This window comes from Strongylocentrotus purpuratus, unplaced genomic scaffold (assembly GCF_000002235.5).
Source record: "Strongylocentrotus purpuratus isolate Spur 01 unplaced genomic scaffold, Spur_5.0 spur5_scaffold_6, whole genome shotgun sequence".
In the NCBI taxonomy this organism is placed as follows: Eukaryota; Metazoa; Echinodermata; class Echinoidea; order Camarodonta; family Strongylocentrotidae; genus Strongylocentrotus; species Strongylocentrotus purpuratus.
Window position 1 is genome coordinate 31948698 of NW_022145612.1, and position 72089 is coordinate 32020786.

The 72089-nt window shown below is 36.2% G+C and overlaps 3 protein-coding genes across 3 annotated transcripts; all 3 read right to left on the minus strand.

The window, feature by feature from the left end:
- Positions 1 to 12043: 12043 nt before the first annotated feature.
- On the minus strand, positions 12044 to 17378 carry LOC588496 (glutathione S-transferase omega-1). The gene is made up of 5 exons (XM_788177.5): positions 17082 to 17378; positions 16494 to 16599; positions 15658 to 15880; positions 14349 to 14475; positions 12044 to 13816 (listed from the first exon to the last, which is right to left on the minus strand). Exons 1-5 carry the CDS (start codon positions 17116 to 17118, stop codon positions 13572 to 13574), a joined length of 738 nt encoding a protein of 245 aa, XP_793270.2. The 5' UTR covers positions 17119 to 17378; the 3' UTR covers positions 12044 to 13571.
- A 1995-nt stretch (positions 17379 to 19373) lies between these two features.
- Positions 19374 to 24222, minus strand: LOC100891138 (complex III assembly factor LYRM7). Its single transcript, XM_003727010.3, has 5 exons — positions 24128 to 24222; positions 21972 to 22044; positions 21514 to 21584; positions 21018 to 21099; positions 19374 to 20444 (listed from the first exon to the last, which is right to left on the minus strand). The coding sequence occupies exons 1-5, from the start codon at positions 24137 to 24139 to the stop codon at positions 20368 to 20370; spliced, it is 315 nt and encodes a 104-aa protein (XP_003727058.1). The 5' UTR covers positions 24140 to 24222; the 3' UTR covers positions 19374 to 20367.
- A 4562-nt stretch (positions 24223 to 28784) lies between these two features.
- On the minus strand, positions 28785 to 45972 carry LOC588680 (bifunctional purine biosynthesis protein PURH). Its single transcript, XM_030972651.1, has 17 exons — positions 45822 to 45972; positions 41663 to 41789; positions 40761 to 40837; positions 40452 to 40518; positions 38931 to 39019; positions 37913 to 37991; positions 37509 to 37581; positions 37003 to 37285; positions 36129 to 36236; positions 35544 to 35629; positions 35045 to 35134; positions 34334 to 34462; positions 33518 to 33684; positions 33008 to 33116; positions 32278 to 32337; positions 31534 to 31629; positions 28785 to 30529 (listed from the first exon to the last, which is right to left on the minus strand). Exons 1-17 carry the CDS (start codon positions 45838 to 45840, stop codon positions 30410 to 30412), a joined length of 1779 nt encoding a protein of 592 aa, XP_030828511.1. The 5' UTR covers positions 45841 to 45972; the 3' UTR covers positions 28785 to 30409.
- Positions 45973 to 72089: the final 26117 nt, after the last annotated feature.

The window sequence follows — 72089 nt, forward strand, 5'->3', positions numbered from 1 at the left end:
CAGACGAAACAATCAACAAAAGTTTGAGCAAAATAGGATAACTAATAAGAAAGTTATGAGTTTTTGAAAAAGTATGTAAAACTATGGAACAATGAGAATCACAACACTAATTGCCAAGATGGTTATTAGTTTGTGACGTCATGTCCTCACTATTTATCAATTGCTCTATATAGTTTAATCCCATTAATTTCCCTTTTTATTCCCCAAAATCTGATTTCCCCATGCCTTTGCCCAGGTTATATGATTTGTATCATATTGCGTGCATGACATTTCACAAAATCTTTTATGAACTTTGAGGAATTTATACTATTATGTGAATATTGTATATTCATAATCATTGAATTATATATAAATAGTTTATCAAAATTCACATTTTTCACGATTTAACTGGAAAAAAATGACTCTATATTAGTGCATTCACACAAAAAACATATTATTATTAATCTAACTTGGATGCTGGTGTGATGAAATAAGATTCTTATTGGAGAAAATAGGAAATTTATATCATCAAAATAAAGAAAACAATGATTGGATAGTGAGGACATGACGTCACAGACTCATGAGTGAGTTGCCAATTTGTCTAGTGATTTTCAAAGTTTTTAATGTCATTAAAAATTCATAACTTTCTCATTAGTTATCCGATTTTGTTCAAACTTTTTTTGATTGGTTAGTCTGATTTTTCTGCTTCTATTGAAAGTAAGTTATTTTTGGAGTGGACTTGGGCATTAAAATGCTAGTTTCTAAAATGCAGAGGTATTAGTAGTTTTATTTATTAACCCTGTAGTTCTGGGGTCAAGGAGGTAGATACCCGGGGGTACTTGTCCAAGGACAGTCGTCCGGATACGACTGCAGCCTTATATACGTCTCAATAACAGACCTACATGAATTTAGATTATGGAGTCCAGGAGAACAATAACTCAGTTTTCTAACTTGATAAACGAATTCTCCACTTCTCGTAACTTTCAGACCTCCTTCTTTTATTATTTGGCCTTTCCTTTAATTTTAATTTAAGTATCTGAAAGCCTGAAATCTCGAAAATCTTTTCCGAAAGGAACACTAGAAGACACATTGTGGCTATTTACGGCCCGCGCCGCGACTTGACTGTTTATTAAAAGCCTGCTTATCCAGATCAAATTTATTTTTCGTTCTCTTGCAAATGCACGTTTTTATATATTTATGAAATGATTTTCATAGTACAATTTCGGAGAATTAAGATTTATTTATTCTCTGGGGGAGGGAATTAAAAGGTATCAGTGACTTTTTGCCTGAGCATAATACAATAATACTTTTAAATTTCAGTCCATCGGATGAACAGAAAGTGACAGATTCGAATATCCTGAAACTAGCAAGGCTTCTACCACCTAATCTGTGGAGCCCTCTTCACGTTGCTCTGTGCATCGATTACAGCACCGCTGAAGGTATCAGAGAGAAGTTTAGAGATATAACTGAGCAGTACATACACCTCCTTCAAAAATGGAAAACTGCATCAACTCGGACTAGAAAGGATTTAAATGCAATCCTCAACCAGGCAGAAGCAGGAGCATATGTAGACAAGTACTTGGATTAGGTTTAAAGCCGGAAAGAGAGTAAGAGAGAGAGAGAGAGAGAGAGGCAGGGAGAGAAATGGGGAGGGCCAGGTAACGTGAATAAGAATATAATACATCCCTGTCACACACCTTCTCCTTTAATAGTTGGTGACCCTGTTGTTATGCAAGTTAGATGCCGTCTTATAACACCACCTGTCACCACGTAATGTTGACCGGTACTAATGTGATATCATATCAAGTTTCATACAAAAGGAAAAAGCAGGAGACCACATGTAGTAAGCGTAAATGCTTGAACATGACCGTGGCCTCTGCCGAGTTAACAAAATAAAAGAACAACCCATGCAACTGCATTGTATTCAATGTTAAATAAGATATACTTAAAGTGATTAAAAGTGAGCATGGCTGAATTAATTTTGAGCGAAAATAACCAAACACATTTAGTGAAATATTCCGTGTTGAGAAGTGCATTTGTGCATGGTGCAAGAATTTAGCTTGGTGGAATAAAAAGAGACTAATACCGTGACATTAATTCGTCCTTGTTTTCACGAAGTGACGGTAGTGAGGAAAATCGTAACGCAAAGTGAATGCAATTTTTTTTCACTACCGTCACTTCGTGAAAACAGCGACGAATTGTGTGTTGGTTTCAGTTACGGGTGATAATATTAAATGTATGCAGGGTCCATTCCTGTTGACAAACAAAGACAGAACAATTCAAGACATAACAAATTAGATAATTTTTAAATTTCTATGTAAGATCTAGTAAACTATACTGAGTTAACAAATATGCTTTCAAATAAGCTTTAAAAGAATACAGGGAGGTCCTAGTTTTAATATGGTTTGGTAAGTTATTCCAAATATCTGGTCCATGGTGTCTAATTGATCGTAGGGCTAAACTAAGTTTGGGATTATTAAGATGGTAATTATGAGCATGTCGAGTAAAATATGAGTGTATGTTTACATTTAATAAATAAGAGTTTAAAAAAGATGCTGGAAGAGTTTTGGAAGTGTACTTATACATAAAAATGGCAGTTTGGAGCGTATGTATATCATAAACCTTTAATGTTTTTAATTGACTGAATAACGGGTTCGAATTTGCAAGATAGTTAGAGTGTGTACACATACGAATTGCTCTCTTCTGCAAAAGAAATATTGAGTTTATTTTAGTTTTACTACAGTTTGCCCATATAATATTACAATATGTTATATACGGTCAAATTAAATTATTATAAAGAATAAACAAAGATCTATCATTTATCAAACATTTCATTTTAAACAAAATACCAATATTCCGGGATATCAGGGAATTCAAGGTCAAAAGGTCAATTCAGACGCTGATAAGTTAATGGTCGAGCCTTTTTGTTTCCTTTATTCCGACAAAATTATACAATCAATCAAAACAAGTTTAATACCAGGAGAAAGCTAACGATTAGTATTTTCATTAACCGCTTGCCCCAAAGTCGCTTGACCACAGTGAAACGAGTGAGAGCTTGCGAGAGCGGCCTAAGTGTGATTGAAACTCGCTATTTGCTCTTCTCCAACGCAAAAAGACACGACATTGTGCTGGATAAATGTATTTTTTCCGACAAAAGTACAGAAAATTTGCATATGGTCTTTTTATATTATAATTTATGAAATGTTACCCGAGTGAATTCCGGGCGCCCCAATGCTGGAAAGAAACGCACATTTAAGAAAACTTCACTTTTTCATGGAAAAATGCTTATTTGTTCTATGCACACAAGTCAGATTGAGCGGATGATACAACGTTTCCATATGACTGGTTAGGAATCAAAATATCGTGCTCATTCAAAAAAGAAATCAATCTTTTATATACCAATTTCTCAAAAACCTTTGAAATACTTGATAATAATGATATGGGACGATAATTCTGAAAAATTCCTCTGTGTGGCCATGCCTTGAACCATAATGCATGGCCCTACAGAGGAATTTTTCCTGTTTGGGGCCGGGGGAAAATGCAATGAATTTTTGACAATTTATTGCATTTTCTTCGTTTTGGGGGATTTGTGGAAGGGGCCGCGTACCCTAGCAAACACTGCGTACAGTCATGATTCAGGTGCTAAGCAATGGCCTTGTACTGTGAGGCCCCAGGATAAAAATCGTGTCGATCAGCTATATATTAGTGCCCTTTTGTGAGGCATTAATCCTCATTACTGTCAATTATGACTTAAGGACGTATGTCCCTTATCTCATTAGCATAGTAGCACACATTATGATTAAGCAGTCACGCAAAACAAACACTCACAAATCAATATTCAATAAAATCTGAGAATGTATGCCATTATCTAGATCTATTAGAAATAAAAAATTTTTTTTAATCCTTCCCTAAACTGGGGGGAAAATAAATATTCCACCATTATGACCAACAGTGTACATCAACCCAAGATTCTGATGCTAAGTCCGCCCGAAAGCTCTGAATATTAGCATCCGTTTCTTTCCGAACGTATATATACTTCATGGACTCATGGACATATGATATTATATATCTCTCTGTTTTGAGTTTAAATATGTAAGTGCATAAGTCTACACATTATAATGGTGAACACCCAATGCAAATATATTGTGTATGATATCATAGTGAAATTGGATTCTTGTGCAGATAGAGCTGCATATGTTGCAGTGGAATTGTATACAATTTTTTTTTATATGATATCATACTGAGATTGGATTTTGGTAAATAATTCTACACATTATAATGGCGAATGTCCATTGCATATCTACTTCATATGATAATATTATTATGGTAAATGGCAATTATATATCAATTTTGGATGAAATGGTATAACGATGTTGAATTATGATTTTTGTTTGTGCATAAGTCTGCATTATTATTATGGTGAATGGCAATTGTATATCAATTTTCGGATGAAATCATACCACGATGTTGAATTATGATTTGTGTGTGTGTGTGTGCATAAACCTGCACATGATAATGGTTAAGGTCAAGGGCATATATATTACATGTACGATTGGATGAGATTGGATTTTTGTATATAAGTCTGCACATAATAGTGGTGAATGTTCATTGCATATATATTTCATATGATATTCTGAGCTTTGATTTTTGTGCATAAGTCTGCACATTGTAATAGTGAATGTCTATTGCATATATTATATAGTTTTGTTATATTATAGTGAGATTTGACTTTTGTGCATTCGTTAAAATGGTAAAAAACCAATGCATATATATTTTTTGTAATATCATACTGAGATTGGATTTTTGAGCATTATTTTGCACATTGTAATAGTGAATGTCCGTTGCATATATTTCTTGTAATATCATACAGAGTTTGGATTTTTGTGCATGAATCTGCACGTCAAAAGGATGAACAACCAATGCATATATCTTTCTTGTGATATCATACTGAGATTGGATTTTTGTGCATGAGTCTGAACATCATAATGATGAATGTCCATTGAATATTTATTTAATGTAATTTCACATTGAGTTTCGATCCGTGTGCATAAGTCTGCACATCTTAATGGTGAATGTCCATTGCATTTACATTTCATGCAATTTCATACTGGGATTGGTTTTATGAATAAGTCTGCACTGCATAATGGTGAATGCCCATTGTATATATATTATATGTGATATCATACTGAGATTGGATTTTTGTGTTTAAATCTGCACGTCAACATTATGAATAACCAATGTATATATTTTTGTTGTAATATATTATACTGAGATTGAATAGTCGTGCATAAGCTTTGCCCTTTTCAATGGTGAAAATACGTTGATTATTCAATTCCATGTAATTTCATACTGAAATTCGATCCGTGTGCGTAAGTCTGCACATCATAATGATGAATGTCCATTGCCTTTACATTTCTGCAATTTCATACTGAGATTGAGTTTTATGAATAAGTCTGCACTGCAAAATGTTGAATGCCCATTGTATATATATATATTTGATATCATACTGAGATCGGATTTTTGTTCATATATGTCTGCAAATTATAAATGGTGAATGTTTATTGCATATATTTTTCTTTTAAAAATACACTGACAATGGATTTTTGTGCAACAGTCTGCACGTCAAAATGATGAATAACCAATGCATATATTTGTATTTTAATATCATACTGAGATTGAAATTACGTACATAAGTCTGTCTATTATTATGGTGAATGTCAGTTGAAATCTCTTCATCTAATTTCATAATAAGATTGGATTTTCGTGCATGAGTCTGAACATCTTTATGGTGAATATCTATTGCATAATTATATTTCACAGAATGTCATACTGAAATAGGATGATTGTGCATAAGTCTGCACACCATAATGGTGAATATCAATTTCATTTGTGACATTTCATTAAAATTCATACTGAGATTCAATTTGTATGGATGAGTCTGCACATCATAATGGTTAAGACCATTGCATATATATTTCATTCCATATTCTATTGAGAAACCGGATTTTCGTGCATAAGTCTGCACGCAAAATGGTGAATAACCAATGCATATATATATTACACATGATGTCATACTGAGATTGGATTTTCGTCCATTAGTCTGCACATTTTTTTCGTGAATGTCCATTGCATAGATGTTTTACATGATGTTCTGAGATTGGCTTTTCGTGCATAAGTCTGCACGTCAAAATGGAGAATAACCAATGTATATATTTTTCTTGTAATATTATACTGATATTTAATTTTGATGCATAAGTCTGTCCGTTATAATGGTGAATGTCCGTTAAATATTCATTTCATGTAATTTCATACTGGGATTCGATTTGTGTGCATAAGTCTGCACATCACAATGGTGAATATTCATTAGATATATTTCATGTCATATTATATTGAAATGTGATTTTTGCCATAAGTCATTGTATATATATTTCACATGATGTCATACTGAGATTGGATTTTCGTGCATAACTCTGCACATTATAATGATTAATATCCAATGCATATATATTTTATGTTATTTCATACTGAGATCGGATTTTCGTGCATAACTCTGCACATTATAATGATTAATATCCAATGCATATATATTTTATGTTATTTCATACTGAGATAAGCTGTTTGTGCATAAGTCTGTATTATTATTATGTTGAATGTCCATTGTATATAATATATCTCAAGTAAGTTAATACTGAGATCGAATTTTGGGGGCAGATTGTGTGAAATAATAATGGTGAATGTCCCTTGCATAGGCCTACATATTTTTTTTAAAAATATGATATCATATTGAGATTGAATTATCTTGCATAAGTTTGCACATTAATTTGATTGTATTGTTTCCATTATACCATATCTAACTATAATGCATTTTGGTCCAGAACGCAGCACAATGCCATCAATTATTTCTCATGTACTTTATATTTGATTGATTCTACATGTAGAATTGCACAGTGTACACAAGTCTGCCCAAAACAATGATTTGAATTTCCATCGTGAAGTTTCGTCAAGTATTTTTCGCTCCATATCATATCACTCGCTTGAAATCGCATATCCTTTCAGGGTTCTGCACCATATCTTGAAGCATTTCTGTGGTTAAGTTTCGATCTCTCGATCCGGATTGCATTCTTGTGCCAGAGTGTGCAAATTTTAAGATGATTTTCTGTTGTAATGTATTTTTCTACATCATGTAAGCTTTTTTTGAATTCGATACGTGTCGTTCAGATATGACGGTTTTATGATGACGTAACATTTCTATGCTTGATAACACAGATCTCAGTGACTACGTGCAAATCCTTCGTTGCGCACGGTTGCCATTCATTTACAAGGTTTTAAAAAAACGCGCCATATCTGACCGAGCCTTTAATGTTGTAAAAGTAATATGCTCCATATCATATCCAACTGTTTGTATAACATTTCAGTTCATATGTCGGCAATGATTCCTTGATGAATTTTGCAGATTTTTATGATGAATGTCTCATACAATGCTTCATTTGATATCATATATCACTGTTAAAATCAGATATGAGCCAGTGTATTAGCAATTAATTAAAAACGTGTTGACATTGCCATCTGACTTTTTGTACCAACTTTGCTTTATTAGTTGCGTTATTGTATTTTCATTGTCAATTATTTTGTGTGTACATTTTTTTGAGGAGCTTCTACCTATAAGTTTCTGCAACTTTTTTGATGATCAAACCACTTCGTAATTTCCTTTAGTGTATTTTCCATTTTTATTGGCTTATCTATGTTTGCAAGAAACATGTTATTGTATTCTTTGCCTCTGTATGTTTTTATAAAAGTGGTGAATAAAATTCAATTCAATTCCATAATTGTTTTCTGTCTCGTAATTTTTCACGTTTATGATGTTGATGTAATGTTTACTGATACGATTCCATGTTAAAAATGATTGCATGTGTATCAAAGATGATGTGTTACTGTAATATTTCTATCAATTTTTATAGGCATGTTTAAATAACTGAACATTTTAATTGCATGGAAAGTATTGTTAGGGATCGACAGAGAGGGATATAATACTTGTACAACGTAAGGGCCGAAATTCAATAAGGCAAATGAAAGCGAGATCACAGACATGGCATATGTCATTTTGTGACGGAGACAAAGAAGAAAAGGGAATGCAATACGATACTGAAGGGGGAGGAGAGATTTTGGGAAGACGGAATATATTAGTTGATGAGATGAGATGAAAGGATTTACTCAGAATATGAGGAAAAGAACGGATCAGTTAAGACGATTCAAATTCACGCTAGTCGTGAATGCCACGGCGAATTGCCTCTCGAATTTATTGTAATTCTTTCAAATTCGTTATTCGTGTGACAAAACAAAAATAGCTAAATTGATTGCAAAAACTTATTAAAAAATGACAATAATGATAACGATTCTTCTACTAATAATAGATTGATGATGGGGGTGCTGATGACAGTAGGGAAGACGATGATGGTGGTCGAGTGATGATGATGGTGATTATGTAGTGTTCATGATGATGGTGATGATGGTGGTAGTGATGATGATGGTGATGATGGTGGTAGTGATGATGATGGTGATGGTGGTGGTAGTGATGATGATGGTGATGATGGTGGTAGTGATGATGATGGTGATGATGGTGGTAGTGATAATGATGATGATGATGATGATGATGATGGTTGTGGTGATGATGATGATGATGATTATGATGGTGATGATGGTATAGTAGTGATGATGATGATGATAGTGGTGATGATAGTCATGATGTAGTGTTCATGATGATGGGGGTGATGATTGTAGTACGCTGTCATCAGGTTGCGGTATATATCACAACATTTTCAATAACACAGTCAAGGGTTGGATAATGTCGATCCATGGAAGAATTTTCCTGTAGATAAACTTCATTCCTGGTCATAAGATTCAAAGGGTAGCTCCATGGATATGATGGGCCGAGTTTGCAGATTCTACGATGGAAATTAGGAACTGGGCTACCTCATACTTCGAAGTCAACATGCATATAAAAGTCTTCAATAAGAACTCGTCCTGGTAAAGTAGACATGTCGTAGGTACGTTCTTCAAATTCTTTAAGAAATTATATTATTACGAAAACGTTTAAAGCGAAGATGGTACTTGGGTAACGTGGCGGTCAATTATCTACCAGGAAATCAATGGGACCAGCCAGTGGCGGATCCAGGGGGGGGGGGGAGCCCAAGGGGCCCGGCCCACCCCCCCCCCCCCCCCTGGGAAAAAAACGTGTAAAAACACGTTAATTTGATCTTTTTGGGGGAGTTGGGCCCCCCTGGTGGTAGTGTTAATGATGAAGATGATGATGATGGTTGTGATGATGATGATGATGATGATGATGTTTATGATGATGATGATGGTTGTGGTGATGATGATGATGATGTTTATGATGGTGATGATGGTATAATAGTGATGATGATGATGATAGTGGTGATGATAGTCATGATGTAGTGTTCATGATGATGGGGGTGATGATTGTAGTACGCTGTCATCAGGTTGCGGTATATATCACAACATTTTCAATAACACAGTCAAGGGTTGGATAATGTCGATCCATGGAAGAATTTTCCTGTAGATAAACTTCATTCCTTGTCATAAGATTCAAAGGGTAGCTCCATGGATATGTGGGGTCGAGTTTGCAGATTCTACGATGGAAAGGAACTGGGCTACCTCATACTTCGAAGGCAAGTCAACATGCATATAAAAGTCTTCAATAAGAACTCGTCCTGGTAAAGTAAACATGTCGTAGGTACGTTCTTCAAATTCTTTAAGAAATTATATTATTACGAACACGTTTAAAGCGAAGATGGTACTTGGGTAACGTGGCGGTCAATTATCTACCAGGAAATCAATGGGACCAGCCAGTGGCGGATCAAGGGGGGGGGGGGGAGCCCAAGGGGCCCGGCCCACCCCCTCCCCTGGGAAAAAAAAACGTGTAAAAAAACACGTTAATTTGACCTTTTGGGGGGAGTTGGGGCCTCCCTGGCGCTCAAGGGGGGGGGGGTGCAAATTTTAAAATTTTTGAGGGCCAAATAAAAAAAGAATGTGCTCACTACCCCCCCCCCCCCCCCCCCCCCCACTGAGCAAATTTTCGGCCGGCGCGATTTTCACATTTTCAGGAGAAAAACAAAACCAAAAAAAAATAGTGCTAAATACACCCCTCCCCCCCCCCCCCCCAACTGAGCACATTTTTGGCCGGCGCGATTTTCAAATTTTTGGGAGAAAAATGAAAAAAAAATTGGGCCCCCACCCCTTAGAAATCCTGGATCCGCGCCTGGGACCAGCATCAATAACAACGTGCGCAAGTACAAAGGTAGAGAGAGTCAAAGATGTACTATCTTTCAGATATAGTTGAAGTGGTGACTTGAATATAATTGCAATGCCCCCATCAAGTTCTGATGGTCTGTACATTTATAAAGGTATACCCATGTGGAGAGCACTCGCCAACGATGAATTGATCTTCTGCCATGTCTCTATTATGATCATCATATCAATATTGTATTCACAAATATAATCGTGAAGTAGGAAGGACTTATTGCGTAGAGTGTACATTCCGCAAAAAAAAAATTCTGCTTTGATGTTACCCTTTTTAGGTGCCCCATTTTTCCAGAAAGTGCACTTTTTGAGTTGGTACCCCCTCAATTTGAAAGATGCTCCGCTGCCCCTGTTTATACCAATATGAAGAAGCTTTAAAAAAAAAATTATATATACATTTTATTTTTTTTTAAAAGTGAGGGGGTACTAACTAAAAAAGGGCACTTTCTGGAAAAACGGGGCACCTAAAAAGGGTAACCATTAAGCAAAATGTTTTTTTAAAGGCTTTGTTATAAAACTTTACATTACAATTACTACTTTATTGGGGATGACCTTCAAGATTTTCTCTGGTCAAGATTCTGCTTGCTCATCATAATTTGCAGCCGGTGTGATGGTCTGAAGATTCATTCATGACCGAACGAGCAGAAGTTTCAAGATTATGAGGTCGCACTTTGCGACCGATTAGATCTTATCAAGAGGAAACAACTCATCTTATTCAGGTTTAACGCATAATCTTATAATGAATTATATAATGCAGGCGAGCCAGCTTTTCAAGAAATTAGAGAAAAAATTGCTCTCAGTTGCTTTAAATTAGGGGAACATGTTATAAAGACTATGAGGAAAATGTTGTTACCGATGAGCGGAGGGGTGAAAACAAAATCTTGTCAAAATGGGCACTAAATCATCACTTTTGAAAAGTGGCATTTTATCGTAGGGGAAAAAGGGGTGTTTATGAGAAGTTTTTAAGAAGGTTTTGATAATAGCAGAAAAAAATGAGAGAAATAAACAGAAATCGATTAAAAATAAGTTATTAATTTTTTAAGGTGAAATCGATCAAACACATTTAGCAACTCTGTGAAGTATCTTGCGAGGTCCCCTTCCATTTTGTCTGTACTAAAAAAAACTTTCAAAATGTTCAATCGTACATTCACCCTGAATATATTTATTGCAAATATGTTTTTAAAACAAGTCTATTCAGTCATCACTCATCAGTAACTAAAAAAACGAAAGTTTATGACATTTCTGTACAGAGCACACTGGAGAGAAGCTCGCAAGATAATTATTCAGATTTGCTATTTTGCGTTTCATTGATGACAACTTTAAAAATTCATAACTTTCCTATTTGTAGTCGGACATTGCTCAAACTTTCACTGCCCCGTTTCTCTCATGTTTCTGCCCTTATTTAATATCAGGGTGAATTACCCGTTAAGCTTGCATCAGCAATGGAATAGCACAACAGATAAGATCCAATGAATTTTACCCTAAATGGTGATGTGATGCCACTGTTTCTACTTTTTAGTATATTGTGCTACTACATTTGCAACAGATATACTGGCCAATAGAATCAGACCAATGGCGTCAAGCCTGGCTACCTCCATTGTTATGTCAAGGAACATTCATGAATCAAAAGAAAGAATGGCATGGATGGGTGACATTGAATGAGCCAGCTGCAATGAGTAAAGCACATTTTAATTTGATGACATTTTTAGAAAAATCAGAAAGCAGAATAACAAAAGACAAATAGCGGTCCTCTTTAACAGTTCTCATTTTAATTCATGATATATGTGATTTTGATAGAAAACAATATTGAATTAAAAATCAGCATTCAGAGTATGTTAAATTTACATTAAAAATATTGATATATTTTCAGTATAAGTGAAAGTTAATCATATTGCATTGAATCAATATCTCATATGATTATGGAATTAATCATTCAAGGTTATTCACAAGACATACAAAGATTTCATAAAATATAGAATATTTAGAGATTTATATAGCAGAGGTGTTGGAGGGACTGGCATTTATATATTATTGCAAAATATCTCAATTCGTATCTCTATTGAATGGACTAGCAATATCAATCTCACAGTATCTGTTTTGGTAATCTGACAGCAGACAGAAAAAGAGGGACATTATTACCTGTTATATACCTCTCTTTAGAAATCTAGCCATCTGATTGGTCGAAATTGGAGTCATGATTTTAGCCATTCCCGTAAAGAAAAAAACAATGTCAGTAATGGTCAATAGTTCATGAGTGAGATTCCTGCAAGATTCTGGGTACCGGGAAAATAGTTAAAATTTTGCTGTGATCCCCATTGGTTGAAATGTTAAAACTGTCTTTGTGCGAGCGCGGATACCATTCAGTGCTTTTTTCTGCGATTCCAAAATTATTGTAACATTCGGTCATCTTTCCATCGACGATTAAAAGACAGTGTCTCAGACTTTCTGTGATGTTTTAACCAATCTTTACTCAAGAAAAGGATAAGATAAATTTGTGTGTCAATATAAACACATATAATACAACTACTTTAATATCCGAGGCCTGGCTGTTGGCTCTCTGGGACGTGCACATCCTGCCATGGCCACTCGGCGCGCCTCAGAGTCATGGCAGGATGTGCGTGTCCCCTTGATCCTATAAAACAGCCAGGCCTCTCATGGTAGTCGATATCTCTATATTAGAGACTTTTTTTTTTTAATTAATAGACCCCTTAAAATCCCCTTTAAAGACTATTTTCAAAATTATAGAATAGTATACAGTACAAAATAGTACAGAAGCAACAAGAATTAGATAGAAATGCTTTAAATTTCTACACCGAGATATTTATATTGTTTGACACAATTAAATATAACACATTTGTAGTTTGGAGATAACATGGTTAAGTTTGGGGCATTCAAAAATTAAGTTGAATTGCAACGATTCAACTATACCCTCAATAATGTTAATTAAAGCCAAGTACCTATATGATGGGGGTATACTGTCTGATAAGTGTAATGGCAAAAATACAAATTAAATGCTGAAAGTGTACTGCACTTCACATTTCAATATCTTATATATCTTCAATATAACAAAAATTTAAGCGAGTACACTTATACACAGCCATGTTTTCTCACCCCCTTTAAGCATCGTTTATGCAAGAAAGAAAAAAAAAAGATACAGTTAACTGCATCATATGCGAAACAGTTGTCCAAATAATCTTACATTTAGTAACTAGGCAAGACCACACCCTCAACTTTCCGTGAAGACCAATCTAGTTGTTCATTCTGAGAGATGAACATTACTTGATAGCTTTGGTTTGAATCTCATCAAATCTACTCCCTGGCGTACGGTAATGAGTGCTGAATTCAAGCAGAGCTTCGTCTTCTACAATCCTAGGAGCGATGATCTTATCTTGACGCATTCGATCCATCCACTGCTTCAACAAAACAAAGGAGTCTAAACCGCCATCACCAAGACTTCTCGAGTACGGGATGCGGTAGATGAACGGCCAGATTGAAAAGTCAACCATACCGGGTGATGACCCTAAACCAGACAAGAAGACATATAAAATAGTACAAGTTGAAGTTTTCATGTTCCAACGGCTTGTCATATCATTATTCAACACTCCCCTGAATTCAATTCATTATATCACAACATCATATGCGTAGCCAGGGGGTGAGAGCACAAGGGGGCCAAAAGAAAAAAACAACAACAAGAACAACAACAACAACATGCAGTACCTCATGCTTCATGTAGGAATTGCATACACCCCCCAGCTACTACGCGCGTTCGGTTCACTTTACCAAGCTGGAACATGCATGCACTGGCCGACTGATGGAGGGGGGGGGGGGGAGCAGTTGCCCCCTCCCCCAATAAAATTCAAACATGGTTTATTTCTAATTCGATACCAGTGATTTACAAATGTTGCTGAAATGACATTTTCTGGGGTTTTCCTCACTTTTTTATAAATTATAGTTTTAAATGCATACGTTGGAAATGACAAATTCCCAAATTTACAGTCAGGCAAGAAATAAGCTTATTTAGAGGCCTAAATGCTTCTGAATTCTGAGCTTACCAGAAAAGAAGGGTGTTCCTCTTTTCTTGAGCTCTTGTTCCACGCTTTCAACATTCTTGATTGCAGCAGACCTTAGCTCCTCGTTTTCTCCCTTCTCTTTACCCGAGAGATAGAAACCTGAAATGAACTGTAGAGGAATGTGGTTACAGTAACTATCTGTCAGTTCTCTCTGTTTTGCTGGTGTAAATCATACATCTTTTTGAAAACAAGTTATGGTCGATAACAACACAATACCAAATTGATGATGAATCAAATTACTGCTTGATTTCTGTAAATAGTGAAGTAACATTTATCGCCAAACGTATAATAAGCCTCTAGGGTAAATATCCAAAATTATGTTTCTGACACTTAAACTGATTTTAATTTTTACATTGTGGGGGAAAAACTTTGAATAATATTAGATATTAAATAGGATCAAAAATGTATAAGACGGTGACTTAAAGTATAGACCAGTTTTGGAAACGCCCCCTTTCAAAAAAAGAAATGGAAGCTCTTATTACCAATCCTGTGAAAGAATATGTTTTGACTAATGCGTAATGATACAAATTTTGCCGGTAAACCACCTACTAATTGATATATTTGGAAAATTATCATATCAATCCGGCCTGGATAGATATCGCGAAAGCACTTCAACTTTGAACATTTGGGCATATATTTCTGTTTTTTGCAAATTTAGGTTGAAGTTTAATGTACAATGAATATCAAGACCAACACAGAAAGTATTTCGGGCTTTAAAATACAGCACCTTTTAAATCTCCATTGTACTACTTATAGCTACTTGCGCCCTCTATGTAGCAAACAATGCCTAATCGGTGACCATTGGTCCCCCATGATCCTCTTTATCTTATATTAACCGAGAGCTGATTTGATGAGATAACCACCTGTCCAGTGACCTTGTAGGGTGGTCTAATCCCTCCCGTAAACTAGTACAGATGGGCTTTAAAATGAGTTGAAGAATGCTCAGAACCTGATTTGAATGAACAGCATTTTGACATAGAAAAATGAAAATGGCAAGTTTAATAAATACCTAATTGCGTACTGAAAAGACCAAACTGGCAACGGGACATATTTTGATCCTTGCAAATGCATAAAATGGTATGTTTGGCATTTAAGATTGCTCCCCAAACAAACAAAAAATTATTTTAAAAAAAATTTTAAAAATACGAGTGGCCCGAAAATGACGAGCGGGCGGTCGAGGACAACCAAACAATTTTTTTTGGGGGCCTTATCAATGAAACCAGGGATCTGCTGATAAATCTTATCTGGTCTCAGTTCAGATAATGAAATCGAAATTTTGAATTAAACTTACCTTTCCAAATCTCTGAATAAAAAGTTTATCCCTGCTTCTGAGGTACGGATCCGATGGGAACATTGGAGCAATATCGGGGTAAAGTTCGTCTAGATACTCACAGGTGACAATGGATTCCTGGATCAGTTTGTCATCCTGTTCCAGAGTTGGGACCACGCCATCTGGGTTTTTGTCGAAGTACCACTCTGGCTTCTGGAATGTGTTCACATTCACTAACTCATAGCTATGAGGAGAGATAAAGCGAGAGAGAGAGAGAGAGAGAGGGAGAGAGAGGGAGAGGGAGAGAGAGAGAGAGAGAGAGAGGGAGAGAGTGAGAAAGAGAGAGAGGGAGAAAGAGAAAGAGCAATCCATGGATCAGTGTACCCAAATAAAATGCAATGTTGAGGTTTGAACCCTGTGACCCTTAAATCTCCCATGCAGTCAGTGATGAAAGGACACATTTACAAAAAATGCAAATTATATCCTTGAATCACCTAAAAATCACTGGAAAACCCTTCAACATACATCATACCAAATGCACACACAGTACACACACAAAAGAAGAAAGTTGTGATCTTCATAATTAAGCAAAATTAACATCTATATGTAAAATTACATAATAACATTTGACATTTCCCCCAAATGATGCATATTTAGGGGAGTAGTGTTCCAGGGGGTAATTTTCCAGTAAGGGGGGTGGGCCGGGGAGGGATGATTATCATCCAGGCCTCCATTGGCACGTAATTGTTCTGATATGAATGCTTTACATCACAATTTGTCAATTTAACCTAGGTGATCTTGCATCTTAATCTAACCATGATTGTTCTTTCAGGGTAAGTTTTAGGGGAAATACTTACTCAATACCCTTTGCTGCCAAGACAAATCTTGTCCTCTCAGCGAAAGGACAGAATGCCATACTGTAGAGACGAAGAACCCCTGGTTTAAGGGGTGGCAAAGCCTCTCCTGAAAAAACATGAACAAATTAAATTATTAGTGACAATCGTTTCAACATTCCCAATCACAATAATTGATGTCTTTAAGCTTGTGAGATAGTAATCTCTGCATATAACTTCTTTTGCACAAATCATTGTTGATAATTATGGGGGGTATTTGTGGCTCCACCTGTATAGATCATGCATCGAATATATCATTCAAATAAAACACTATAAATCAAATCATAGGCCTAATGTAAACCTTTAGAGAACTTAAGGAAAATCCAACTTTAGTAGCATTACATCATACATGCTTTGAAAGAAAGCAGAAAATTGAAGAAGCAGATTGATGGTGAAACTGTGTGTAGTCTACGTTTGAAATGAAACAATGAATGAGAAAATGATGAATTTTTGAAAGTTGTAAAACGGAATTAAAATGAAGAAAAGAAGAGTAATGATTTAAGGAAGACCTAGTTATAAAGTCATCACGTCCTATTCAAATATATATCTTACCTGTTTTGAAATGATGATGTTCCGATTGTTCCGGCATTTTTGCTGTAAAAATATTCACGACGCGAAGCGATATGGTTCCAGAACTGGTATGGCTGGAATGATGCGGACAAACGTGCACCAAAAATTAAGCAGCGTCGAACTTGTTATTGGGCTTTTATACTCAAATAAGCTTTCGAGATATGTGTTTACGCTTGTACTTGAAAAATATGCCTAATCATGGTTACTTTATTTGCTATATTAATAAACTCAAATCCAGCACGCATAGCTAGCAGCTCACCGTGGCGCGATACCGTGTAATTACAATGCATGTGATGGCAACAATCCGTGGCAAAGGTGAAAAGTGGGCGGGGCTCAGTATACGCTAGTCTAGTGCACCAGGATTTGTTTCATCCCGATTTGCTATTGACCCAAAAATGTCAGTGAATTTCGAGGAATAGGCACCGTATTCATGACTTGAATACATTAGGAAAAACTTGTCAATTGGGGGCAAAGCTACTCAAATTTTAGAGTGTCTTGATATAGGCAACACAATGCATGTTTACCAGTATATCTAAAATGTGTATAATTCATAGCAGTGGTATTATGGAAACGACTGTCCTAATTATGCTCCTTCGGACTTCCCCGGTTTATAAACGTGACACGAAACGTGACGTAAACAAGCATACAATTTTTGATGGATAATATAAAATGAAAAGAGTGTCCTGAAAAAAATAATTTTCCTTTGGACTTCCCCGGCTCATAAACATGACAAAGAAGCATACAGTTTAATTAAGGGTTAATAAAATGAAAAGAGTGTTCTAGCTGGAATAATACTTTTCCTTTGGAATTCCCCGATTCGTAAACGTGACAATTTAAAGAAGCATACAGTTTTTACGAATGATATGAAATCAAAGGAGTGTTCTTGAATCTGACCTTGTAATATACCAATTCTAGAATATTAAAAATGCTAAATCATGGACATCGTAAGAGATTACAAACATGTGACCTGTTCTTTGCCCTTCTATTGTACTACCACGCCATCGGTGGCGAAGCATAGGAGGTTCAGCCAATGTTGGGGTTTTGCTGCCAAGGAGGGAGGGTGGAGGGTGTCGAGGTGGAGGGTGGGGGTCTTACTAGATAAATGACAAGGCCATTGAGCTGAGCATCGAGAAAGGGGTCGTATCACCTCTCCCCCCGCCCCTTTTCTCTGTTTTTGTCTCTCCCATCTCTTTCATTTTATTTTTTTTCAATTTTTCAATTAATGAATTGGGCATGTGTCCCTGAGCTATAGCCTCCACCATTAGTGGCAACAATAACAATTATGATTATAGGCATATATGTAATCGGATTACTTCCCCCACCCTTTTCCCAGAGACCAAAAAAGTGTGTGTGTGTGTGTGTGTGTGTGTGTGTGTGTGTGTGTGTCTGAGGAAGGGGGGGTGGTATATACATAATGCCACATCCGCCTTAAATTATGCAGGGGAATCCCCAATCCCCTTTTGAAAACATGTGATGTTTATTTATTCATGCACGATTCAAGCACATTCTTTTCTTTTAAATTCTTTGTTTTATACATTTACTGATTTTGATCACACTTTCTTCGTGATGAAAACCATAAACATTAATGAATTGAATTTTATTTTCACAATGTTAAAATGACCGTGAACCATATCAGAAGTTAATAGCAAAATGTTTGAATTAACAACACACCTCTCTAAATTGATCTTTAAAGATAGAACTTAAATGAAAATAAACAAATATACTCCACAGCCTTTCAGTATAAAGGATATGTCTTATCTTTATTGCATTTATAAGCCCTCACCAAGTTGATAAACAATGGTCAACCTGATGTTGACTTGACCCATGCCTTTGTAAATAGACAGTTCTATCTCAGCATATTCACTGAAATTAGTATTTCATATCATGCTGCAATCCTAATTGTAAACCTTTTAGGTCAGTCAGGAATCCCATGACTTTTACAAGCCGAGCGCACGTTTGATTATCAAGATATTTATGAGTGGAATTCAAAATGTCAAAAAACTGTTTTCCCAATGGTTTTTATAACACTACAGTCAATTGGGGAAAATGAGTATGGTAAAACCGGTCACTCAAAGATTTTTACTTTTTTGAAGCACTTCATGATCATTTTGAAATACAATTTTTTTTAGGGCTTCAATATTACACCATATGACAGACACTGATAACACGTAAAGCCATGCATCTCAGATTTGTAAAACTGGAAACATTATTAAACAATGCCTTTAAAGGCTGTCACAAAGACAAGATAACAAATCTAAAATGACTCAAAGCAAGTGTTTGGCAGCCTAACTCCTTGTCTTTTCCTGATAAATCCATTTCTACGACTAGCAGCACATTCATTCATGAATATTCAAGATGTAATACATATACTTAAAATCAGTTCATGCTTAGGTTTATGATTGGCATGTCTCATACAACCTCATTCACACACAATCCGGTAAACTGCCTTTTTTTTTTTATAAAAAAAAAAATTAAAAAAAAAAAAAACATGGCAAAAATACTAGAACCATTTCCATGCAAATGAAAGGCAAGTGGGATGCAAATATTGTGCATGACAAAGGCCAAGCACACTCGTTTATCTATTGAAAGAGGAAACAGCAATATGAATCAAACTATGCTTTAAACTGCTGCGGCATTAAAAATAAAGTGGTTTTAGTAAAGAAATAATGAAATCTAAACTTCTTACCAGTACTTGAATTTCATTCCTGCATTTACTTTGTCACTAAACATATTGAAAAAAAATTAAAAAATCTTCTACGTAAAACAAATTATTATTATTTTTTTTTTAATTAATACAGAAAAAAAGAAAGCAGTACCTGGCTCTGAATGAGATATAACTCTTTTATCTGACACACAGTGCACCAGGTTTCCAAATACGGTAAAATGAAATATTCCATTCTCAAGATGAATATGAATTTATGGCCAACATATGAATGAGATTGTTACGGTCTACTAGTAACACATGGTCTCTATCAACAGCTGATATTATGCTCAACTTTGACATATGACATATGACATGCCCCATCCACAATCTAGATTAATTTTCTTCAGTTGTGTACATCGATGCATACACGTTATATATAAATGTCTCAGAACTTTCCCAGCTCATTTTGACTCTGAAGTTTGTCCCTTCACTACGTAACTCCAGGTTTCATTGTCATTCTCCTATGGTCCAATTAGGTGGATCAATGCGATACATGAATGTTTGTTCAGCTCCTCTATCAACCTCCCACAGGCAATGTGTCCAAAGATCACCATGGTAACATCATCATCTGTTACTCTTATCCTTGTCACATGGAAACGGTGCATTGTCCTCTCGCAGGAGATGTTCATGAATCCTCAGTGCTGGTGATTGAGAGAAAAGAAGAGAAGGAATATCTGAGATGGTGTATGAAATAGGATGTACATGTAATCAGTGAATGTCTTGATGCTTGACACACAATATACTGTAGCACCTCACCATTTTTGTCAGGGAGGGTCTAAATCAGGGCCAGTGATCAAGGGATATTCGTGTGAGGACATGATTCTGAGATGCTTAAGACAAATGATTAATAATCAAGCTTAATTGGTAATTAGAATCTGATTCATGTTTTCTGAGTATGATTAAAGTGTTCATGATTAAAAAAGATTTTGCATGAGCGGGTATATACGGGTTGCTGGATCAAGTGTTGGAGTGCTTCAATACCTAATTAGCTCTTGAACCTAAAATTTCATGCTAAGTATATGTATAATATTCTCACACTGAGGATACACATGAGTATACAGAAAAAATTTATTCAGAAACTCATGAATGAAAACACCTTCATCTCAATGACATGACTGTCCAAGTAAACAATGTTTTAAAACCAACTAATTAATTCACATTCCTTTCATTTGTAACTTCTTTGCAATTGTAACATTTGTAAGGAGTTTACTTACAATATCTGCCATCTTCTTTGTGAATGCCTTGAGCTACAGATGTCTTGAGCAATAATTGAACATCCTGCCCAGTCTTTAATAACTACATACCGGTAACAAAAGGAAAAAAAAGATTATACATTTCAAAAGAGACCTTTCTTCTGCAATGGAGCAATTTTAGAGTATAGGCACTTTGCTGAGTGAACGTTGTTATTGTAATAAAATCTTGATCAAATTTATGCATCATTCTCATCAGTTACCATATGGAAATATTTGTTTTACGGTAATGGTCGGGAATCTCTCTATTTAATCACCCAAAACATGTTTATTTCACACATGCTACATATTCTTTTCAATACAGGGTAGTCAATATCATTATTCTTCTTATTGAGGTAGATTTTCCAATTCTTTTCTTTTCTTCTGATGGACACTATAATATTATTTTTCCCTATGTATAATGTAATCTGCAATTCAAAAGACTGCCCCTTACCCAGAAATGTATGTTATGAACACTTACCTTCTTTAAAGCTTTTGGGTCTGAAACATCCTTATTTGAGTTAAATTCATCGCGAATCCTGAGTTGTGCAGCTGGAAAACAATTGCATATATATATAAGCAAAATTACATTATGATAATCGACATTCATTCTCACCACACTATACACATATCATTTCGAGACCCCAAATCCAGTTATCAAATATTCATTTTTAAGGGAATTACTGAATATAAACTATTAATCATAATTATTAATCATAATCATGAAGATCTATGATAACACTCCCAGGCATCATACTATTCATCTTTTCACATAATAAATGATCATTTACAATTTTCAGTCTTTACTATAAATATTGCAGCAGCGTAGCCGGTAGATCAAAGATTAAGACCCCCCCCCCCCCCCTCTACAAAAAAAAAAGAAAGGATGAACTATAACCATCTCTACAATGTCCGTGCCTAGCAATGCTAGATATTTACCTTCCAGAGCTTTAGCATCTCCAAGAAAAGTCTTTTGACTTGTTCTATGCAGTAACTTATACAGAGACAGCACCTATAAAATGAAAAGATAATAAAATCAAATCAGCCTTGATAAAATACATAATCCTGGGGGGGGGGGGGGGGTCATTGGGGTCACATATTATGCAATAAGCTGGTTTCACATTACATTTGTAATGACATTTCAAGACATATTTTAAGACTTCTCTGTTAAGTACCAGTACATCTTTTTTTAAATTCATGTTTTTTCAGAATGAATGCATAAACTGCCGAAATTGCTTTATACTAGTCAATACTTTCATTTTTCTTAAAGTGACTCGGTAACATTGTTGAACGTTAATGAAAAAACTTTGACATTTTTGTTGGTATGAAATGTTACTTATTATATTCCTTCTACTGTACTAACCTTCCAGCATGCAAAAAATCCTTAACAAATTCTCCAATCACAAAGATTTTATGGTTTTCTTTGAAGGCATCACTGTGCGACACCTCTAATAGTAAATTCTTCCAACCATTTTTGAATTTTCCCAACCGTTTTTCCATGAAAATAAGACAAGACAGGATTTTAAAAATCTTTGAACACTTAAATGTCTGGAATGTTATATAGAGCCAATTCAAAGCTTTATTACGATTTACATTCACCTAAAATGTAATTAAATTGTAATAATATGGTTGGGAGAATTAAGGAATCGATCAGATAAGGTTTTTCCCATTTTTTATCGTTAGTAAAGGTCTGTTTTCACTCAAACTTTCAGATTATATTAAATTTTTACAGTATACAACAGTTAACGGTTAGGGGCGCCATTTTAATTTACGAGTAAACAAACCAAATGACCTCTAGAGGTCAGTGTTTTATGCGTAAATTAAGATTGTGCCCATGCAAATTATGATGAGATCACTGCCTGCGCGCTGCGTTGTGCGCAATCTTAATTTACGCATAAATACCACTGAACTCTAGGTCATTGGATTTGGTTACTCGTCAATTGAAATGGCGCCCATTTCTGCGCATGTGCACTGATGTAACCGTAAACTGGTGTATTGAAGTCACTACCTTAGCACCATTTTCTCTCATTCTGAATGTTACAAAGTCCCTTTAAAACCCAATTCCACATAAAAACTGAACTAGACCTCTATAATGTAGTCACATGGTAATGAAGGATTCCTCTTTCAAGTAGAGGCATACACAGATGTTGATTGCCAGGACAAGTTTTTATCCCAATAGTTGATTTAATTAAAACAGCAATTTGAAGAAGTTTAATAACAAGCAATACATGTAAATCTAGGCCTATTGCATAATCCCTCCAACTTCCAAGTCCAAGACTTTGAGGCTGTTCACACCGGCAGAGATAGCGCGCGCTAGACCGCACTATCCCTGCGGTTTGGAAGGTACAACGTCGTTTCGGTCCGCCCAACAGCGAGCCACGGCGAGCCAAAACGGCGTGCCACTGGAGCACCTCTTGGGGGTGGTCCACGAGAGATAGCGCGGTCTTGCGCGCGCTAGAAAAAAGGGGGTGCTACGATAGACCGCGCTATCTCATTGCGGTGTGAACAGCCTCCTAGACACTATATAGATGTTTGACAATATCATAAAGCCATTAGGCCTAAAGGAAATATATTCATGATGTTTAGTGCTTTTTGATGAATATGTACTGTTAAATCAAAAGGAAAAAGAGAAGTTGTTATGTTTTTTGACATCCCCCCTCCCTCCATCAATCACCTGTTTAACTGTTTAAAAAAAAAAAAAAAAAAAAAAATCATGTGCAAAATTGACCCGTCATCCCTAATGCCGAATGTGGCATGCATGGACACACCACACAGATCTTTATAGTGTATGCATCCATGTTTATACGCAAAGAGTTTTCACTTTAATTCTTTGGCAGCCGATAATTTTAGATCTTGACCGAGTCTGGGATCGACAGCTCCCCCGAACTTCAGGCGCGGCGCGGGGCGATCAAGAAGAATGCACTGTGCGATACCGGTACCAAAATAAACGAGCCAGGCCATCAGCCATCACAAGCACATCACATTTGGCTAGATTTAACACGTTATCAACATATTAGTTAACATTATAAATAGTTTAGCAACATATTATAGCTTTTCAAAGTCCTTATAAACAAATAATCTGGAAAATATTTCACCTGTGACCGCATTTTTATAGAGTTTTGAAACTTGTTATCCGTCGAATTCCAGTAGCAGACAGGAAGGGTAAACGAACGTTGTTGTTGTTGTGTTTTGAGTTATTGGCGATTAGTCAGTGATTTGACTATTGTCGCCAAATTACTTTACGGCACGTGTTATATCTCTCAATTTTGGATTTTTTTAAAAATACATTTATTTCGTTTTATATTTATCTATCTTTTAAGATAGTATCGTAAAATAATATCGTAAGCAAAACATTCATGGGCTTTGTTAGTGTTTCTTAACAGTACGTGCAGATTATTTGTTATATCACATACACACCATACATAAATATGTATATAAGATAGCACCTACACAAGCTTCTATATTCAGTAATCTTATCATACCTTTTATCATTGTTGTTACTTTTTCTTATTTTATTTTCTTAATACATTATGTTATTATATTTTTAATGTACTGAGTGTAATTTAACATATTTATAATATCGTATTATGTTTTACTGTTCTTTTTTTTATTTTCTTATTACATTATGATTGTTATTATATTTTTAATGTACTGAGTGTAATTTAGCATATTATAATATTGTATAATGTTTTACTATTCTTATTTTATTTTCTTATTACATTATGTTATTATATTTTTAATGTACTGAGTGTAATTTAACATATTTATAATATTGTATTATGTTTTACTGTTCTTTTTTTATTTTCTTATTACATTATGTTATTATATTTTTAATGTACTGAGTGTAATTTAGCATATTTATAATATTGTATTATATTTTACTGTTCATCAAGGGAGGTATTACTTCCTGATAGGGAACCGTTTCGTTCTGAGAAAGAACCGTACAATAGCTTTTTGTATACTGGACTCACTCTTTTTTAAGTATTCCATAATTTTTTCAGGTTGGGATTCGTTAATTTCTGTTAGAAACATAGCCCTTTCTATAATATAGTTAGGGCAATGTACTAAAAAATGTTTTACAGTCTCTATTTCACTGGGGCATCTATTACAGAAACCAGTAGCATGAATTCCCAATCTGAGGAGATCCTGGTTAAGTCCAAGGACTCCAAAGCGGAGTCGATGTATTATTGTTGAATGTTGTCTCTCTAATGAGCATATATATGGTTTATTAACATCTTTTTGATATGTTTTCAAATACGAGTTGGTTTTGTTCCACCTTTCTTGCCAAAGGAGTTTGGAACTTGTAGTAATTAAGCTTTTCATTTCTGACATATTTAGGTTATTATTGACTTCTATTTTCTTTACTAATGCGGCCTTTGCGTGGAAATCCGCCATCTCGTTCCCTTTTATTCCACAATGTCCAGGTATCCACTCTACATATATATCAACTCCTTTATTCTTTAAGTGAGTAGTCATGGTGAGAATTTCCAGAATAAAAGATTCGTCCTTCTGTTGTTGTAATGCAATAAGTGCACTCAGTGAATCACTAAAAATAACAACCCCCACATAAATGTCTAATTCATCTACCCATCTGAGAGCAAGAATGATGGCAGCCAATTCAGCCCTGTACGAAGAGGTGAAATTTGCTAACCTTTTGCTCCGATGTACAGAATAGTAAGGGACGTAAAAAGCAGCTGCAGAGGTCCCTCTTTCAGGTACTTTTGATCCATCGGTGTATATATGTAATTGAGTCGCCCATTTAGTATGTATGATTTCCAGGCTGCTTTGTTTTTGTTGTGTAGGATGATCTGTTTTCTTTATTCGAGTACTTAATTCCGTTGACACTGCCGGAGGGTAGAATAACCATGGTGGAAATGGGGAGTAGGTTATCGTTTCTATACGTTTTCCCAGCTTGCTTTGTATTCTATATCCAAAAGGTTTGTTTACGTTTTTCCCCTTCAAGTATTCAAAATGCCAACATGGTTCAATGTTTTTTAACAACGGATGATTCGCCCATCTTTCGATGTTTTGTCTATATTTACTTGAAAGCATTTGTCTTCTTATATCCAAAGGCATTTCCCCCATTTCCACCTGTAGTGATTCTAAGGAGGTTAATGGCAGCCCACCTGCGCATATCCTCAGTGCTTGGTATTGGACAGAGTCAATGGCTTTTTTGGTGGTAGCAGCTGCACTGTCATACGCCTCACATCCGTAATCAAAAAGAGACCTTATAATTGCTCTGTACACCATGATAAGTGATTTCGAGGAACTTCCCCAGTTTGTTCCAGTTAGACATCTTAAGATATTTAATTTTCTTTTACTTCTCGTGATTACATTTTCGATATGTGGTTGCCAAGTTAACCTTTTATCAAATATAACCCCTAAAAAGCGATGAGATTTTTCGTACATTAACACATTTCCATTCAGTTCTATATCAGGCGGTAGAACGGCATTCCAGCTTTTCGTAAAAAGTACGGGCACTGTTTTGACAGGTGAGAGTCGAAACCCCCACTCTTCAAACCAACGATTTAAAAGATTCAAATATTTCTGTATTTTTTCAGTAATATGTACAATGTTCCTGCCTGATATCCATATTGCGCAGTCATCTGCATACATAGATATGCTTACATCTTGGTCTGTAGGTATATCACCCATCATTATATTATATAAAAGAGGACTTAAAACACTCCCTTGTGGTAACCCGTTATGCGTTTTATAAGTTTTAGATTCTGTATTTCCAATTCGTACTTGAAAAGTTCGTGCTGTTAGATAATTTTCTATATATCTCAGCATGTTCCCTTCTATTCCATTTTTTGCTAATTTAAAAACCAGACCCTTTATCCAAACTGTATCGAAAGCCTTTTCGACATCCAAGAAAACCGCTATTACATGTTCATTACAATTTATACTCTTTTGGATGTCATTTTCTAATTGTACAATATTGTCCGTCACACTACGACCTTTCCTAAATCCACTTAAAAAATTGGGTAATAATTCATGCTTTTCAACATACCATTGTAATCTTTCTTTTATCATTCGTTCAATTATTTTGGCAAAACATGATGTTAAAGAGATTGGTCTATATGACGATGTATTTCTGGGATCTTTTCCATGTTTGAGAATAGGGATTATTATAGAATGCTTTAGTTGAATTGGAATTTCCCCGGTTTTCCATATTAAGTTAATAATGTTCAGCATGATTTCCTTGTTTGCTTTTGGCAGATTTTCATAAACAACGTAAGGTATATTATCTTTTCCTGGGGCAGTCTTTTTTCGCGATTGCACTGCCTTTTCAAATTCTGTTATAAAAAAGGGTTCATTTATAACATGATCTACATTTAAAATATGAATGTCATTATTTGGTGCCTTCGGTAATTCCTTATTAGTATCCCTGTCTTTTATTCCTATTTTTTGAAAGTAATTTCCAAAGGCATTTGCTTTCTCCTGATCGGAGACAATATCTTTACTATTTACAATCAATGTTGACATATTTTTTGTTTTTTTTATTAGTACACCATTCAGCCGTTTTATACAAGCCCAGATCTTAGATTCTGGCATATACTGATCAAGCTTTGTGCAAAATGCTCGCCAGTAATTTCGTTCTGCTTGGCGGAGCACACGCTGTGCTTCTGCTTTCTTTTTTAAGTACTCATCTACCTTTTCAAAAGTTATTTTCCGTGACATCTTATTACACATTCTATTTCTCTCTTTGATTTTCTCTGTACATTCTTTGGTCCACCAAGGCACCGGATTTTTAGAGACATTTCTCCTTTTCGGTACAGTTTCTTTTATACACAGTTTTAAATATTTCATGAAATTATCATATATTTCCTGTATATCATTATTTATAAGTATGAGATCATTTGTAATCATCTCTTCACATTTCTTAGCAAATTTTTTCAAATTTATATGTTTAAAGGAGATAAAATCATCTGCACTTCTTATTGAAGCATCTTTATATTCAGAGCTTTTCCCGTCTAAAGTTGTTTGGATATTTATTGGGAAGTGATCACGCAATGTACGGTGTCGTTGAAACTACCTAAAAAACGTGAAAAATATGCTGGCAAATGTGCTGACGAACTGTGCCCTCCTTTTTCAGGCAACCCCAAATGCCCCCTTTTACTCTCTTTTCATCGATCTCTCGTGAGTACGTATTTTCGGGTGTGAGAAATTCCCTTTTCATCTCTGATATTTTGCCCTTTTTTATTTTGACTCGTGCCCCTTTTCCTTTTAAATAAGTGTACTTTTTCCTTCGTAATGAGAACTCCCCCTTCTCTTTCTCTTAAATGCCACACTTCACCTCTGATAAGCGCCACTTTTATTTTGACATGTGCCATTTCCTTTCTAATAAGTACCATATTCCCTTTGGATAAGAGCCCCTTTTCCTTTTTTTATACGAGCCTCTCAAATGAACCAATTGTGGGGTTAACTGCCCCCAAGCCCCCCCCCCCCCCTCCTCTTTTAAATACCCATATATCATATGGAATTTTCGACCTGTCATTACTGTATAAATCACTAAGTTTATATGCATCTGCATGCATTAATCAAAATGGGGTTTGGATGCAACACATGTATTAGTACTTTAACCAACGATATGTATAATTGCAATGACCATTGCACCATCAATCAAATCACATCAAGCCTCGTCACCATATTTTCACAAACAAACATTTTGATGAGATCCATTTCCTCACTTTTCGTACTCCTAATCTCAAACAAAGACAATAAAAACAAAGCACTATTTATGAAAGCTACAGGGATCATGGTGACCAAAGAAAATCAAAGCTGCATTTAATACAAACATATCACTTGCATTTAATACAGACATATCATTTGCATTTAATACAAACAAATCACTTGCATTTAATACAAACATATCAATTGCATTTAATGCAAACATATCACTTGCATTTATAACAAACATATAAGCTCACACGTAGTGTGATTACCGTATTCAGAACACAAAGTGTAAATATTTCAGACCTGTCATTAATACAATATTTTTCATGAAGTCCAAACAGTTGAACAAAATTTAAGTGACATAGTTATGCATGTTTCACCATTTATTCATCGACAGTCATCTTGAAATATAGAATCAATAAATGAAATATAATGCATTCTTTAGAAAGTGAAGAAATCTCAAACTGAGATCTTTACTATTTTTACAACTTGGGTCACATTGAAAAACTGAGACATGATTCTTAACAGGACATGGCTTTCTGTTTTGTACTGATAGTAATACTTTATGAAAACAGATCTACAAGAGCCGTTGAATGCAATCTTGCAAAATGACGACAATTAAAACTGGCAATGATACAACATTTAGAAGAACATTAAGTGCATGATCACAAACTGAATAGTGGAATGTTTGACATATTTCTTACAAACTGATAACATACTACATAGATGGAGTATCATGACCCCCAAAACATTCAGAACAAAAATTATATTGTAATTAGCATAAGATCAGAATATGGTCACAGTACACATGACTTCAATTTTATGCACACTATATAAACTGTGTACATTAAAGATTTCTTTCATTATTCAATTTCTACAAAATTTAATGAATAAATTCAAATCAGTACTGAATGAATAGTACATTTCAATGATGATCAAAGGAGAATTTGTGCAAAAAACAAAGAAGCCTCTTTGTGAACTTAAGTCTTGCCTTAAAATATATTGAAGAACTAAATGTGTGATGCAGTAAATGCATCTATTTCAATACAAAAAGCTTCATTACAGACAAGCTGGCAAAATAAGTTACAAATACTTCATAAACAAAACTATGTGTTGTGGAACAGCCTGAACACTTAACAAAACAAGAACTCTCTTCAGAGATAAATTTCAATAATCAGCTTCAACAGGCCTCTTTGATAACTAAGTCTTGCCTTAAATTATACTGAAAATTAAATGTGATGCAGTAAACGCATCTATTTCAATACAAAAAGCTTTATTACAGATAAGTTGGCAAAATGGGTAATAAATATTTCTTACACAAAACTATGTGTTGTGGGACAACCTGAACACTTAACAAAACAAGAACTCTCTTCAGAGACGAATTTAAGCTTTCAGCTTCAACAGGTATTATTCAATCAATCAATAATTTTCATTGGAATATAAAGGCTAAGCCCGTCCAATAATCAATGGGTGGATTTTTATACACCTATGCACTATAGCACAAATCAGCCTAAAGAAGAAAAATAAAGAAGCTACATTTAGAATAGACTACATGGAGTAAAATGTAGATACACTTGACTCACTGTGGCAGAGATTAGGTTAGTATTAGGCATTCATGTTTGCTAGTACATAGACATTAATCCCTATATACCTTTTTAAACACAGGTAATACTGTAATCTGATTACTGGCATGCATTCTAATGATGGAACAGTCTGACGTCAGTATGGGAGAGGATGATGTGGTGTTCATTACATGCCTCGATGATAGCCTGGTCTGCCAAAGCTCCTTTAGGACTAGCAATGTAGGACACGCCACTCTGTTTTAAAGATAAAAATATATATTTAAAGGTTAAAGGAGCTAGCAATGAAGGGCACGCCACTGTGTAATATATAACTGCCATTACACAAAAAGAGTGTTTTTGTTATTCAAAGGATGCAGTAATTACTGAAAATTTGAAACTCTCCAAAACATGAAATCCTTGTATGTTGACAACATGCAACTGACTTATAGTCTATGTTTTATCTTATTGCAATTTGAACACTGCTGACAAAACGTAAGTTACAACCACTTTTACTGATATCAAGGCTTCACACAAATGTGCAAAAGTAAATTGCAAACATAAATATTTTATATTCCTAAATTGGAGTAAAAGCTGACTAGATTACTCCCACTACCAAAAGGTAAATTGTACTTTGATTCAAAAACATTTTTTAAGGTTAACCATAATACTATACTGAAGGATCATTTCAATCTTGCCTAGTATATCATAGAAATGGGGTGATATGGTGCTTACTCTGAAATTATAAAGCACATCAACTTTATGCTTTCTTTATTTAACATAATTTGACTAGTTTCTCATACAAAGATACCAGTGATTTTCATAATGTGCTCCAGGTAGTCTGTATCATTAACAATGGCAAGATGATAAGGCTAAATAAAAAACAAAACATGTTAAATGTCCTTCCTTTTTTTTATTTTTTATTTTTTAACTACCGCTTGGTACATTTTCCCTGACAGTCGGGCTATTTTTCAAGATGGCCCTCAGGATTTTTTTTTTAAATCAGAAATAGATCCATTTTAGCAGTGTTTTTCATGTTTAAATTTTTGTTTTAATAAATCAAATTAAATTAAAAAAAATAAAAAATAAAAAAAAGAAAACAGCCCCCAAAAAGGAAGTGAGCGGGGAAACTAAACATGTAAACAAAATTAAATGGCCTAATTTTGTCTTTTTATTGGTCAAATAACTATGAATTCTCCATTCCTGGATTAAGCCTATGGGAATGAAAGAATTCAGTAGTCGATGGGTTAATGAAGGCATACCTGACTAGCTCGGTCAATGTTGTCTCTGAATGGGAAGAAAGCATCTGAACTCAAAGCGACATCACTCAGCTGTGAGATCCATTCCTTGCGTTCAGCCTGGATAAATACAACAATCATATCAAGTTATAAAGGTAGTGATGCAAAATGTCTTGAGAACCCAATTCTGGTGGATATAGTGGGCAATGTATAAACATCTTCATTATCACAATTACTATCATAAAATAGCAGCTTCACATTGTATTAAACAAATATGGCAAGATAAAAACAGAGGGCAATGCATAATCCATATTTACTTAGTCCTATTCAAAAGTCTTTAAAGATGAAGACCAGTAGTGGTAAAATTGAGGTTCAAAGGTTTTGGGTGCAAACAAATCTATTCAATATTGTTTAAATATTGCCTTCAGAGGTTTAGATGGCAATACTTCAACCTAAATTCGCAAAAAAGCAGATATATATGCCCAATGTTGAAGTGCATTTGTGACATCTTTCCAGGCCGGATCGACATGATAATTTACCAAATATATCAATTAGTAGGCGGTTTCCCGGCAAGATGTGTATCATCACGTATTAGTCAAAACATATTCTTTCACATGATTGGTAATAAGAGCTTCCATTTCATTTTTTGAGAGGGGGGCGTTTCCAAAATTGGTCTATACCTTTGAGCTGTACTAAGTTGATACTTTTCCATCACTCTATTACTTTGCACTTGGGTAAAGTTAACATTAATCAGTATTTCATGCTTACCTCGGTCAGAATGGCAGGTGGATTTTCCAACATCCCTTCCCAAGTCTCTCGGCTCATGTCCTGCAAGGTGACATAAAAATATCATTGAAATTAAAATTAAGCATTTATTATCCATTCAGAAAATAAATAATCATAATCATAGACAGTGGTAAACTACATTCATAAAATAGATTTAGTTGGGCAATTTACGTAAAAATAAGTTTTGTACGATGAGGATGTAGACAGAGAGAGTTGAAGAGGACCAAAGGTAGGTAGGCAGAGGAGGTGGGTAGAGCAGTGAAGAAAAGATAGAACTAGAGAAAGCCGACATCAGATTGGAGATGATAACAACAGGGAAAAGGAGTACAATGTCATATAGTAAACAATCAGTGCGAGAATTGTCAAGGGTACTAGGGTGAGAGGAAAGTAAAGGTCAAACAAAATGAACAATTAAGTTTGCACGACATACGGTCTGCGATAAATGGTACAACCAATATCATATATATATATATATATATATATATATATATATATATATATATAGATGCATATCAATAGACTGTTACAAAGCGAGAAAAATAACTTTCACCAACGTGTAAATAGATTTCCATTTCAATTAATTCATCAGGGTTATTTTTACTTGCAACTTTTCTTGAGTGCACAATCTCATGTACATAAATAATGCCCAGTGTAGTTTACAACTACATCCCAAACATTTTAAATGCTACATCTTTATGCATTTATTTCTTACCTCTCCTACAGTTCCGTTCACATAGACATCTATGACATTGGACATCTCGGCTCTCTTCACACCAGGCTTGAACTTCATTGACTGAACATTGGGGTGATGACGGAGCCACCTGATGACAAAGATATATATTAGGACATGTCATTTGTGAAACAACAAACCTTGTAATAAATACGAATACATGCTAACAATTTTGGTAATACATTCATCTGTATTTTTTTCTAATCCATTGATATCAGCAGTTTGGATAAGGGTGTTATCTCAACATCAAAACAATATTAAAGTTGAAGAGAAATGTTGATTGCTTAGCACTTGTTAATGGCAAATATGTATTATGAAATAAATGTCTCAATGTCCTTTTGCAATCACAAAGTTGTCCATGAAATGTATTCTATTCAAATACATAGACATATAAGAAAGAAGTGCTATATTACATGCATCTTGAAACATAAAACATCAAAGTGTACCGATAACTCGTCAATAGAATATGAGTTGCCACACAAGTAATCTTACCAGTTGTTAGCCTTGTCTCCCGCAAGTCTTGTGCAGTGAATACGGGACTGCTGGCCTGCTCCTGTGCCGATGACCTGACCGTTCTTAGCGTAGCAGATCGAGTTAGATTGGATGTACTTGACTGCTATTGTGGCAACAATCAGGTCACGAAGGGCGCCGTCACTCAACTGTCAATACAAATTAAAGAGACTTTAAAAACGAGTACAAAGGCCACATTTGCTGTTTCCCTTGAAAATGGTTTCTCATTGAATCGTGTACTAAAGGAACCTGTCTACAAAGATCACCCGTCTACAAAGGACACTTTTTGTGTTTCCCTTGGGCGGTAGCTGTAGACAGGTTTGACTGTATTTGTTGAAATTTACTGGATAATTTTATGGTGGGCAGCACCTACTCCTGGATGGTGTTTCACAAACCCTTTTTTCAATGACAAATGACAAATATCATTGATAAATTTGCTGGTAACCAATCAGAATCAAGGATTATACTAGGTTATAACAGAAACTGTCATTTGTCACTGATGACAAGTTTTGTGAAACACCCCCTTGGTTTTGATCAACATGCTCTGATAATCAAGAGAGGCCTCTCCCTCTAATCAAAACAAAGCTCTGCAGGAGAGAAATGCTCCAATGGCGGTATGATGAACCGAAAGGAATAAGTCAAAGTTCGATGTAGCACCCAAGGATTCAGTCCTCTCATCTCAGACGCCAATTCATAAACCTAAGTCTACATCATAATGCGAAGACTCCAGCAATACAAACTGTCAGCAATGACCATACAGTGATTTCTACAAAGCGAAATGTCGGCTGAACCACATACCACGTTCTTGTCTGTAACCACATTGCCAAACATTTTCTTGGTGATGTCTGCGTTGTTCCTGAGCTGAGTCAGCTGCATTCCATACAATGTACGTGTCTCCATTGCATCAGGCTCATAGGTAGGATCCATCTGAAATCGATGTCAACAATAAATATTCATATTAAATTCAAGTTTGTATGCATCTATATCATATGTAGGAGCTAAATACCCAACAAGTGCTGTACAAACTGACATGATATTCAAATTTATACAATTATTTGTATTGATACTTTTATAGTGTTCAGTGTTCAACCTACATAGGTGAAACTCAAGAGTTTACTGATAAATCTTTGTAGAACATTCCTCTGTCCCCTGTAGCTACAATGATCTGTCACCTTCAATCCATTAATATCTTTATGAGCAATGGTTAGGATATTACAATTGCATTTGGAATGTTATTGCTTGCTTGGTTCCTTGTCTGGCAATCAGGGCTTTCCATCTACTTCTATCTCTGGTTCTTTGTAATGTGAAGTCAGTATCCTGTTTACTGTGCCTTCTCTTGTCATAATATGCGCAACAAACTGAAAATGTATTTTCCTCATGATTTTGAGGAGGGATCTATTGACACAGGCCTTATTGACCACTTTTCCTTTGACAGAGACGAGAGGGAGGAGGAATGTTATAATTTGCATAGACCCTAGCATTACGACACAGCAGGGTTGTTGCCCTTACCTTAAGCACACAATATTTGCCTCCTTTCTTCTTGGCTAGCACAGCTAGAGCCTCAGGGTCATATCCTGGGGCAATGATGCCATCAGAGACCTGGTAAGTACAGAGGAGAAGTATTGAAAGAGGTTGTGAATTTGAATTTATTAACCATATATACATGTGAAAGCAAAACATACAATAGAAAATAGAATACATAAAACATACATAGTACAAAGCAAATATATGATCAGGACCACAAAGGAGCAAATTGCTTATAAATGGGGCTCTCACAAAAAAATGAATTCAGTCACCATACCCACACATGCACACACACACACCAACACATACACAAAATACTGTAAACTTTCAAGGTTGAGAAGCTAATTGACCATTTTTTTAAATGTATTTAAATCAAATGCACAAATCTTTGAGAGAGAGAGAGAGAGAGAGAGAGAGAGGGGGGAGGAGGAACAAAATACTATCATATATCACTATGAAATAAAATATTGAATGGACAAATTACCTCTCTAGAGATGATTTTAGCTGTTGGTAGATCACAGACATCGGAAAGAGCAACAAAATCACCAAAAGATGACATTCTGTCTGCACCTGTTATTCAATACACAGAAACACGTTGTCAGAATCACAATGATACACTTGTCATTTCATACACAGTAACATGGGGAAGGTCAATTTACTCATCTCGTATGTCATCTACCATGGATATATAACTCACTAGATAGCACATTAGCTTTGTAGAAATATCTTACCCCTTGCCCTGGCATATGCTGTAGCTAATGTAGCAACTCATCTCGTATTTCATCTACCATGGACATAAAACTCACTAGATAGCACACTAGCTATGTAGAGATATCTTACCCCTTGCCCTATCATATGCTGTAGCTAATTTAGCTACTCATCTTGTATTTCATCAACCACAGACATATAACTCACTAGATAGCAAACTAGCTTAGAAGAGATATCTTACCCCTTGCCCTATCATATGCTGTAGCTAATGTAGCTACTAATCTCGTACCGTATGTCATCTACTGTAACCATAGATATATAACCCACTAGATAGCAAACTAGCTTAGTAGAGATATCTTACCCCTTGCCCTTGCATATGCTGTAGCTAATGGAGTAAGCGTGTCTATCATGTCATCCACCATAGAAACCTTAGCTTCCTCAGCGGACAAGGGAACTCCAACAGCAGCACCTGCAAGTAAGACAGTTACAGTTCTCTATTACTTTACTTCAAGCGAGTATTGAAGATCTTTGACCCACCAGACTTTCATATACTTAAATAGGTGTTGTCAAATGAGCCCTTGATTATCCACAATTTTTATCTTCCTCATTCTAGCTTTGGAAGTGGACTACGTTCCTGTAACTTTCTCTTTGCTTCATGTATCACGATAACATTCATAAGTTTCATAATACATATATCCATTTCCAGAACTTTACATGATGGATGTAAACAGTCACAATGCATGTTATGTTTCAAAGCCATCTGTAATAAAGCAGACTATCAGGAACATTTTCAATCAATAACAAAGGACTTTTTTTCACTAGCATAGGCACTAGCATTCCCTTCTTTGTAGGGAAAAACTTGTGATACTGTATCTCCCTACATACAGATAGCATTCTTTAAAGAGTATTATACACAAAACCTGATGATTGACTGCCTATTAAAAACTGTTCACCTGTTACTGTAAATGCTGTTATTTTCGCATGATTCATTTTTCACGCTGAGCGACCCCAAAATATATTTGTGGGTTGCACGCAATTCAGCCCGTTCAAAACATGCATACTTATATTTGTGTGAGGTCTAAAATTCGTGCTTGCCGATCTTAGCGCAAAAACCGCAAAATTGAATGTACCTCGTTTTTTTCTTTTACAGTATATGGAATGCTGATCTATCTTTCATCAATCATTCTTTGGAATTGTCTGTCAATTATCCAGAGGCAAAATGGTTTGAAATATACCTGCAGGACTGACATGCTTGAAGGAAGAAGCAGCAGGGAGACCCAGAGCAGCTTTGAGTTCCTTAACCAGCTGCCAAGCATTGAAAGCATCGCAGAGATTGATGAATCCTGGTGACCCGTTGATGACCTCTAGCGGTAGCTTGGGGAGGAAGGTGGATAGCTGGGCCGGTTTCTGGTGAGGATTGGTGCCGTACCGCAGAGGAAGGTTGGACTGACCCTCGCTGTACTGCTGCCTGAAGTAGTTGGAGATGGCCATGTCGTAGGTGGCTGTGTGATTGAAGGCCTGAGATAGATAGAGAGAGAGAGATAGAGAGAGAGAGAGAGAGAGAGAGAGAGAGAGAGGGAGAGGGAGAGAGAGAGAAACAGAGCAAAAGGTCAAATTTGGTGCATCTTTGAAAATATCACAACTATTGCACCAAATCACTAGTAGCACTTTTCTGTTAGGAAAATTTGAGAATTTGGAATTTCAAAACTGTTTTATGGAAAAGAAAAATGAGCAACTATACCTTGACTGCTAGTGCCTTCCTACTCTCAATGGTTGTATCATTATCTGGCCTCTCAACCATCTCTTGGATAATGCTGACAAAATGAACATAAGAGAACAAATTATTATTTAAAAAAAAGAAAAGCAATCTTTAATTCATGAAAGGGGAAGAAAAAAATACATTCAGGAATAAAGAGTAACATCATAAAACTTCTTAAATATACTTCAACATGATTTTAATAATCTCTTGAAAACATTTAATAAATTATAACCTAGGACACGAAAGCTTATCATAAATCAAAGTTCTTAAAAAAACAAAATTGATGAATATATATCAATCAATACATGTATACAGCATGGTGTCTGCCTTTTCTCAAAATGTTAAAGCTTTCCACAAGACTTTTTTTATCAGGAAATCAAACTTACTTGGAGTAGTCTGTGGGATCGCACACAGTGGTTACTCTAGCATGATTCTTAGCTGCAGCCCTCAGGAGAGTCACACCACCTAAATGAGGAAACCAAAATAACTTCATTCATTCAATGTCGCAATGCAATGTTGGTAAAGACCACGATCCTGAAGCAACCATATCCTTTACGAGAGATGTGGGAGATGAAAGTTCCCATTGAGTTTTGGAAAGCTAGAAATTAAATTACACACAGGTTACAATTCAAGCAATATTAAATCATCAAGCAGCTACGTTTACCAAGTGAAAAAACAACAAACATACATACACCTCGTAGAGTTAACAAAGAGACATTGGAGGAAAGTTGTAGCTATCAATAGTCCTAGAAAGTACATGAATAGACTAAATTTCAGACAAGTCGAGGCTATCATACCATGACTTATAAATGACTTAAAGGGATTGGGTATCTTTGTCTCAGATTCTGAAACAAAATCCTGGATTTAGCTCATGCGGCAATGATAATTATAAACCTTAAGGTCAGTCAGGAACCCCCATGACTTTTACAAGCCATTCTGATTATCAAGATATTTTGATTGGAATTATAAATTTTGAAAACCGTTTGCCAAACGGTTTTCATAGCACTACAGTCTATTGGGGGAAATGAGTATGGTAAAAGCGGTCACTCAAAGATTTTTACTTTTTTGAGGCACTTCTAGATCATTTTGAAACACGATTTTTTTTTAGGGTTTCAACATTACACCAAATCACAGACACTTTTAACAGGTAGGGCTGTGCATCTCAGATTTAACATTGTTAAACAATGCCTTTAAAAATAAGGAGGAAATAAAATACACTTCACAGGGGCTTCATGAACTGTACCTTGTCTCAAGTACATAATTCAAAAACTTATTCTTTACAGTAAACCCCAGGAACAGGAAACGTAAGCCCACTGTAAACATTACATTCTCTAATTCTGAAGTAAAATTATTTCAATTTCCACAAAAATATTAAGGAAAATGTGAGATGAATCAAGAATTTACCAATATCGATGTTCTCCACAGCATCTGCCACGGCTACTTCCGGTTTGGCGATAGTCTGCTCAAAGGGATACAGGTTACATGCTACCACCCTGCAAGATCATACACAGTATAACTTGTTAAACAAATATTCATCTAATTATCTATTCGCTCTGAAAATAATTGAATATTTATATTATATTGACTGGGCTTGAGGGGTATATCAGAAATATTGACCAAGCTAAGATCATATTGCCGAAGAGTCGAAGACGAGTGCAATATGGTGTTAGCGCGGTCAATATTTCTGATGTACCCCAAAAGAAGCCCTGTCAATATTATTATTATTACCTGTACAAGGCATTTTTTTTACAAATGATATACAACTTTGGTATCAATCTTGATTTTTACTCCCGTCTGTTTGCCAGTCCATCTGATTCATACCTGCCAACCTGAGACAAGAGAAATTAGGAGTAAATTTTTCTGGATGGACTACGAGGTCGCGAACCACCGAAGGATTGGGGTAGTAGCCCGTAGATTGGGGGGGGGGGGGGGGGGGGTACACAGGACTTTAGGGTCTATTTTTTTTTCTCTCCATTTTAATGGTGCAAATGGGCCTTTTCCTTCAACCTTTTCGCCCCACACATAAAGAATTTTTGAAATGTGAACACTCACAAAACTACATGTTTCACTACCCACCTCAGTTAGGAGCCCTATTTTGCAAAGGTATATAGTAGTAGTAATCCAAAATAAATCCAAGGAAGTCCGGTAAATAACAAGCTTTCAAGATCGCAGTCATCGCACAAGCATTGAAGAAAACATGCCAATGTATACAGTGTTTATGCACGGCGTATCAACTGCACATGTAATATAAATACACGTGGGCTATACGCAGGTATGGATAAACGTCCCCAAATTGCTGATGTGAGATGCTTGTAGGATACTTTACAGGACAGAATGGACATTTTGCTATTGAAAATGGCGGACGCACACACAAAATATTAATTTAAAAAAATTATTTAAAAAAAATAAATAAAATAAAAAATAAATAAAATTAAAAAAAATCAGAGTTTTGAGGCATGCACTCGGAATTCGGAGTTGGTATGAAAAATGCGGAGAAACTCCGCCTAAATCGGGGTGGTTGGCAGGTATGCTGATTTCAGGTTATTGAGGCAGGTATGTAATTGTGACGTAACAATGATTGTTATCGCGTGTAAATTGAATCCTACTGCGCAAGCGCACTGATGGAATATGGCTCAATATCCCCCTCTGATTTAGTACAGTGGTCTACGGTCTACAGCTACATATTCAGAGCAGTGTACAAAATGCAACTTTTTATTTAGCAGCTAAAATGCCTTGTACATGTATAGATAATAATAATTATTATTATTACTAATTTGGCGTCATCTGTGCCTGGAAAAAAGAAAAGTGCGAAAAGTGAACTGAATTGCTGTAACCCTCAGGTCTTTCCTCTCGGTATAACTGATTGGGGGTGTGTAGGTGGACCACTACGCCGGGGTCAAAGTAAATATTGAAGTAAATGCCTACCTGATGTATTGGTAGTTATTTTTCAGCAGATCAGCAGCATCTTCCTCAGTTTTCCTTGCCAGGATACCTGATAAAGAGACAACAAAATAACTTAATTTAATTAGTAGTTCTTTTGGATCATTTTCTCAAGGGTTATGCAACAAAACTAAGAAGATAAACAATGGGGACACGTTTTTCACAATTTCAAAGGATCAACTGGATTTATACACATAGCGTCAAAAGATAATTTACCATGTCTAGCATTATACTAAGATCATGTACACAAGACGGTTTTAATTTAGAGCCTTGATTTCAAAAGAAATTTCTTACCTCCATGGACGGCTGGATGGAGGGTTTTGACCCTCCCTCCAAGCATCTCAGCTACTCCTGTGATGTCACTCACATCTCTGTCATGATAAAACAAGGAGCATCATATGAATGATGCGAGGATAGGTAATATTATTAATATTAAATGTATCAACAATAATAATAATCTGGATCAATATAGCATTTAAAACGAAATACCATCTCTACCAACTTTACAGATCGCATTACCTTAGTACTTGCATTCATTTACACACAATGTGCACCATCTTCACTCCTTGGGGAGTATTCCTACCATATACTCAGTATAGTTTACTAGATCTTACATAGAAATTTAAAAATTATCTAATTTGTTATGTCTTGAATTGTTCTGTCTTTGTTTGTCGACAGGAATGGACCCTGCATACATTTAATATTATCACCCGTAACTGAAACCAACACACAATTAATATCACGGTATTAGTCTCTTTTTATTCCACCAAGCTAAATTTTTGCACCTTGCACAAATGCACTTCTCAACACAAAATATTTCACTAAATTTGTTTTGTTATTTTCGCTCAAAATTAATTCAGCCATGCTCACTTTTAATCACTTCAATTATATCTTATTTAACATTGAATACAATGCAGTTGCATGGGTTGTTCTTTTATTTTGTTAACTCGGCAGAGGCCACGGTCATGTTCAAGCATTTACGCTTATGACATATGGTCTCCTGCTTTTTCCTTTTGTATGAAACTTTTATTTTAACTAGAAACAAATTTTTGCTTTTGAATATATTTTATTTTGAGGCTACAAATGGCTCTCCATAATTTTAAAGTCCAACTTAGAGTTAAGTTGGACTTAGAATCTATGTGAAACACCCCCCCCCCCAGGACCACTTTGGTAGGAGAAAGATAGAATGGTCTTACTTGACAGGGATACCAGCCGCCTTGAGAGCCTTGGATGTTCCTCCAGAGGCAATCAGCTGTAGACCTAAGCGATGAAGCTGGGTGGCAAAGTCAATCAGACCTTCCTTGTTGAAAACACTCAAGATTGCTGTGAATACAATGAGAAAAGAGAAGATTAGAAAACAGGCTTGTTCCAAGTTTTATGGTAGTCTACCTTCAAATGAAACATCTTGTCTGCTTGGAATTAGAGCTTTTTTTAAAACAAGTAGTAGTGGTGGTGGTGGTTATTTTACCTGACTGCTTAGAAAGCATAAATGCTTGTTGATAAGCAACCAGAGGACCGACAGCTTTAGGTCCTCTCTGAGGGACCTGGTAATGAGAATTAATGCCTTACCAAAGGGCACTAGGGCGTTGACTTGGTTTCGAACCCGGGTCGCCGGATTAAGAGACCACTGCTTTACCGACTGAGCTATCTCGCCTCCTCAATAAACAAGTGTCGACTCTTGATGCTCTCCTCTAAGACAGATGGAACCAGCTGCTTGCTGCTTGCCTCAACAATTGGCATTGTGTCTGAGCGTGCGCGCGTGGATGTCAGATGTGTCTAAATCAGGCTCCCAAAAAACCTTCGAAACTTGCAAATATATTCGTTGGAATCTCAATTATTGAGCTAGTTTTTGGCTGATATCAACTTCTTTGTGGATTTATGCTGGATTTTCTTTGTTGGAGCATTTATTCTTTGATTTTAGATTGAGGATTATTGCTCTCAACTTATTACATACTCGCACTAGAAAAAAGTGTCTGTTAATTCAATCGCAGTACATCGGACTAAGATCAGCCTATAGTAAGCCTACAGGCTACACTCAATGATACACACACTTCTCGCTCTAATATTCAAGCTAAACCCTTTCGCGGGCTTCAAGGAAATTTTGCTTGAGGAATTTCGCGTTGTGGATTTAGCACACTAGTAGATTCTAGGGGTTATTTCAAGTTGTATGAAAAAGATTCCGCTAATCAGGAATCATCAACTATGGAAAAAATACAGAAAAAACTGACTAAATTATCTCCTTTTGGCATAAGCAAGGAGGAAAATGAAGAAAGTGTTGTAGAAATTGCGGAAGCTGTATCTGGAAAAGAGTTTGTTGATAAAACAGCTAAACGCAGTCGTAGTGGTTCCATTCTAAAGGCAAAGAGATCGCTTGAAAAACCTGAAGAAAACGTAGAGAAAGGAGGAAGGAAGGCAACTTCCAAGATCAAAGCTGGGACATCTGCTTCACAGGGGACAGGAAACTACACATGTGAGTTGGGCTTGTCTTCGATGCCAAGATGTGCCAATTGAGATGTATGACGTACTGTCTAATCATGCAAACCTGCATTGGTTTTGAAAGGAGTGTGAGGACAGAGCAATTAAGGCTGTGAGACATGCCTATGGCTCATCATCATCATCTACTTCACAAACAGTTGAGCAAATCATCATTGATGTTAAGAAGGAAATTACAGAGGTGAAAGAAGAAATCAAAAGCCTGAAAACTCTTAACAAGAGGGCCCATGTTGTTGGTAATGGATCTAGTGCCAGTACCAGTATTTCTGGTCCTGCTCCGGGTTCACCACCGGGACTACTCAAACTCCCAGGTTTATCAACCGTCCTGACTGAATGTGTCAATGTCGCCACAATGGAAGAAATCATGGACAGAGAGAAACGCAAAAACAATGTTGTAATTTCCAACCTCCCAGAGTCTAAGGCAGACATTGCCACAAATCGAGAAAAAGAGGACTATAATGGAGTGAAGAGTCTTTTCACCAGTGGTATGGAGATTACCGGGGTCAAGATGAAGAACGTTACTAGACTTGGTGGGGTCCATCAGAGCAAGGATAAACCCAAAGTTCTGCTAGTTAAACTTGAGGCGATGGGCATAAGAATGATATCCTTTCATCTGCCCGCAAATTATGAAACACTGAGAGATGGACTGACACATGTCTCACCGGATCTGAATCCTACCCAGCACAAGGAGAGGAGAACTGTGTGGGAAGAGGTCAAAAGAAGGAGGAATGAAGGTGAAACTGAAACTGACATCTTCATACATAATGGGAGGATCATCATGGCTAAGAAGAACCACAGGAGAAAACATGGACATGATGGGATAAATACAAAAGTGAAGGAAAGTGGTGATGGCCCAAGATCTGAAGGGGCAGCGGGAGGAGACGTACCTCCTCAGCATTGACTGGGGCGGGGTACAGCCAGCATTTTAAACAGTTGTCCATCAAGAAAACTCAGAGATGGTAATGGTTTTAGAGTACTGTATACAAATGCTGACTCACTTACGAATAAGTTTATTGAACTTCAACAATTAGTGTATGTACATGATCCAAACTGTGTTATGATTACCGAGGCTAATCCTAAAAGTTCAGCTTTTGCACTGCATCCAACATCTGTGAGTTTGCAAGGGTACGATAGTTTTTGTAACTTTGATGAAAACTAAGGTGCGAGGCATCCTCATGTACATGAAGCAATCTTTATCTGCCACCAACATTCAGAACAGCTCCGATTTCTCAGAATCTGTATGGATTTCAGTAACTCTTTCTGAAAATATCCCTTTGTTGTTGGGGTGTGTACATGTAATATCGCAGACCATCTTCAACATCACTTAACAACAAACTATTGTGAAAACTGGTACGCGGCATTACCTTGAGAAAAGAGCGGCATATTCTTGTTGTAGGAGATTTTAACTTTCCAAGTATAAACTGGAGTAACTGGCATCTACAGTGGAGTGACGAACAGCCCGCTTATCAATTTTTAACTGCAGTGCAGGACATTTTTCCTCTGCCAGCACATATCACGCGCTACCAGATTTAGGGAAGGACAACAGGCTAACATTCTGGACCTTGTGCTCACTGATGAATTGGACCTCATCTACGACATCAATATTTGCCTCCCCTGGCCCTGTAGACCGAATTTTCCGTCTCTTTCGTTCGTTAGCCTCTTATTGGGGTAGGGTCGGCCGGCTCTCTCTTTAGAGACAGAAACCGTCTATACACATTCCCTTGATAACGCCACGGCCATTTCAGGTCGTAGCGTTTTGTCCCCAAAATCCCCCAAAATGTCATTTTACCTCGTGAATATCCAAATGTAAATTAGGCCTAGGCTATAATACATCGGTTCCACTTACTAAATTTATTGAAATAATCCGTTTAATGGTCCCTTTTAAGAAAATTATGGGTCAAAATCGACATCCATGTTGAAAGTCTTGCAAGCCGTGTTAAACTCTCGCTGCCCGGAGTCATCTAAATCAATCTCATCCCTTCTAGTCTACGCCGAAGGCAAAATGATTATGAAGGAAAAACTGTGCGCCATCTACACGTTCGTAATGGCGTTATCACAGTTTTTCCTTCATAATCATTTTGCCTTCGGCGTAGACTAGAAGGGTTGAGATTGATTTAGATGACTCCGGGCAGCGAGAATTTAACACGGCTTGCAAGACTTTCAACATGGATGTCGATTTTGACCCATAATTTTCTTAAAAGGGACCATTAAACGGATTATTTCAATAAATTTAGTAAGTGGAACCGATGTATTATAGCCTAGGCCTAATTTACATTTGGATATTCACGAGGTAAAATGACATTTTGGGGGATTTTGGGGGCAAAACGCTACGACCTGAAATGGCCGTGGCGTTATCAAGGGAATGTGTATAGACGGTTTCCGTCTCTAAAGAGAGAGCCGGCCGACCCTACCCCAATAAGAGGCTAACGAACGAAAGAGACGGAAAATTCGGTCTACTGGCCCTGGGGAGGAGTGACCACTGACCACTGCTGTCTATTGATGAACACGACACTTCAACGTGAAGAACCATAAGAGAAAAAAGAATCTGTCTAGATCTAGATCTATGACTTCAATAAAGGCAATGAACTATGAAGAAATGAGGAAAATTTTGTGTGATGTTAATTGGGATGATTTTTTTGCCAATTCTAGCTGTACTGACTAATGGAAAAAAGTGTCTGATAAAATCCATCAATGTACGCTAGAGAATATTCCAAAGAGAGTCATGGGGAAAGGCAAGAAAAGGAATACCTATTTAGAATCTACATGACTCATGAAGCTTCGACTATCTCCAAGAGAAAGCAGAGATTGTGGAAAAGATCTTAGGAATCAAACAGCGCATGGGATTATGCTACATATGCTCACCAAGTTCTTGGGCTGCCATATTTCTGCAATTGAGAACAAGTCAATGCTGAAAGTGATACTGAGATAGATACTAAACAAATCGGCAGTCTGTCGAGTCGCGCCAGCTCCAGTAAAGGGATTCTGTGATGCAGTGAAAATGCAGAGTAGCACGTGTACTGTACGTACGTATCGAAAAATCTCTTCACAACTCTTGTAAGAGGATAAATCCGCTAGTAAGAAAAGTAGTATGAAGTATCATTATTACATCCGCGCTTTTCCTAATATATATCTTTCATTTTTTTTATACAAAAGTTATCATAATGTTTTGATAAAAACATCAATTTTTGTAATATTTCTGTTTTTTTTAAAGAACCGTCATTTTGCGTAATAATTTTATTTCAAAATAAGTACACCGCCGGAAATTTTCTTTCGCGGGGTATTTAATTTTCGGGGAACCCCCTTTTGCGAGTCACAGAATTTGTTGTGGTGCTAGCTCGCGAGTTCTTTGTTGACAATACAGTTGCGTATTTTTTTATCTCGTCAACTTTCTGATGTCACACACGTCGTGGAGCGACATAGCCCCGAATTTCAGCGCATTATGCATTTTGTGATAAAATCAGCAAATTTGGCCCACAAATTGATTAACATTTTCATAGCAAACTTGGATGTTGAACCAACCCAAATTGAGATTCGCATAGTAGTGATCTCATATTTTTTTAAACATTCATAACTTTTTATATTTTTTATTATTTGTCCGATTTCTTTCAAACTTTTGCCATTCTGTTAATCCTTTATTTCTGCTTCCGTGTACATGAACTTAGTACAAGGGCTGCATTGCCCTTTAATTATATTATATATTTGTCATGTACACTCTCTGCGCCTTGAGTATAAATCTTTTGACAAGCAAACCAAACAAACAAACATACCATGATACAAACAGAAGTAAACAAAGAGCAAAATAAAGAAGAAAACAAATCCCAAACAATTTTTATCGGAAGGGGGGGGGGGCACTGCTAACCCCGACAATGCCATGAGAAGTTTTTAAAAAATAATTATGGAATGCCATTTGGGGGATGCCTTTTTTTACTATACATTCGCTGTCAAGCAAAACCAAATGAATATAATGGCGATGGCGAGTTTAGCTATCAGTCTAGTCAATATTTGTTTATTTAAACATTCCAACTACTTCCATATTATATTCACATTTTGGTTTATTTTCTACCTTTGAAATATGTACGATTTCTTTTTACCGTGTAGGATCACTACGCAGCATTGCTATGTAAGGAAAGGTTCTTCATTTAGAGCCTGTAATGAACTGTTACAAACGGAATGTGATCTCTACAAATAGCACACTACCGGCTATGATAACATGAATATACCATATATACCATTTTCGTAATTTTTTTCTAGGCAACATATTGGCCTGCCCTACCCAATAACACGGAATGTATCGATTCGCATTTGGACTATCGACCAACAATTATTCGTAACAGGTGAATGAAATAATTTGTAACGAGGCACTAAACAAATATTTGTGCAATCAATTTGATTACATTACCAAAATGACCTATTGAATAGACAGGTTTCCTCTTATTCACTGCTGCTATATCAAGGAGCCTAAGCATACCTCAACCTGTTATTTTGGGGAAAGAATAGGCATTTTTCGTAATGTAACCAAATTTAATGCATAAGTCTTTGTGAAGTGCCTCAATACAAGTTATTTCATTAACCTGATAAGAATAATAGTATTCCAAAAGTCAGAATGCAAACTGCATATATTAAGTGTTGCTAGGTAGGTCAAGTCATGTTTGTCCAACCTGGTAACAACTAATGTATGCAATTCGGATTCTGTCTTTTGAAATACTATTATTCTTTTCAGATGAATGAAACAATATGTATTGAGGCACTTCACAAAGACTTATGCATTCAATTTGGTTACATTACGAAAAAGGCCTTTTACATCACAACGGAATCTGTTCACTGAGTTTAGGGAGGCATATTTCCCAGATGACCCCAAATAACCACATACATGTACCTCTTATAAAAAAAGGTCTCATTGCGCATTATTCATGTAATCACTCTTAAAGGGGTGGAGGTGCAGTGCTTCATAAATAACTCCCCCCTCCCCTAGTGGGATCAATGTTTCCACCAGTGTATCGTGTAATGCACTTTTAATGCATAACTGAATTTATATTAGGCATTTTTTCCAAAACAGCATATCCAAGATGATCCATGATGTTCAACGCAAGGTCCAATTTCATTTTCATCATTTCAACAAACTAGAGCAAAATACCCTGGATATATCAAATAGGTTAACTATACAAAGCTTATTTATGAACTGTTTGATAACTTAACATTAAAGGCATGTTCTTGTATTTAAAACAAAAAAGATTTATCGAATTTTGTGGGTCAATCGTCACTTACGCAATGACTTTTCATTTTCAAGATTTTAAAGCTCTCTTTCGTTTGAGAAGGATGTAATGAATGCACATGGGTTGGATATTCAATACATTACTACCCCCTCTCCCGATCCCTTTTGCCAAGGTTTCAATCATGTTCGAGAGGACTTGACTGCGCTGACACAAAGCAGATTCTCTGTCTTTAGAGTTTTACTAGGGCGCCCCCGTGCAACTCTTTAAAAAAAAAATCTGAGCATATGTACAGTGGAAAGAGCTCTTAACCCTTGTATTTAAGGGAGTTTACAGATTCCATCTGCGCATGGGCAGATAAAGGTCATTTGTACCAAAATGGTAAAACCCACAGAGATGAATACTGGATAATGCGCTCATGAAATTTATGTAAAATTATTCATTTATGCACCAACGGTACATTCTTTGATACGCAGGTGGAAGTATTCTTTTCAAGAGGTCAAACAAAAGGTATCCATGAAGCACATCTAGGACTTTGGCAGTTATTATTCTAAGATGCTCAAATATTGAATGGCAAACTCGATGCAGTATACAATTTGCTACTGTTCTTCTAGTTAAACTTTTGGATTTGAGAGATTCTTTAATATTTGTAAGGCATATTAATACCGTGAAAATATATTTTTCTAAGAATTAAAGCTGTATTAATTTTGATAAGTTCATCCAAGGGACGAACCAGCGTGGCACTCCATATAACGATATGAACGTTCGAAATCCAATTATATTTTGGGATGCCTAAAAGTACTGCCTGTTTGGTGTAAACAAACTAAAAGTAATTGAAAAAAAGTTGAACATTATTTGTCATGGTTATTTCAAGAGCTTAACCTATATGTTTGATGCAAAGAGAGCTGTGTATGCTTGATTGGTATAGTATATTCACAGTCATTAAGTACAACAATGAAAAGTGGGCCCCCTCCTGAATTCATTAAAAAAATTCAGTTGGCAGGAAATCCACCTTTTTAATAATTGTATTGACAAAGCGGGAAGTTCAGTATTTGTCTTGTTTCTCTTATTTTCTCTTGTTTCTTTTATTTTCTCTTGTTTCTCTCATAAGCTACCCCTAACCAATTAAAGAGGCAATAGTACTCGCTCACCACAATCTGGGGCATGAAATTAAAATTGATCAATATCTTTATCCCTTTAGTTTAAGATATGAGGCAAAGCAATCAGAACATAACTAGACCTTCAAATGGGTAAAGCATTTAAGAGAGGATGAGAAATATATTTTATCTCAGATCATGAATAAGAAAAGGAAGTGATGGATTTGGCCACTGATTCATTCAAGGCTTCAACGCAAGGTCTAGATCCTGTAATAGGCAATTGTAATACAAACTACTATCGTGAAAAATAGCGAATTAGGACGCTAAGTTTATTCAAATCTACGGATTTGAAAAGTAAACGCGCGATCAATGGAACTAATCGGTTTCAATTATTCTCGCCAATGACTAAAGTTGATGTACAAAAGAAGTTATTATAACGAACGTCAACATGATAACTATACCCACTCCTCGGCTTAACCTAGATTTACCATGGTATTATGCTCAATGCAATGGCGGGATTTACAGGATCGTATGCAATGAGCTGAATCTCCACCAGCGTAAAATGGTATTCAATAACATTTATATAATGATACCAATGAAAAAACCGCACAAATCTGATCATTCACAAAGCAATGTTTAGCAACTTGACCTAGATTTGATCTCACAAAAGGTTAGAAATTTGAATTATGAAACATATATATTTGGTTATCAAGAGAAAGCGGAAAAGTACATTGCCCTGGATTAGGGTAATCTGTACAAATATTATTGCATGGAAATTGGAAGTCCCAAACTTCACCTAATAAGGAAGAAAAAACTTTTTCAGCTATTGGCAAGCAGCCAAATTTGTCGAAAATTTTCCATTAATTTGCACTGAATATGAACTCTATAAATACCTATACTATTCCACTTGTGAGTTAATTTTGGAAATGCTATTTGTATATTGCTTTGATTATCTTATGTAATATCTATATATTATGATGTAGCTTTTATAACCCGAAATGATTTGTATTGATGTAATAGTTTGTGACTCTCTCTCTTTCCCTTTTCCCTTCTGTACTATCCTTCTCTCTTAACCCTTACTGTACTGGGCTATTTTGAGCTATTTTGAGCACGTCACTGACTGGGGGGGGGGGGGGGGGGCTGGAAGGCCTGGGAGGCCTGGGAGGCCCCCCCCCCCCCCTCTATGATCTCGGCCGTCGAATGTCCGATGAACACGAACATTTGCATGTTTGTAGATATTTACGTAAGGAACAAGATGGTATAATTAGTTTTTTTTCCTAATATGCACATTTTTGTCGTTATAGCCTAATTAATTATGCAAAATGCTAAAGTTATGCATTTTACAGAAAACTCTTCATATTTGTCTGTAGACTTGTGAAGAATCTTGAAAATGTATTGAATAAATGTTTCTTTCATCTCAAATTCATGAGGTTTCATTATTTTTATGATATTTTAAAATGAATAGGTTAATTTCCTTAAATTATGAATACGCAAATTACGCATTTATGAATATTACATCTGGAAATATACACGGAACTAGAATCATTACAAACATTTTCAGACTCCACTTTTTGAATGTTGAAACTCATTATTCATATGAAACTTCTTTTCTAACACAAATTAGTATTTTGATGTAATTAGTAATGATAATTTATGCAAATTTGCGATTATGCGATTTTTTTTCTTCAAATATTCATTTTCTTATGTATTTTATTGTGTTTTTTCTTATTATATCTATTGTTTTATTTCTAATGTATTCTTTTGTTCTGGAATACATCAAGTTACTTTGAGAAACATATAAAAGCAATTTGATATCAATTCATATCTCCCACTAAAGAAGAAATACATCTAAACCTGTATTTATATAGCACTTTTTGATGACATGCGCATACTAATTGTTACTCCGATTTTCGACGAAAAATGGTATCAAAATGTGCGTAAGACTTAAGGGGAAAAGGTCATGAAACGACAATCCAAAATTCCAAGCGGTTGTGGCGCAATCTCCGAAAATGTTGGGGGGGGGGCCTGGTAGGCCCCTCCCCCCCCCCCCCAGTACAGTAAGGGTTAAAATATCCTCTGCAATTTGTTTCTCCCTATCTATCTCATCTATCTCATCTCGCTCCCTTTCTCATTCCTTTTATCTCTCTTTATTTTTTCGTCACACTTTCTTGTATATTCGTAAGTTAGTTATTAAGGGCACCTATGATATCAAAAGCCTCGCTTCTCTTATATAGGGATCCCCAAAACTCTCTCTTCAGCTTGAAACAAACAAGAACATTTTCCCATTCATCATTATGATACAGGCTATATTGTGTAATAGTTATCAAGATGTTATTTTCTTGTGACATTTATACTTGTGTTTTCAATTGTATTATGTTTTGCACTTGTGTTAAAAGTGTTTGAGATGTTGTGGAAATGAATAAATAAACTAGAAACTTTCTAAACCCCTCAATACAGTTTGGAAACTCGAGTTGGATCGGATATATAGCTCTATTATCATGGCATAATCATCGCTAATCACCATTAGAAAATGTGTATTCCTTTTTAAAATGATACCATATTTCTTAATAATAATACAAATAATAATAATATTATAATAGGTCTATTTATATAGTGCAGTAATGATTATATGCATATACTTTACTGCGCTTAATACAAGGTATTAGTATTATAAACATTACCCCAGCTTTAAATCGGGTGCGCTGCCATCATAAGGTGCTATCGCATTCAAGAACTTTCTTCCCATCGGGTACCTTAACTTCACCTGAGTGGAGAGTGGCAAAATTAGATTAATGTCTTGCCTTGGTGTCGCGGTTGGATTCGAACCACGAACCGTGTGATCCCCAGTTCGGTAAAAGGGGGATCTCACTGAGCGGCGAATGCTTACGAACGTAGCAATTCGCCAACCTTTCCGACGAATGTCGGCGAAAATCAGCGATGTTTAGCGACAATAATATTAGCAACATTTGAGCGAACGTTTACGAAAGTGTTTGCGAAAGGCAGTTGGCGACTATTAGTGACTGTAAGCAAATGTTAGCGACAGGTTTTGCGAAGATTATCAACTATTTGCCAATCCTTTGCCACTATTTGTGAACGTTTGAGACCTTTTGCTAACTCCTGGTACTTAATGGGTCGATTTTTATAAAGGAACTATTATGGTAACGTGGTCGCTAGCGTTGGCGAAACAAAGAGAACTGGTGAAAACAAAAAGCGACACCGTCTTACAACCGTTTGCAAAGGCTTACGACTGTTTTGCAAACGCCTGCAACTGTTTGCGGAAAACTAGAATCGCAAAGAAAAACTGTCTACGACAATGAAAATGTTTGCGAACTTTCTTGCAACCTTTTGTAACCTTTCACGAAACCTGGCGAAACCCAAAAATCGCTACGTTCGCAAGCATTCGCTAGACCATGACACCTCTCGCAGCCAAGGAGTGAGCAGTATCAGAATAAGGGGCAGGGTCAAAAGTAAAAAGCTGCGAAATGAACCAGTGAGTACTGGTATTGTCATGCAGAGCACTCCTCCTTCTGTGACATAAGAGAGTGTGATTTTTGTAAATGCCTAACTGGTTATCGATGAATGCAAAATTCTAAAGAATCTGAAATAGGAATCCATGCACCAAGATGACTATCACGCAAGATTGGCTACTGCTTGGTCTTCCACGTTATGTAGCACCTGTTGAAAAGGCCCGGGGAATAGGGCAGTATGAACGCACAGTCGAACAAGAGCAGTACTTTTTCCAACTTTTTACTTTTGAACTTGCCCCTTATTATGATTTACTGCACATTCCATGATCGAACACTTATAACAAATGGGGCATCATTTAAAAAAGGAATAAACACAATTTCTAATGATACTCAATAAAGTGATAATGATCATTATTTTTGTCTTATTAGACCATGCCAAGAGAGATATACTGGAGTTTCCAAACTTTTTTGGAGGTGTTTATAATCAACGTTTAAAGCATAGTAAACTTTCAGCCTGTCTCTGATGATGTTCAATTTTGATCAACATCAAGGAAGGAGCTTGGATCTTGCCATAATCATAATGCCCACGAGTAGGCAATTCAATATGTGCTCAATACAGTTACAAAAATGTATAATACATTTATGTAGCATGATTAAATTTGACTGGTAATTCAATGTTCGTAAGTTGATTCGTTCGAATAGGAATAGCTGGGCCTAGAAAGTATTCATGATTATTCTGCCCTGGTTACGCCATCCCCTTGGTCAGAGAGAAAGATTTGCGAGAAAAAGGGTCGAATCTTGGGAATCTTGCAAATTTTGCAAAACATCAAAAGCACTTTTAAAAGCAAATTTGAACATGTTTACTTAGTAACGAGCTATTACACTGTCTTGTTATCTCACTAGTAATATTTAAAACATTAGAAGTTGTTAGGTAGGACAAACATAATGGCTTGCCCTACCTAGCAACACATAATGTATGCGATTTGCATTCTGACACAATCATGAAAAACAGTAAATCATAACAGCAGAACGAAATAAATCGTAAAGCGACACTTCACAAAGACGTATGCAGGTGCATGGTGTTATAGAGAACAAAAGCTGAATTAGGCCATTTTCATAATGTAATCAAATTTAATGCATATGTCTTTGTGAAGCGCCTCGATACGCATGATTTCGTTCATCTTGTACGAATAATTTTTTTCCTATCTACCAACAACCAATGTATGCAATTTGCATTGTAACTATTGAAATATATTTATGCGTAACAGGTGAATTAATAATTCGTAATGAGGCACTTAACAAAGACTTTTGCATTAAATTTGATTACATTACCAAAATGGCCTATTGGAGTGAGTTCCTAATTTTTATCGCAAAATCGATGCTATATTACGTTGACTACAACGTAAAGAAATCCTTGCAATCATTTACGAAAGAACACAGTGATAATCACGAATTCTTTAAATACCCATAATGATTTTTTTTTTTTAATGCTTTCTAGTACAAGTTAAGATTTGCAGCGCGATAAGTTTTTTCAAGGCAATCACCTACCTTTACCTAAATTCAGTTATCTAAATTCATTTCTCTCACTGAGAATGTTTATTGCTAATCCGTTGTTACCAATACCATACATCGTAAAGGAATCCTTGTATGAAATAAACAAGTTCATCAACCGTGTCAAAAGATGCCAAATTTTTCTGTATTTTAAAAATTTATTTAGCATTTTACATTGACAAACGTGAGTGATTAATGAGAATGACAACTATATATTAGGATAATAACCAGAACAATAACAAAAAGAAAGAGCTGATGTCACTGATTATGTTGGTTAGTAACCAGGAGGGGATGTGTTTCAATTCATGATAAGGGTCTAGTATTTAAACCTAATTTAGTAACATGTCAAGTTGTGTTTTTTGGCACCAATTGTCCACTTAATCAAGGTGTTATCTTTGAATTTAGTAAGCATACAAATACGCTGATTTCGCAAATTGATCATCTACTTCTGTTGTCAGAACCGCCCACAGAGTAAGAATGCGATACAGTCAAGAGAGGGGAGGTGCAATCTTATCTTCAAATAGAGATTAAGAATATACGAATTAGAAATAACATGTTTTTCTTTCTTTTAAGTGTCGGACGATGTGAAACGCCAATCTTTGGCAGCTATTTCCTTTATTTATTTAACGTAATGTTAGGTCTCTTATAGCCTAAGGCTAAAATTTTTTTTTTTTTGGTAGAGTTGTCGTCGAGTGGTTTGATCTAAAAGTATGACTGAGAATGGAAAGGTCATGTGTTCGAGCTCCGAAGGGGCACTGTCCTTACTGGCTTTCTAATTATACCGCATCGCAGCCCTCCACCCAGGCGTGAAATGGGTATACCCGGGAGGATGCGGACGTCAATGTGTTTTGATAAGCATAATAATATATGAGCCCGTAACAACAACAAAAACATGACTGGCTGAAAATGCTCCCAAGTTTGTTTTGGTTTGGTTTGGTTTTATTTTCCGTATAAAACATATTTACATATATAAACATTAACGAAGACTTATTATGAAAAAAACCGGCAGGCTGCTCTATTCGGAGCTATTAATTAAAGAGATTGAAATCTGACAATCATTACCTGATAATCATATTCGAAAATGTCTTGAAATAACGCCTATTTTATCATATTGTAATGAAAATTATCTCTCCAAATTTTGCAGTTTCCTTGCCAGCCATTTTGATTGATATAGCGATGTCAGAGTAGTTCATATCATGGTATATATAGGCAGGAGCTAATACATCTTATAGATAAAAACGTTATCCTTTCATTTAGTATTTCTTCGATCGTGCTAATTAGACGTGTATAGATTCTGTTATCTATAAATTTAGATGGGCATTTTTCGGTCTAAAGATATAACAGATGAAATAACCCATTAGTTTCTTTAAGTCATATAATAAGAAAGACATAGATGGAATACAAATTAAAAATTAAAAAAAAACATTTTCATTTCAGTTATTTCCACAATAACAGCAAATCAAAAGCTTTTCTCTTTACAAATTCATTCCAATTAAGATATTAATAAACGAGAAATATACATAATACGTACAATGCAGTAGAAGTATACAATATTATTGAGACTATTGCTTGCATGTATTGCGGATGAAACCTAGGGAATCATTGTAATTTAGGTTCCCTTATCTTGCCTTTGTTTACTTCATAGTACTTTCACTTCCTTCATTTGTGAATCTTTAATCAGACTAATTAAGCCTCCCTCTATTTGACTTAATCAAGACACCTATGATCAAATTTCTTCAACCAATCAAACTGATAACCACACAATGGTTGCTTCTTTGCCATTTCATTTAACGGCGTGAACTATCTCAGTAATAGGTCAAACACCATTTAGATTAGATTTTGAAGAAGAAAAGATACCCTACCCTACTCGGTTTTACACCATCCAATTATACAAGGGCTACTCGCATGGCAACCACAATGTTGCATTTCCTGTCTAGAAATGGCAAATCCTTCACGTTCTCAACTTCTCAGTTATAGAGAATAGAGGCTTGTAGACATTCAGACGGTTGTGCTAGTTTGCCAGTTTGCTATGCCAACACCAATTCCATTAAAAAATAAAATGAAATCAACCAGAAAAATTGACTAATGGATTTTCGTATGATCTTATATCGTGGACACTCCCATCAATAATTGATCTAACGCAACTTTCACCAACGAGATATAAGTTGCCATTAAGACATTCGAGTTTAAAATGTTTGTTAATGCGAAATAATCTAAAGTGTATATACAATAAAATGAACTGTCTAATGGATTTCCGTATGATCTTATATCGTGCACACTCCCATCAATAATTGATCCAGTAACGCAACTTCTACCAAAGAGATAGAGGTAGCCTTTGATACATGGGTTTAAAATGTTTGTTACTGCGAAATAATCTTAAGTGTATATACACACCGTTCGTTTTTATCAGTTATCTGTGACCGAGTTTTACGTAAAATGCTATGTTCATTGAAAATTGATTCAATCCCGATGATGAACAGGCGACACACCGTTTGTTCTCTTAAAGGGCAGGACTCCTGACTTCCATTTGTCATTGAATTGAATTCGCTGTGGATTAAGTCAGTGTATGGTCAAATCATGAATACCGACGTCATTCGTGACATCATCACCTAGCTTTTGGAATGGCGGTGAATTTCCAACCCTGGTCATGAAATTGACAGATGTAGTTTGGAGTTTTTGTTAAACACTAAAGTGGCAAGTATTTCACCTCTTGATCAATTTTCTGCTTGCAAAAGTCATCTCGTCATTTGAACTGAGTTCGGTTCAAGATAATTATGATGCTCAAATTTTAATATAATAGTAGAAGCATATCATTCATTATTTTGATATAATGCCGTTAAGTTGTCCATCTTACAAGATAAACAAGAAAATATATTGGTTTTCTAAATATATCTTAAACATCAGATTTTGCCCCCAATGTTCTACAAAAATTATCTTTTCTACACTAGTATCGTTGCCGCTTTCAGAACAATGATTCATACAAGGTTTACTTCACCTTTGCTATTCCTCTCCAAGCACTCGTCTCAATTTATAAGACACGATGATTTACTCGTCAAATATTCAATTATGCAGTTCATATTAGTGAATCAATACTCTGCAGAAATGCGATGGAGGCTCAAAACTCAACGTTTTTCACCTAGAAATAATCTATCCTATCTGTCAGATTGATGGAATAGTATACTGCTATATAATACTTCAGACTATTTTATTTATCAAGATTTAGGGTTATTTTGATATTTGATTTGACCCTTTTTTATCACAATAGCATACACTATTGCTGCTTCGTATTCATTATAGAACGGAACAACAATGATCGATGAAAATGTCAAAGTATATCACAGGTGAAAAGAATTATGGATTTGTGTAAAGTTTACCGTTGACTCCGAATACTAAACGATCAACCCTCATCAAAATCAATTCAGGCTTATGAAACTTTAAAGATATGATACACTGTTGGTCATAATGGTGGAATATTTATTTTTACCCCAGTTTAGGGAAGGATTTTTAAAAATTATTTATTTCTAATAGATCTAAATAATGGCATACATTCTCAGATTTTATTGAATATTAAATTGCGAGTGTTTGTTTTGCGTGACTGCTATATCATATGTGTGCTACTATGCTAATCAGCTAGGGAACCTACGTCCTTAAATCATAATTGACAGTAATGAGGATTAATGCCTCACAAAAGGGCACTAATATAGCTGATCAGCACGATTTTTATCCTGGGGCCTCACAGTAACGAGGCTATTGCTTAGCCCCTGAATCATGACTGTACGCAGTGTTTGCTATAGGGTACGCGGCCCCTTCCACAAATCCCCCAAAACGAAGAAAATGCAATAAATTGTCAAAAATTCATTGCATTTTCCCCGGCCCCCTACAGGAAAAATTCCTCTGTGTGGCCATGCCTTGAACCATAATGCATGGCCCTACAGAGGAATTTTTCCTGTAGGGGGCCGGGGGAAAATGCAATGAATTTTTGACAATTTATTGCATTTTCTTCGTTTTGGGGGATTTGTGGAAGGGGCCGCGTACCCTAGCAAACACTGCGTACAGTCATGATTCAGGGGCTAAGCAGTGGCCTCGTTACTGTGAGGCCCCAGGATAAAAATCGTATCGATCAGCTATATATTAGTGCCCTTTTGTGAGGCATTAATCCTCATTACTGTCAATTATGACTTAAGGACGTAGGTCCCTTAGCTGATTAGCATAGTAGCACACATATGATTTAGCAGTCACGCAAAACAAACACTCGCAAATTAATATTCAATAAAATCTGAGAATGTATGCCATTATTTAGATCTATTAGAAATAAATAATTTTTAAAAATCCTTCCCTAAACTGGGGTAAAAATAAATATTCCACCATTATGACCAACAGTGTACAAGACAGTCGTCCCAAGACTTATCAAGTCATGTTTACAGCATATAAAACAATGACTGGAATTAAATAAGTATTATCAGTGAGGAATAAGAATTCATTTCGTTAGACCTTATAAACTATAGATATAAATCGTCCGAAATATTGTAGCGTTAACTCGGTTTCAAAAGATTTAGCGTTCTAGCATTTTCAGTATGATTATTTTTAAATCATGCGCTGTAGATCGAGCCAATATGGACAGTAAAAGTCAACTTTCAAATTAATATATGATTTTTAAACACGGAGATGGACAAATTTATTTAAAGCGTTCGTATTTACTCTATGAATTCGTGAAATACAGCCATAGTTTTAATTGGAGCGATTGTAAACCTAAACAATTAAAAACTTGAAAAATACGCCTTCGAAATTGGAACACACCAACCTCATTCCTGTTGAATCGGGTCTGTTTGGGAGGAAATCAAATGTTCTTTAAACGAGTGTTTACTAGAGCGTGCCATTGCACCAAACCCATTAATAACTTCCAGATATATCGACACCCCGAGCTATTTCATTTGATTCTTCTTCTTATTTGCCACGTTGTAACAAACATCAAGTGCTACTCCAGCACGCACAACTGGCAGATCAATTTATAACATGCGGCAGAAAATCTGCCAAGGAGATAAAAGTGTGCTGATTTACAATAGAATTGTGCCAAACAAGAAATGGTATAGGGTGTTTCAATCAAAAACACGATTCTCATGAAGGTGTTCTATCTAAGAGACAATGCAGATATGGCAAAGAGGCTTGGACAATTGCTCTAACAGTGTAGATATAGCCGTACTAAAATTTGCACCCACCAGAATAAAACGCAAGAATGAAAAGAAACGCCTTTCCTCTGAAGATTTAAAGATCAAAAGATAATACATGATATCTGCATCAAAGCTATTTTTTGATTTTTTTAGCTCTATTTATAATGTTGATAGTGAAACCTGTCTGAAATATGTACGTTTTCAAATAACCTGAATGCATACAGGAATAACTAATTTAACATAGTGTGATAAATAGAGAGAGTGAGAGAAAGAGAGAGGAAGAGTGAAAGAAAGGAAGAGAGAGAGAGAGAGAGAGAGAGAGAGAGGGGGGGGGGGAGAGGAAAATGATGATGGGAGTGTAAAAAGCTTAACAGAGAAAACATAGAAAACTACGGGGGGGGGAGATAATCACTGCACTATGGTTTCCTGTTCAACATCGATGTTATCATTCGCTGCAGGTCTACTTTCTCAATAATATTATCATTGACATTTATTCGTATTCACAGAAATTCTAAGCCTTAGGGCTGTCTTCAAAAAGTTACACACCATTCACATTTACTATATAATATTACAATAGGCACCTGACATTTTATCTTCCTGCGGGAAATCTATTTCAATTCTTCCATTCATTGGAGCGTCGTGTATAAGGAGTGTCGCTTTTGATAGAAAGATGAGGATGCTAAATGTCATCTCGTCTAGCAACAAATCTGATCGATAGATTCCCGTCTTATTTACATGATGATTGAAGATATCTGGTAGTCTGTAAGAGAGTCACTTTGTACCTGTGAGAGTGTATACCTGCATGTGAGAGAGAGAGAGAGAGAGAGAGAGAGAGGGGGGGGGGGGGGGGAGGGAGGGAGAGAGAGAGAGAGAGAGAGAGAGAGAGAGAGAGAGAGAGAGAGAGGGGGGAGAGAGTACACCGGTGAAGACGGTGAAGTAACACGAGGTGTGTGATTGAAATCAGAGCAAGATGTGAATGAAGGGATATGGCCGTATGCTTTAAAGTGACTCGGTAAGATTGTCTCAGATTCTGAAACAAAATCCTGGATTTCGCTCATGCTGCAATGATAATTATAGACCTTTAGGTCAGTCAGGAATCCCATGACTTTTACAAGCCGATCGCCTGTCTGATTGTCAAGATATTTATCAGATTGGAAATCGAAATTTAATTTTTCGTTTTCATAACGGTTTTTATAACACTACTGTCTATTGGGGAAAATGAGAATGGTAAAAACCGGTCACTCAAAGATATTTACTTTTTTGAAGCACTTTGATCATTTTGAAGCGCAATTGTTTTTTTAGGGTTTAATACTACACCATAACACAGACACTGATAACACGTAGGGCCATGCATCTTAGATTTAAAATTGTTAAACGATGCCTTTAAGGCACAAATCGAACTATAGTATCTTCTTCGTACTGCGAGAAAGGAAGCTCTTTCATTGGGAAGCGATGGGAGGAAAAGCAAGTAAGAGAGTGTGAACATTGAGATAGGTACTGTATATAGACAGAATGATAAAGGAATAAAATGAACTTATTTCGCCCTCTTCCTTAACACAACTTTTGTACGTGCATATTTTGCCATTACGCATTCAATCATTGTATACAAAGGTGTTTCAAATTGATGTTTATCTCTTGTATTTATTTTCCCAACTGAAGTCTTAAATTTACCCAATGAAATCAAACTGTAGGCAGTGCTGCAGCATTTTTAAATGTTTAATAGAACCAAAATTCAGGCAGGACATGCTTGTATTCTTATTCAATAGGAATTAAGCTTATAACGAGTCTTCTTGAATGTTATGTTTGGATTCAAACAAACCCTAGAAGGTCTATAGTTTATACCCTTAAAATCCAAGTAGCTATAACCTTTGCAGTTTGTATTTTCTCGACTCCGCTTCGTCAAATCGAATTACAAAACCGCCCAAGCAAACGTAACTTGCAACAATTTCACTAAATTTGATCCAGATAGCCATGGGACAATGTCTACATTGGAAATGATGTAGTAAGATGATACAGAAACGCACTTGAATCCACAAAATGTTACAAGATTCGAAGATTGTTATCACGTTAAAAAGTGCAATCCGTTTTGGGCTGCTGGTGTTTCTGGTGGGGGCGCGGGGGGGGGGGTAGCCCCCTAATTAATCAGATCTCACGACAAGTGCTTATTTCACCAAACTATCTGTTAGGATGTTTCACGAATAAAGGAGGCGTGTGTACACAATTTACACAATTTTCGACCGAGAACAAGGACAAAATAATCTGGTTATCCTCGCTTCGTAATAGTCTCATATACATTTCATACTAATATAAAAACTGATGTGATTTCGTTCAGTTTTATCTCACGTTCGAATTCAATATCTTTTAATGCAAAGAGATTTTCTAGGTTATTTCATCTTGGTACGAGACCGAGAACCAAAGTGAGTGAAACCTAAATCAGATCGTTGAGGGAAGTAATCGTTAGAATGGGAGTAACGACATTATCTGTTAAAAATTCGAGAGATACCAAAGAAGATAATTTAAAAGATGCTTTCTGAAATACGCTTCCTAAATCGATTTGTATAATCTGTTAGAAACTGTGTTATTGCACACATGATGGTAGAAAGGAATTCGTTTCCTTTCCGTTCGTTCTCCATCCTTTTATGCTTCAAACTATACCTATTATTTGTAAAAATTTGTACTGTCCTAAATTTAATTCAATTTCGTTAAGGGATTCACTGAGTGGAACAGTATCAATAAAACCGAATGTCATTATGATACTCGCATTTCTTTGACAGTACACGTTTGAATTGAAGGTATAGAAGTAATTGATTTTTATGCATCCAATTCTTGATACGTTTGTTTTAAGTAGCTGTTCCCGTTTCCCATTGGTAACATATCATTCAGTATCATCTCTTCATCCACTGTGAGAATGAAGCTTTTCATCATTTTAGCTGGAAGGTATAGTGTTTAATGTGTTATTTAATGGGTAACCCAAAATCAGTATAGCGAAATCCTGCTTCGATATAAATAATGTGTTCTATGTCAAACATGATTCCAGTGAAAGCTATATCTTGTTTGTATGTGCAATAAAAGTTTACATTAATTTGTTTGCTCTATATTGTGATGACTGACTTATGGGCAGCTTTATGTTCTTTTGCATAAATACAGTGTTTTCATTGGTTCTTTTGTCAACATGTATATTAGCAATTAAGTAAAGTCATCAATTACACAACTGGAGAATTTTCAGAATAACGAGCTGAAAGAAAACAAGATCAAAGTAAATTCTCCTTGGATCATCAGCTGAGCTAGAAAAACATCTGGACGATGATTTATTTAGTCGCATCTCAAGTCATTATTTTGGTTTTGTCTGAAAGCAGGTGTCATATTAAGATGCCGAAATTAGAAGAGAGGGGGTGAGGTAGAGAGGGGAGGGAGAGCGAAAGAGGGAGAGAGAGAGTAAGAGAGGAAGGGAGAGAGAGAGAGAAAGAGAAAGAGAGAGGGGAGGGAGAGTGAGAGAGAAAGACGGAGATATATTTCTATATAAATAAATAATATAAGGGTCACGCAACGTCTTGACTGAAGTGTGGTCCACTCGTCTCATATCATGGTCAATGAACGTCTTTTAGCATTCTATCTTGCTGACATTTTGTGTGATGTCAGTTGCTTTAATTCGCTGATCCCATCGGCACTTTTAATATATTGCCCAAACGTTTGACATTTCAGGAGAGCGCCTCTTCAAATGTAATCCGCTTAAACCAAACCAGCTGATTCCGCCGGCGGTAAACACACGAGAAACTAGAATAGACAGAGGTAAAACAAACATAAAACTAGTCATTTTGTTTTTGATTACGAAGATTAATCAGTAAAAATAGAAAAGGCAGCTTGTGCGGTGTTAGGTGTGTTTATATTGTAGGGTCTAATAAAACGAAACCACGAGAGAAAAATCAGCTTTTAAGTTTGTTTTCATTTTCACTGTCGTGTCATTCCTTCAAGACCAAACTCGCTTTCTTTTCAGACATATTGACCTCTTAAATAAAATAGATAAATAGGTTCATTCGACTTTGCTCTGACATCCTCCCAAGCAACTACACGGAATTATTTTCATTTTATTCTATTTCTAGAGAGACAAAAAAAAAAAAAAAAAAAAAAACGGTGGCACGAATACAAAAAAAAGGAAAGGGGCCCATCACTACCATTTGTACCTTCTTATCAACATAAGCAAATAATTCAATTTTGATAATCGTCCGTCACGGCAATATACACATAATAATCAAACAATAAATAAAAGAATAAAAGTTACACTATAGGAACTCTAGAATATCCCCCAGACCAGGACCTCGAAGGCGCAATGATAAACTAGATACATGGGAACAGTTCACATTGTTGAAACTTTCAATGATTGTGTGCATTTGCATATTGCACCTTTTGAAAGAAACATGAAGGAGTAGGCATATAATAAGTCCCGGGACTACTTTAATCTGCAAGTAGAACTCTGAAATAGCGTACTCTTACAGCAACCCAGTATAGTTGAAAGGCGGAAATTGAACATTATTTTCTAGAAATATCCTTTATGTTTGATATGTAATATGGAGGTGAAGAAAATAAACACAGTACAATTAAATGGAGAGAGAGAGAGAGGGAGGGGGGGGGGGGGAGAGGTGTGTTTGTTATCGGGGGTGTTAACCTACACGGATCAAAAAATAGTTCAGTGCTTTAAACTAATATAGATGGCGTGCTGGTGTCACTGTTTTGGTTTATCCCAATATTATTCTATAAACTTAAGCAAGATTATTGTAAATTTGACTTTTACCGTGTGTATTAAACATAATGAACATTTCAGATTGAAAGATTCAATTTCAAAGGATTAAGCTTCTTGCCGAAAGGTCATGGAAGGTTCTTCTTTACGGTATAACGCATGTTTTATCTCTTAATCATTAATCCAATCTGTAAATTGGCAAAAGGTTGCCGAGGCGAAATGTTATCTGAACAAAATCGGATTTCATGGTTGTTCGATTGAAGCTTACACATCACAACACTGTATTACACCGTGTTATAACAATCTCATCATGTTGATTCTGATATTGAGACCTTTATAACAAACAAGCTAAAAGTTAAAGAGGGAGGGTGCGCTCATCGTTTTGTGTGTGACACACTCAAATCAAAATGGTGCTCACTCGACGTGCCCACTGGAGTGCATTGCCTTGTTCATTTCTTTTGGCAGTAAATATTAGCTCCCTCTTACGTTGATTCAATGTATTACTAGTAATTAGAACATGTGGTACGTAATGTACTATTTTCTTTGTTCGATTAGAAGAAATAAACCATCACGTGTAGTATAGTTACTTAAGAGCATTATTTCCAAGTTGAACTTTAACTGACCCAAGAATGACCTTTGAACAAGTACATCATTGCCTCACGTTTCAAAATAATCATGGTAATTAGGTAAATACCGACTTCATCAATCCTCTGCTCATACATAATATACATGTACACATATTATACACGGAGGCGCGATAGATCAGTTTGTAGAGCAGCGGTCTCGTAACCGGGAAGTCCTAGGTTCGAAACCAAGTCAATGCGCTAGCGCCCTTCGGTAAAGCATTAATCCTCATTACCAAGTTCCTCGGAGAGGATCTAAATCCGTCTGTCTTCTGGTTGCTTACTCACAAGCCTTTATGCTTTCGTAGCAGTCAGGTAAAATAACCACCACTAAACCACTAATGTAAGAAGTAATTTGCTATAATTACCTCACAGAGCAAAGGTCATGATATTCGGGTCTATTACAACAGGAGAAGTGAAGAACTGTCTCAATGCGTGGATCATACTCGAGAAAGAAGCTGGAGGCATGCGCCCTTTATAATAATATTTGGTACCCCCACCTGCCAAGCGCCTCCTTACATTAACATGTTGAAAATGAAATATGATAATCTAATGTTTATCCCCCAAACCCCTGTAATGCGTTAAAATGCTCGGGTTTCAGTATTTTACTTGCAATTTTTCATACGTCCAGATATTGGGGATGCAACCCCCCCCCCCCCCCCCAACAAAAGCCCCTTCCTCTAGCGGAATCTCTGGTGGATCTAAGACTTTGTATGTAACAACAAAAAATGACAATTCTTCGGGACATTGAGAGATTTAAAAAAAAAGCGATATAATGTAACTTTTTTTCTTCTTCAATTGAACTATTTATTTAGCCCTGATATCTTTAAAGTTTTAGAGTCAGAGTGAAAAGCGGAAATGCTTTTGAAACTTGGAAGCAGGAGGCTCAGTAGATACCATGGTATCAGAGTGTGGATACGAATATATCAGTAATCTCCTTACCGTTCCCCAATAAATTCCAATCTTTCTTGAGGCTAGAAGGTCTGAATGATGAACAAAATTTATTGGGTTTCACTCTTTGGCTTTACATAGAACCTGAATGGGTTCATTGCATTTACATGTCTTGCGGTGTGTTGCAAATCATTCTAATTAATTGAAATTTTTTCACCGACTTCCAATCTTCCCAAAGTTCCTCAAGCGAATGCCAAGATTTAGTCGAAGCTCCATCCTAAGTTAAAGGTGCAATTAAGCATGTAGACTGACAAGAAGTAAGACAAGTCCAAAGTTTTATGGGCAGCTGGAAATCAACAACTTTGTAGAAGACCTCCCCTCCCCCCCCCCCCCCCCCCCTCCCCGTCGGGTATTAATAACGTCCCGTTTTAAATAGTGTTTTGTACGAGTGGTTTTAAATGATAAGTCTAAAACTCAATCCACATTTTACGGGAATAAAAAATGCTCCTCTCAACACTCCAAACAAAAACATTTAACAATTATATTTAACACCTCTTCATGCACTGATAAGAATATTGGAAAAGCGAAAAATGTAAAAAGAAAATTAAAATGAATGCGAGAAGTTGTACATGTTCCTTTAAAGCGCCACTGTACTACGCGCCACTGGTCCCCCATGATCCTTTTTTTCTTATGTTAATTGAGAGTTGATGAGATAGCCACCGGTCAGTGACCTCGCTAGGTGGTCTTATCCCTTCTGGCCGAAGTAGTACAGACGGTCTTTAATAATTGCCCCCACCCCCCAAAAAAATGACTTAGAAAATGTGGTAATAGAAGAAAAAACGTCTGAAACTAGGAATCTATTTTTCTAGAAACTCAAGCAATTGAATTCCTCTAACATTTTAGAGCCCATTGCTCAGTGCCCCCATTTTTTGAGTACTCCCAAAGTGCCCTTTTATGTAGGAAATGTGTCCTTTTTTAATTGTTTGATTTAATTTCTGCATTTCGTAACGTAATGGCACATAATATACAAATTAGGTACATATATACACTGTTGGTCATAATGGTGGAATATTTATTTTTCCCCCAGTTTAGGGAAGGATTTAAAAATTTTTTTTATTTCTAATAGATCTAGATAATGGCATACATTCTCAGATTTTATTGAATATTGATTTGTGAGTGTTTGTTTTGCGTGACTGCTTAATCATATGTGTGCTACTATGCTAATCAGATAAGGGACCTACGTCCTTAAGTCATAATTGACAGTAATGAGGATTAATGCCTCACAAAAGGGCACTAATATATAGCTGATCGACACGATTTTTATCCTGGGGCCTCACAGTAACGAGGCCATTGCTTAGCCCCTGAATCATGACTGTACGCAGTGTTTGCTAGGGTACGCGGCCCCTTCCACAAATCCCCCAAAACGAAGAAAATGCAATAAATTGTCAAAAATTCATTGCATTTTCCCCCGGCCCCAAACAGGAAAAATTCCTCCGTGTGGTCATGCCTTGAACCATAATGCATGGCCCTACAGAGGAATTTTTCCTGTTGGGGGCCGGGGGAAAATGCAATGAATTTTTGACAATTTATTGCATTTTCTTCGTTTTGGGGGATTTGTGGAAGGGGCCGCGTACCCTAGCAAACACTGCGTACAGTCATGATTCAGGGGCTAAGCAATGGCCTCGTTACTGTGAGGCCCCAGGATAAAAATCGCGTCAATCAGCTATATTAGTGCCCTTTTGTGAGGCATTAATCCTCATTACTGTCAATTATGATTTAAGGACGTAGGTTCCCTAGCTGATTAGTATAGTAGCACACATATGATTTAGCAGTCACGCAAAATAAACACTCGCAAATTAATATTCAGTAAAATCTGAGAATGTATGCCATTATCTAGATCTATTAGAAATTTAAAAAAAAATTAAATCCTTCCCTAAACTGGGGTAAAAATAAATATTCCACCATTATGACCAACAGTGTATTATTAAATACATATATAATCATATCATGATTTAAATCAATTAAATAATTATACCTTTAAAAAACCACATAGTTGACAAATCATTTAAAATTTAAAAATGCAGGAGACCGCCATCTTAAACTAGAGATTGAACATGATGGCGGCCTCAGGAAAGGAACATTATATTGGTGACCAAACCTATAACATATATAATCAGAAATAAATTAATTCAGTTTCTAATAAGTACCCCTTTACCCCTTTTCATCTTTGAAGAGTGGCCTTTTTACAAAGGAAAAGTGCCCCTTGTTATTCCGATAAGTGCCCCTTTTTGTCACGTCTGATAATAAGTTCACCCTATTCTAATTTAATAGTTGCTCCCTTCAACTCCGACAAGTATCACTTTTCCTTTGTTATAAATGATCCTTTCCGTTCTAATATGTGCCCCTTTCAGGTGCGAGAAGTGCCCTCTTTTACCTCTAATAAATGCCCCTTTTACTCTGACACGTTCCCCTTGCCCTTTCTAACACTTGTCCTTTTCCCTTTTAAGAAGATGGCCTTTAAAAGTAACTTGTAAAGATTCATTAAGCATGAAAAGAATGAGGACAAGAGAAAAACAAAACTATTTTAATCAGGGACATATCATATACGTAGGCCTATATCCCTAATCACGAAATTATTTATACAATCCTCTTTTCTTTTCTTTTTTATAAACAAGGCATTTTCGCTCGTGACTGAATGAATCAGTACATTAGCATTACTGTCTCATAGAATAAAAAGTTTCAACAAACAAACAAAAAAAATGCACAGAATAAGGGAACCTAAAATTGTGAAGGTAATAATACCACCGCTCTCTATGTCATTGTTATACATCAAAGTATGAGGGGACTTTAAACAGACTTTATGGCCCGCAATGATCAACTTGAAGAGTAAAACAAGAAAAGCGTTATAAAGTAATGATCTATGTTCGGATCTTCAACTGCAGTGAACACAAACAAGTGAAAGTGTATCAAATTAAGATACCTTTTTTGAAGGAACAGGAAATGAAAGGCGGAATGAATGTGATTCCGAATTTCAAAGAAATGCATGTAGGCGGCAAAGGCCATACAAGCTTAAGGTGGCTATATTTATAATCAGCCCAGGTTTTTTTTTTAAAGGACACGACCAAAACAGTTTTCTTCTGTCATAGAAGAACAACATTTTAAAATAAATGCATTATTTATTTAAGCTTATATTAACGTCAGTGCATCGGGATGCGTGGACATTTATTTTTAAGACAGTGGTTTCAATATATTTGTTGTCAGGTCTAAATGAAAAGAACGCGAAATTTTATTAAAAAAAGGCATTTGAAATAATCAGTTGATTATCAATAATTTTTATAATTTGTTTAATGATGGTCCAAATTTGTTCACGAACAATATATTATCGATATTTATATAACTTGTGTAATTAGGTTCCGAATATGTTAATGAAAATATTTTTTTTTAAAATGCTTCTTTAGGACCGCTGAAATCACTTAATACAACACAAAAAGAACGCAATTAGTTTAGATTACACATGATGCGCGAGAATTGTTCCAATATCTAGATCATATTTGCATTTATAGGCTAACAATTTACTTTGTAAATAGTTTCTTTTTACATATTTTCGAGTAATGTACACGGTTTTCGTATGCCGTTTTATGCTCAATCAATTTTGTAAAAATATAAAAAAGGTATCCTATATTTTTTTTTGGTATTTATTAACATTTATTTCCTTCTCAACAGCACAATATAAAACACAATGTATATATTCATGATATATGTAACAATTATTTCAACATAGAGTATACAGTAAATAATTCAGATACATCTACATGTGAAATTAATGATTTCAATTTGACTTCGACTGCACTCGTGTCCATGACGTCATATCCGCAAATAATCACGATCGTTAAATCGTTTATGAAGTGCGTGTACATATCCACCACTTCTCTTGTTTATTCATTTATTCATTCAATTACTTATTTAAGCATTGAAATAAAAACTCCATACGTAACCTTTCGCATTATGTGTCCTAGAGGATCCGTTTATGGTGATTGATCAGAATTTTGATCATAATTTAATTCGCATCTTTGTTGATTTACATTTGAAAGAAAGATCGTAATAATTGACTAGAAGCACACGTACTTAATGAGCTAATTCAAGTTCTCGTACGTAATAATTTTATTGTAAGAATAGATTTTATGGCTTCGTAATTATGATCCCTACCAGCCTGCTTTATCGTGCCTAATATATGTCATCATAAACTTGATATATGACATGTAGGCATTTGGATTTGAGTGCTGCCGTCAAAACAAATATACCGGGGTATCGTAATGAGATTCTGAAAAGGGAGTAACAAAATTTAAGTGAGTTTATCAGAGACAACAAAACAATGAAAGAGGAGCTCTCTTTTTTTTTACAATTGTTAGGTTTTTTTTAAATTCATTTTTGAGAATACCAGTTTTAATGTGAGTGTTTTGTTATTGGAACCATTCATGTATTTATGTCCTTCCTATAACTTCATTCCCGCTTAAAATCTGTTGTTCTAAATCCATGTATGCCTCCAGTGTGGCAATATTGCCTTTCCATAACAAGATGCTTACTGAAGGAGTCCTTTGCAGCTTTACTACCCAAGGAATAACTAAAGCTCCCACTCTGCAGCAATGTCTGTTATTCGATCTGAAAAACGAGACGAAACGACACGTCTGGAGTATAAATGTTAATTATTCACTTGTGTACTTGACAACGCGTCCTACATTTCACCCACATCAGTTATAACGCAATAAAACGAAATCAAATCAAATCAAATCAAAATGATAAGGTAGATAAAGCAAGGTGGTATGATATATCAATGTACTCTGTAAATCAAGCTTTAATGATCATTGCCAAGACATCGAGACATGTATTTCTGACACCCTGACATACAAACAAAAAATGCATTAAGAACAGAGTGCGGTAAGGAGAGACGTAGAGTCGTGCGGGGGGGGGGGGGGGGGGGGGGGGGGGGGTGAGCGCACGGACTGTACCATGTTAGTTTGGGACATAGTACCTCTAACAATCGTCTCTCACACACCCACACATGTTGTTAAAAGTCAGCTTAGAACATTCGTTCGACTCCCTCCCCCGCATATTTCATGATGAAGATAATGACGTACTTTGACGCCGAATTGTTTTTCATAACCTACCGTCCTCTCTACTGATATTCTTTTGAGACTTCTTAAAATCCTTATAGCACCCAGAGGCCGAATCCCTACACGACGTATCTACAATAATTGGTTTCGTATCTCTAATAATGGGTTTCTCATCGCATATCGATGAATTCATTAGGGGGTTTTGAGATGCGATGGCTTAAGGAAGGGATTTGACCTGCTATGACATGGCCTTGCTTTGTTATACCAGCCGGCCAGGTGATGCATACTACGAGGTATATAGGAGGTGAGATGCAATGCCAAGTGTGCCCCGTCAAATCATCCACATTAAAAACCCGCCTCAATACGACACTGACGCAAACTGTAAACGCTTTTACACTTTCTCTGATGCAACATTATGGAAAGAGGAGGGGGGGGGGGGGGTTGTCTCGGGATTTCAAAAGAGCTAACAGCGATGCTTTTTTTCTATTTATAATAGCGATACAACGTATCAAAAGGAGTTTCTTCTCTCATTGTTCTGAGAAGGGCAGAAGGCTTATGCCTGGATTACATTTGCCCTGGGCGCCGTTCGATAAATTAGTCTACGATTTGTTGTAGACATCGTAGGAGGCTACGGGCTACGATGTTTGTGTTTACATTATCAACGAGCATCGTGCCATTTATTGTATTGGCCCTCGGGGGCAGGCCGGGGCAAATCCGTACAGAGGCTGCTCGGATATTGTACGGAAATCGTGCAATTTGAATGCAGTAGCCGTGCAGTCTCCGCAGCCTCTGCACGGAAATCGTACGGAGCCCGTGCAGCTTCCGTGCAAAGGTTGCGCGGAGATGACTGCTCAATATCACGGATATTGCACGGGCAGTGAGCAGCAACCTTGCGATAGCTTTGCAATGGCCGTGCGAATGCCCCACGAGTCTACAATCTCTATACGATTTTTTTTTGCCCCCATGTTCACCGAAAAATCGTACGTTTGCCTCACAATCAGTGCGAGGCCTCCGGGCGATGCCCGTGCGGGGATTGTGCAGTGCCACCTACGACATGTATACGGGCTACGGGCTTACGATATTTTCAAATTTGTTTAACTTCTCGCGAAGCAAAATCGTAAAGGCTGCGGAGCCCGTGAATCCGTACGAAAATCTCATGGCCGCCTCCTGCCTCCGCACAGAGGCCGCACGAAAAAGGGGATACGGGCAGGATACGGGCTCCGTAGACTAATCGCAGGCCAAATGTAATCCAGGCATTAATGAACGAATCCCCTCAA

Coding starts and splice junctions, on each gene's coding strand:
- LOC588680 (XM_030972651.1), bottom strand. Junction 34,463..35,044: donor GCAAATATTGTGTGCTTAAG/GTAAGGGCAACA, acceptor CATCGATTTCAG/ATGGATCCTACCTATGAGCC. Junction 33,117..33,517: donor GGAGACAAGGCTAACAACTG/GTAAGATTACTT, acceptor CTTTGTCATCAG/GTGGCTCCGTCATCACCCCA.
- LOC100891138 (XM_003727010.3), bottom strand. Junction 21,100..21,513: donor ACCCAAAAGCTTTAAAGAAG/GTAAGTGTTCAT, acceptor ACCGGTATGTAG/TTATTAAAGACTGGGCAGGA. Junction 20,445..21,017: donor CAAAGAAGATGGCAGATATT/GTAAGTAAACTC, acceptor CTCAATCACCAG/CACTGAGGATTCATGAACAT.
- LOC588496 (XM_788177.5), bottom strand. CDS start 17,118: ATGCCGGAACAATCGGAACATCATCATTTCAAAACAG. Junction 15,881..16,493: donor TTGGCAGCAAAGGGTATTGA/GTAAGTATTTCC, acceptor CTCTCCTCATAG/CTATGAGTTAGTGAATGTGA. Junction 13,817..14,348: donor AGGAACACCCTTCTTTTCTG/GTAAGCTCAGAA, acceptor TGTCTGGTTTAG/GGTCATCACCCGGTATGGTT.